This window comes from Zingiber officinale, chromosome 8A, assembly GCF_018446385.1.
Source record: "Zingiber officinale cultivar Zhangliang chromosome 8A, Zo_v1.1, whole genome shotgun sequence".
NCBI lineage: Eukaryota > Viridiplantae > Streptophyta > Magnoliopsida > Zingiberales > Zingiberaceae > Zingiber > Zingiber officinale.
Window position 1 is genome coordinate 30,309,551 of NC_056000.1, and position 72,089 is coordinate 30,381,639.

The following is a 72,089-nucleotide window of genomic DNA, read 5'->3' on the forward strand; positions in this document are numbered from 1 at the left end:
CACTATTACCAATTGGCATGCAGAATCTTAAATGAATTCCCTTCTACAGCATAATTAGAATCATACGTCTGAGAGTCCTGTGAAATACTATATATAATAGACTCAATATAATCTAACCCTTCTTCGGAGCCCTATATCGACAATAGCTTTGTACACCGGACTACTTTTTTTAGTCCAAGTGTATGGTGGAGAAGGTTTACTGTCAGCATTCAGGAGTGTCCAAGATGAACCAAGAAATAGAAAATTAAGAATTGAGATAATAAAAATGGAAGTAAACAAAATTAAGTCAGTGAAAATAGGATGCCAAAATGGATATTAGCAAGATGTGCATTTACAATGTTAATGAAACAATCCTCTGAATAATCTCCATCATTACCAAATTCCACTTCCCAGGAAGAGGTATCTAACAAATTCCACTTCCCAGGAAGAGGTATCTAACAGCATCTGCTCCAAATCTTGGCACTAGATTCCATTGGCTCCAATATATTTCCTAATAATTTCCCATCTTCATACCATCCTAAAATTTTAAAATAATAAGAATTGCTGCATGAAAACTAAATGTGTACATGAGATAAATATTCTCCTTTCAAGAATTTAACTTGACAAATGACATACTTGAAAAAATTCCATGACCAAATGCCAGTTTGGAACACTTAATCCTGCCGATAGTAGCATAGCCGACCAGTAAACCGCATCGAACTGCAACATATCCTTAAGACGTGAACACAAACTAGTAAGATTTTCTTAACACAAACTAGTAAGATTTTCTTGTCCATACTACTAAAATCCAGCAATTTTAAGAAAATGGTTAGTGTATCAAGTCATAGAAAGTGAACCAAAGTATATAAAATGCTTGTCAATTCCAAAATCAATTAAAATAATAAATTGCTTGTGCTTAATAGTTGTATGTTTCTAAATGTGAGAGACTAGCACGGAAAGAAAGAGAAACAGATTGCAGATATAGTTACTGAATAGTGAATTGCATCTGACAGCATCGTCGGTATTAAAAGGCAATAATGCCTTACAGATACAGTTAGATGTCAAACATGGTTCAAGTATCAGGATAAAGACGCATCTATTATAATTCTCCATAAAAGACCATAAGGATCTCATAATGTATTAGTTTCCATGTTGAGTGATAACATGTTGAAAGGATGTCCCTTCAACAACTTGGAAGTTTCAAATCTCCACACATGAATTCTCACGTCGGTAATAAAATTGGGATCTCCAAGAATTGTACAATGGTACGTTATGACAAAATGTTATGAATGGTGATAGTGCTTCCAGACATTAAATAGAATGAATGAACACACGAGGAAAAAGTATCAATGGATCATGGCTGAAGACACTAAATAAAAGTTGAATCTTTGATGCAACTAAATTATCCTACAAGAGAATCTGGACCAAATAATTGCACCTTTCCATCAAGGGCAATGAAGCAGGTCAACTAGAATTAACTGCTTGTTGTAAACTTGGTTGCAACACCGACGTTCTTGTGCATTACTTGTTGGTGTGCTTCTCAACACCGACGTTCTTGTGCGAGACATTAGAGGGAAGGGGTTTTTTTTTAATCAAAGTCTTCCGATGGAAAGATTTGAGAAAGATAATGAATTTAAAAGAAATATATGATATTTCTATTGACATGAGTCCTTTTGGATACAGACGGGGATATGGGTTGAGTAATAGGGAAGAAATTAAGAGGAAGAAGGGGGACATTTTAGTCTTTTGGGCTAGTTAGGGCTTGAGGAGAAAAGAGGAGGGACTGTAGCATGAAAAAGGGGTTGCTGCTTCGTGGTTTTGGAAGTCGCCGCAGCCAACAGAGAAGAGAGTTCTTCTCCCTCTCTCTTACCGCCACCCTCGCAACTCCGGTGACAACCCCTCCTTCATCCTTCTCCTCGCGACAGCCCCTCCTTCCTCCTTCTCCTCGCGACACCACCGCCGGACTCCCTCTCCTTCTCGCGACGTTGCCGCCGCCGGACAGGCTACTGCCCCTCCCCTCTTCCTCATGCTCCGCTCTTCGCCGGCACTCGCCACTGCTCCTTCTCCTTCTCCTCACGACGACTGTCTCTCCACTTCCTCCTCTTCGCGATGTCGACGTCGGACAGGTCATTCTCCGGTGCTGCCAGGGGGCTGGCCACGCCGCCCTCGTCGCTTCCGACCACCGCCTCCTCCCTCTCACGCTCGCTTCCCTGCTGATGCCTCCTCTCTGCCCCCTTGAGGGCATCGCGACCCCTGTCGCGAACGCCGACGCCGCTACCTCTCTTGACGTCGTAACCTCCTCCCCTTTCTCTTCTCCACACTGCTGCCAGCCTTGCTTCTCCCTCCTATTGGCGTCGTCGACAATGAGCGACCACGACCACCACGTGCCTTTGCTCTCCTTCCGTCCCCGCTGCATTCCAGCCATCCACCGTAGCTCCGAAAGCAACCCTAGTGCCGCTTCACAGCCCTTGACACTGATCTGACCTCTAAGCCCTCGCTGTCGTGGGCCTTGCTATCACCGACACGACCGTCTCCACTCCCATTGTGTTCCGGCCTTCGGGCCGATTTGGCTTGTATGTTATATTTCACTAATCTGGCTTGTGTGTCATGTTCTGGGCCTTCGTGCAGTTATTATTTTATCTCGGCCTACGTGCCGATGTCTTATCCCGGTCTGTGTGTCGATCTTATGTCCCGGCCTACGTGCTGATCTTATGTCCCGGCCTGTGTGCCGATCTTATGTCCCGGCCTGCGTGTCGCTAGCACCTCTCGGCCTGCGTGCCGGTGTTTTATCCCGACCTGCAGCTTGTCTTCCGGTTCCCTTTCGTGTTCGTCTTTGTGTCGCCAAATCCATCCCTTCATCCTGATCAGGCGTCGTCTACTCTTCCGGGTCACAACAACTCGAGCAGCGTCCCATCCGAGGGCGCCCCTAGGTCAGGGTATGTTTTCTGTACTCGCCTCTCTTTCATTTCATTATTATATTATTAGCATGTTACTTATGCATTCGTTGGATCTGCCTCGAGCCTCGGGGTACCAGGGACCAGGGGGACCCAGTCACTGGCTGCAGGTAGCGTTGACCAGAGGACTTCTGAAGACTTGGTCAATATAGAAGTCATCTCAACACACCCCCCTCCGGGACGTCGCAACTCAGTCAACATTTCATCCACCTCACCCGACGGTCCATCTGACTCAGATTCCGGACAGGATCAATTTAGCGCCGTCTGTGGGAACATCCTTCACCTGTTCTAGAACGTGAAGATGGACGACGTCGGGAGGTTCTATGCTATTATCACAATCCCGGAGGATCTCGACGCACATATTATCTTCTATCCTCACTCCACCGGTATTCGTGAGTCGAGGGATCGAGTGGAGCTTCAGCTGGCTGACAGATTAGTTTTTCCGTTATGTTTTTTCCCTGACTCCACGGGTATTCGGGAGTTAAGGGATCGAGACAAACCCTTAGCCGGTTGGCACGGCTCCCCGATCAGGTACGCTACAAGCTCTGCTCCCTTTTTACGATTATAGGAACTAATATAGCTTCCTGATAAGAGAGTAAAATCCTAGTTCCTTGATCAAAGACTACGGCCTTCGATTTTTGATCGGACACTAGGGGCACAGCTCCCCGCTCATACACTAGAGACACAACTCCCCGATCATTGACTCGCAGTACCACTTCCCGATCAGGATCTAGGGGTTTCTCTCTTTGATTACAGGCTAGGGTCTTTACTCTCCGATCAAGGACCAAGGTTCCAGCTCCCCGATCAGGTGTCTGTTGGTTGCTACTCGGGAAACCTAGAGGTTTCACTGTATAAAAATTTTGTACAAAGGTCTGAACCTTTTTCCTAGCTACCATGTGTTCTTTTAAATTAAATTTTGGATCGCCTGCGGAACTTAACACGTTTGATCCAAAACTTAATCTATTCGTTCTTTTAGGTTTTGACTTGGGTCTCCTGCGGAACTTAACACGTTCGACCCAAATCACCTTAAGTTATTAATTCCATTAAATATTAATTTCCATAATTGGTTTCCAGTACTGACGTGACGAGGCACATGACCTTCTTGGATATGGGAGCAACCACCACCGACTAGACAAAACCTTTTATAGAAAGCTAATATTTAATTTCCTAAAATAACTTTAGGTTAACCGAAAAGAACAATCAAATCACAAGGAAAAATAAAACAAAAGAACACAACTTCGAAAAACATATTCGAAATACTAGAATCGTAAGCCTCTTGTATTTGGTATTATTTTCATAAATAACTAGTATGATGCGGAAAGAAAAATTACTAGTTATACCTTCTAGAAAGACCTCTTGATCTTCTACCGTATTCCTCTTCTAACCTCGGACGTTGTGTGGGCAACGATCTTCCGAGATGAGAAACCACCAAGCACCTTCTTCTTCTCCTAGCTAGGTTCGGCCAACACAAAGAAGCTTCACCAAGGACGAAGAACAAAACACCAACCAAGCTCCAAGGGATACAAGCTTTCTCTCCTTCTTCTTCTTCTTCTCCAAGTAGTATCCGGCCACCACAAGAACTCCAAACAAGAGATAAGTTTCAGCCACCACAAAAGAGGAAGAAAGGAAGAGGATGGCCGGCCACAATAATTTTCTTCAAGGATGAATAATTTCGGCCACCACCAATGCTCCAAGGGATGCTAGAGATGAGACTTGCTTTCTCTCCTTCTTCTCCTTCCTTGATCCGGCCACAAACAAAAGCTCCACCAAGAAGATAGGTTTCGGCCAACAAGAGGAGAAGAGAGAAAGGAAAGGGCCGGCCACCACACCAAGGAAAAGAGGGAGAAAAATAATAGAGGTTATTCCCATGAAGGTACCCTCACCCCTTCTTTTATATTCCTTGGCCTAGGCAAATTAGGAAATTTAATTACAATAAAATTTTATTAATTTTCCTTGACATGAATTAATTTGAAGTATTAAATAAAACTTCCTTTTTATCCATGTATTGGCCGGCCACAATCAATAGAGAAAAATTAGGAGAATTTCAATCAACAAATTAAAACTTCCTAATTTATCTCCGAAAATTTTAAAATTAAAATTTCTCTTTAAAAATCCCTTCATAGTTAATAAAAAGAAATTCCTATAATTTTATTTTTCAACATATGAATAATTTTACAAAGAGAAAATAAAATATCTTTCCAATCTACAAATAAGGAAAGAGATCTAATCTCTTTCTTTAATCTTTTGTAGATCCTTTTAAGAGAGATATTTTAATTTTAATTTTCTCCAATAAATTATATCTTTCACATAAGAAAAATTAAAATTAAAATTCTTTTTATTTAATTATGGCCGGCCCCCTCTAGCTTGGGTTCAAGCTTAGGGTCGGCCACCTCATTAACCATGCTTAGGCCGGCCCTAGCTTGATCCAAGCTAGCTTGGCCGGCCCCCTTTAGGTGGGTATAGGTGGGTATAGTACTCTATAATTAAGAGGCTACGATAGGGACCGAGAGGAGGAATTGGTTTTGGTCTCCCGATAAAATTAAGCATCCCGTGTTCGCCCCGAACACACAACTTAATTTTATTAATAATAATTCATTCCACTAAAGAACTATTATTGAACTACCGCACTAATCCCAAATTACATTTTTGGGCTCTTTCTTATTATGAGTGTGTTAGTCTCCCTGTGTTTAAAATATCGAATGTCCACTAATTAAGTGAGTTACTGACAACTCATTTAATTAATATCTTAGTCCAAGAGTAGTACCACTCAACCTTATCATCATGTTGGACTAAGTCCACCTGCAGGGTTTAACATAACAATCCTTATGAGCTCCTCTTGAGGACATTATCAACCTAGTATCTCTAGGACACAGTTTCCTTCTATAATCCACACTTGCTATTATGATGTCATTTCCACTTATCGTTATTGATTCATCAAACTAAATCTCACCCATTGATAAATTAAAGAAATAAATATCAAATATATGTGCTTGTTATTATATTAGGATTAAGAGCACACACTTCCATAATAACCGAGGTCTTTGTTTCTTTATAAAAGAAACGACCTCAAATGACCATACTCAATACACTCTAAGTGTACTAGTGTAATTATATAGTTAAGATAAACTAATACCTAATTACACTACGATCTTCCAATGGTTTGTTCCTTTCCATCTTGGTCGTGAGCTACTGTTTATAATTTATAATAACATGATCTTCTGTGTGTGACACCACACACCATGTTATCTACAATATAAATTAATTGAACAACTACATTTATCATAAATGTAGACATTTGACCAATGTGATTCTTATTTCTAAATAAATGTTTATACCAAAAGCTAGGCTTTTAGTATACATCCCAACAATCTCCCACTTATACTAAAAGACTAAGTTGCTATATCTGCTGCCATACATCTGATTCCTAACCCTTCAACATGCCCATCAAAAGCTCTTGCCTTAAGGACCTCAGTGGAAGGATCTATAGGTCATCACCTGATGCAATCTAGGTGGCAACAACTTCTCCTCGTTTATACGATTTCTCGTATTGGGTGGCACTTGTGCTCTATTGTGTTTACTTGCCTTATAGACTTATGGTTTCTTCGAGTTTGCTACTGCACTATCATTATTACAATAAATTGTAATAATCTTTGGACAAACCAGAAATCATATCTAAGTCTATCTTGAGGTTATTGAGTTATACAGCTTTCAATGGCTACCTCAGAGGCTTGCCATATACTAAGCTTCTATGGTGGAGTCCATAAAAACACCTATGCTTATCACTCTTCCATAGTTATGACTTTACCTCCTAAAATAAACACAAAACCCCGAGGTTGACTTATTATTGTCCCTATCCGTTTGGAGGTCAAAATCCATACAACCCATAGGAACCAAATTAACTGCCTTGTAAGCTAGCATATAATCTTTAGTGCCTCTAAGGTACTTTAATATATGCTTTACTGCAGTCCAATGTCCTTGTCTAGGATTACTTTGATATCTCACTCAAAAATGCCCGCAATTAACGACGGCATAGCGACATTTATATTCGTCGGTGTAAGCATAAAGAACTGCCTACATGTCCTCAATCTCCTTTGATGTCATCGGAGACATCTCTTTAGATAAAGACACTCCATGCTTAAAAGGTAAGAAAACTTTCTAGGAATTTTGCATGCTTAAAACGAGCAAGGATTTTTCCGATGTATCAAGCTTGGGATAAATATATTTTTTCTTGCGATCCCTTATTACTTTGATCTCAAAAATATATACATTCTCCCAAGTCCTTTATATGGAATTATTTGGACAACCATACCCTTACTTCTGACAACATTTTGATATTGTTTCCAACTACCAAAAATGTTATCTACGTATAGTACAAGAAATACCACCACGTTTCCATCACATATTTTGTATACACAAGACTTTATCCGTTTACTCAATAAATCCATAGGTCTGGATTACTTTGATAAACTGGATGTTCCAAGAACTTGAAGCTTTGTATCAGTCCATAGACTGATTGAGCTTGCACACAAGATGCTCTTTGCAATGAACCCTTCGGGTTGCTTTATATGGATGTTTTCTTCAAGACTTCCATTAAGGAATGCTGTCTTGACATCCACTTGCCAAATAGATAAAAGAATCCGGATAGACTTAAGCATGGCTACCAGTGAAAAAGGTTTCCTTTTTCTTCAAGCCTTGCTTTGAAGGTTTCTACCTTCCTGTCTATCCCTCTTTTTCTATTATAGACCTTTTACACCCAAAGGCTTTTACACCACTTAGTAGTTCTACAAGCTTCCATATTTTATTAGAATAATATATTCTAATTCTATTATTCATTACTTTTTGCCAAGATGCTTTATCTTGGAGTGCTTCGTCATATGTCCGGAGATCAGGTTCATGTCCTCCAGGGATCGAGTTCAAAAACTCTCCCAGAACATGAATCTTTTAAGGTTGCTTAACAACCCTCCCACTACGACAAGGCATTTTCTGCAATTGTGTATCATTTGTGATACGTGTTGCAGTTTTCTTGTGGTATCTCATCTTGTACAGTTGGTACTAGATTAGACATGTCTTTTATTATTTCCTTAAAAACAAATTTACTTATGAGCACGTGGTTCATTATATAGTCCTTTTCTAAAAATCAGTCATTGATGCTATTAATGACCTTCTGATTTTTAAGACTATAAACCTACTTTTGTTTATCTAGGATAACTTACAAACAAGTGAACTCCTATCCAACTTATCATTATCTCTCTTTAACATATGTGCTGGATTACCCGAATCCGAATATACTTCAAAATAGGCTTATGTCTATTCAGCAATTCTATATGAGTAGAGAGTTATGACTTGGAAGGCACTATGTTCACTTTCGTTTTCAGAGTTTATCCTTAAAACAAATTTAGTAATTTTCTGAATAACTCATCATCTATCTAATTATTCCATAAGAGTCCTTTACCTACTTTCTACTACACCATTCTGTTGAGATGTACCAGATGCAGTTAGTTGGGATTGAAATCCAACTTCTGATAAGTGACTCCTAAAATCTCTCAAGAGGTACTTGCCACTACGATCTTCCATAGTGACTTTTTACTTTATTCCTCCGCATCAACCTTGTACTCTTTGAACTAATCAAAGTACTTAGTCTTGCGGTACATTAAGTAAATTTATTTGTATCTTGAATAGTTGTCTATAAATTAGACAAAATATTCAATACTACCTCTTGTCTGGATAGTCATAAGATCACACAAATCAGAATGAACCGATTTCAACATATCTTTGACTCCATACCCCTTGGACTTAAAAACTTCTTGGTTATTTTTCTTCCAAGTAAGACTCGCAGGTTGGAAAGATTTCCACTACCAATGAACCCAAAAGTTCATCAGCTACCAATGAATCCTACTCAAGTATAACCTAGCTTTAGATGCCAAAGATATAATTGGTTCATTTCCGAAGGTTGCTTTCTCTTAAAATTAGAAAATGTGTTACTAATTTCCATTTGTTGCATCGTGGGAGTTTTTGGATTATAAATTGTCAATCATCATACCAGAATAGATAACTTTCCTATTTTTCTTGATAACAACTTTGTTATCAAAATAAACACAATATCTATAATAGTTTAGAAACTGAAATCAGGTTCTTTCTAAACTTGGTACGTAAAGACAATTACTTAAAATCCATATTTTATTCTTATCAAAGGATAAACATCTCCCACTGCAACAACTACCACTTTTACAGTAGTGCTCATGTGGACGGTGATTTACCTTTCATTTAGTTGTCGGGTTTCCTAGAACCCTGCAATGAATTGCAGACATGATTAATGACATCTTGTATCTACACTCCAGGTTCTAGTAGATAACACCACTAGACATGTTTCAACTAATGAATTAAATACACCTAAATTGTTCTTAGTTCTAAGAAGACAGTCTACCTTAATGTCCAAGTCCTATTTCCTATCATTACAATTGGGACTACTAAGTCTTTTTCTATAGTATGACTACTAGGGATTGACAAACATCCTAAGAATCACAAAAATATTTGGTCAAGATCAACTCCTTAAAAATCTCCATGAATTTTGTGTATACAAAATCGAAGAGGAGATTTTATTCATTAATTTTATTATCTCGTCAACTTTACTTTATACGAATAAAATTAATAGTTGATCTGTCTTTGATCAAATATTTGGTCAAAACTCTTTGAATTTAAAATAACATTGATTCCTCAAACAATATTATTTAAATTCACCAACACCTCAAACACCGTGAATTTTGCATGCCACGTTAGTGTGGACGTATACAAATTCATCATTTGTAAGAGGAGGGTTTTACCCATTGACTATCTTGTCAATATAACTTTTTGACAAATAAAATTATCTCAACCACCATGAATCTTGTATGCCACGTTAGTGTGGACCGTATACAAATTCAAACATTTGTAAGAGGGATTTATTTTGTTATATTGTCAATCTAGTTTTATGACAAATCAATAGTTGGTTTCCCTTTGGTCACACAAGTGATAGTAGTGACTCCGTTGGGGAGGATACTATTAAATGTGTCTAAGTGTATACAATTACTTGACACTAAGTCCATTAATAAGATTATGCCCCTTCCGTTGGAGAAGATCACACGCTCTTAATTAACTTCCTATAGTCATCAAAAAATGGAAGTATGTTCTAGTGATCCACAAACAAGCTCATCCGTTATGGAGGAAGGCACTCAGAGCCAACGCGCAAGCTTGTTTGCATCACTTACAAACCAGTAATGGAGACCATGAGATTTACTTAAAAATCCATCTCCCACTTAGTTATTTATAAATGAGGAATTTTAACTATGCTAGCCTACTAAATATGTAAACCAACATGCACACACAGCATAATATAAAAGCAATAAATAGAAAATCTAATTTTCAACTATTATGACTTTTATCTCTAGTTGTCCTCCATGTGTTGTCATCCCACTGCTGCCATATTTGGCCACCGCCACCAGGACTAGCTGTCGTATCCATCTTGCTCCTAGTTTCGATGCGCCTCTGGTCCTTAGAAGGTTCCACGCTTTGCAAGATTCGATCCGCGACATAAATAGAATTTTACATTTTTGATCCTATATTCCATAAAAGGAATGTACATGTATCTAGATCAAAAATAAAATCCTAATAAAACTAAATACAGCTCCTGCTGTATTTTATAATACAATCATGCACACACATATAAATGCCCTTGACATGTCCAAGGGTCCAATCACACACATAATAACTAAAAGTCATAATAGTTGGATCCTGCATCCACAAAGTTAGCACATCCTACTATTAACCTGCCTAAATTATGTATGACATGTGCATAATTAAACTAATACCAAATACACAGAGGCAAAACCCTAGCTCTAATACCAATTGTTGGTTGCTACTCGGGAAACCTAGAGGTTCCACTGTACAAAAATTTTGTACAAAGGTCTGAACCTTTTTCCTAGCTACCATGTATTCTTTTAAATTAAATTTTGGATCGCCTGCGGAACTTAACACGTTTGATCCAAAACTTAATCTATTCGTCTTTTAGGTTTTGACTTGGGTCTCCTGCGGAACTTAACACGTTCGACCCAAATCACCTTAAGTTATTAATTTCATTAAATATTAATTTCCATAATTGGTTTCCAGTACTGACGTGGCGAGGCACATGACCTTCTTGGATATGGGAGCAACCACCACCGACTAGACAAAACCTTTTATAGAAAGCTAATATTTAATTTCCTAAAATAACTTTAGGTTAACCGAAAAGAACAATCAAATCACAAGGAAAAATAAAACAAAAGAACACAACTTCGAAAAACATATTCGAAATACTAGAATCGTAAGCCTCTTGTATTTGGTATTATTTTCATAAATAACTAGCATGATGCAGAAAGAAAAATTACTAGTTATACCTTCTAGAAAGACCTCTTGATCTTCTACCATATTCCTCTTCTAACCTCGGACGTTGTGTGGGCAACGATCTTCCGAGATGAGAAACCACCAAGCACCTTCTTCTTCTCCTAGCTAGGTTCGGCCAACACAAAGAAGCTTCACCAAGGACGAAGAACAAAACACCAACCAAGCTCCAAGGGATACAAGCTTTCTCTCCTTCTTCTTCTTCTTCTCCAAGTAGTATCCGGCCACCACAAGAACTCCAAGCAAGAGATAAGTTTCGGCCACCACAAAAGAGGAAGAAAGGAAGAGGATGGCCGGCCACAATAATTTTCTTCAAGGATGAATAATTTCGACCACCACCAATGCTCCAAGGGATGCTAGAGATGAGACTTGCTTTCTCTCCTTCTTCTCCTTCCTTGATCCGGCCACAAACAAAAGCTCCACCAAGAAGATAGGTTTCGGCCAACAAGAGGAGAAGAGAGAAAGGAAAGGGCCGACCACCACACCAAGGAAAAGAGGGAGAAAAATAATAAAGGTTATTCCCATGAAGGCACCCTCACCCCTTCTTTTATATTCCTTGGCCTAGGCAAATTAGGAAATTTAATTACAATAAAATTTCCTTAATTTTCCTTGACATGAATTAATTTGAAGTATTAAATAAAACTTCCTTTTTATCCATGTATTGGTCGGCCACAATCAATAGAGAAAAATTAGGAGAATTTCAATTAACAAATTAAAACTTCCTAATTTATCTCCGGAAATTTTAAAATTAAAATTTCTCTTCAAAAATCCCTTCATGGTTAATAAAAAGAAATTTCTATAATTTTATTTTTCAACATGTGAATAATTTTACAAAGAGAAAATAAAATATCTTTCCAATCTACAAATAAGGAAAGAGATCTAATCTCTTTCTTTAATCTTTTGTAGATCCTTTTAAGAGAGATATTTTAAATTTAATTTTTTCCAATAAATTATATCTTTCACATAAGAAAAATTAAAATTAAAATTCTTTTTATTTAATTATGGCCGGCCCCCTCTAGCTTGGGTTCAAGCTTAGGGCCGGCCACCTCATTAACCATGCTTAGGCCGGCCCTAGCTTGATCCAAGCTAGCTTGGCCGGCCCCCTTTAGGTGGGTATAGAAGATGGGTATAGTACTCTATAATTAAGAGGCTACGATAGGGACCAAGAGGAGGAATTGGTTTTGGTCTCCCGATAAAATTAAGCATCCCGTGTTCGCCCCGAACACACAACTTAATTTTATTAATAATAATTCATTCCACTAAAGAACTATTATTGAACTACCGCACCAATCCCAAATTACATTTTTGGGCTCCTTCTTATTATGAGTGTGTTAGTCTCCCTGTGTTTAAGATATCGAATGTCCACTAATTAAGTGAGTTACTAACAACTCATTTAATTAATATCTTAGTCCAAGAGTAGTACCACTCAACCTTATCATCATGTTGGACTAAGTCCACATGCACGGTTTAACATGACAATCCTTATGAGCTCCTCTTGAGGACATTATCAACCTAGTATCTCTAGGACACAGTTTCCTTCTATAATCAACAACACACACTATAAGTAATATCATTTCCCAACTTATCGGGCTTATTGATTCATCGAACTAAATCTCACTCATTGATAAATTAAAGAAATAAATATCAAATATATGTGCTTGTTATTATATTAGAATTAAGAGCACACACTTCCATAATAACTTAGGTCTTTGTTCCTTTATGAAGTCAGTATAAAAGAAACGACCTCAAATGGTCCTACTCAATACACTCTAAGTGTACTAGTGTAATTATATAGTTAAGATAAACTAATACCTAATTACACTACGATCTTCCAATGGTTTGTTCCTTTCCATCTTAGTCGTGAGCTACTATTTATAATTTATAAGGAACCGATAACATGATCTTCTGTGTGTGACACCACACACCATGTTATCTACAATATAAATTAATTGAACAACTACATTTATCATAAATGTAGACATTTGACCAATGTGATTCTTATTTCTAAATAAATGTTTATACCAAAAGCTAGGCTTTTAGTATACATCCCAACAGTGTCTTATAAGCTCTGCACCCTTCACCATGAGGCTCTGCATCCTCTTATTGCTACAGGCTCTGTACCCTTCACCATGGGGCTCAGCATTCTCTTGCTGCTACAGACGTTTCACTCTATTATTAATATATGCTTTGCATCCTTCACTTGTTGTGCATCCTCTTACATCTACAGGTGTTGCTCCCTTCACCTACGGTGCTCTGCTTCCTTTTATGGCTATGGGCTCTGCTCCCTTATATCGGCTTCACGCTCTTTATCTTCTCCCCTCGCTCCATGGGTATTTGGGAGTTGAGAGACCGAGACAGATCCTCAGTCGGTTGACACCACTTCGCGATCAGGTATGATAAAGGTTTTATTCCCTCATATTGATACGGGCTCCGCTTTTATGGACTTCAAGGCTTATCCTCCCCCGTTCGGGGTCGAGTTATCGCCACTGGTCTCGGATCAGAATATCACCACCGGTCTCGGATCGGAGCATCGCTAACGATCTCTCGGTCGGACTTCCAGACCAATTCTTGGTCGGGCTTCTAGACCAATTCTCGGTCGGGCTTCTAGATCAATTCCTGGTCAAACCTCCAGATCAATTCCTGGTCAGACCTCCAGATCAATGCCTGGTCAGACCTCCAGCTCAATGCCTGGTCATACTTCCAGATTGCTTCTTTGTCAGGCCTTTAGATTGTTTTCTTGTCAGGTCTTCAGATCAATTCCTGGTCAGACTTCCAGATCAATTCCTGATCAGGTCTCCAGATCAAGTCCTAGTCAGACATCCAGATCAATTCTTGGTCAAGTCTCCAGATCAAGTACTGGTCAGGCCTTCGGATCACCTCCTGGTCGGGATTTCAGACTCTCACCCTAGTGTGAGTTATAAGTGAGCATGCTCTCACGCCCAACGACCTTCCTGGTTGGGTCCCAGACTCTCGCCCCAGTGCGAGTTATAAGTGAGCACTGCTCTCACGCCCAACGATCTTCCCGGTCGGGTTTCAGACTCTCGCCCCAATGTGAGTTATAAGTGAGTAGTGCTCTCATACCTCCAGACTCTCGCCCCAGTGCGAGTTATAAGTGAGCACTGCTCTCACGCTTCCAGACTCTCGCCTCAGTTCGAGTTATAAGTGAGCATGCTCTCACGCTTCCAAACTCTCGCCTCAGTGCGAGTTATAAGTGAGCATGCTCTCACGCCCAACGATCGACAGGTTGGTGTTCCAGACTCTCGCCTTAGTACGAGTTATAAGTGAGCATGCTCTCACGTCCTACGACCGACAGGTCGGGTCTCAGACTCTCGCCCCAGTGCGAGTTATAAGTGAGCATGCTCTTACGCTTCCAGACTCTCGCCTCAGTACAAGTTATAAGTGAGTATGCTCTCACGCCCAACGACCGACAGGTCGGGTCCCAGACTCTCGCCCCAGTGCGAGTTATAAGTGAGCATGCTCTCACGCTTCCAGACTCTCGCCTCAGTGCGAGTTATAAGTGAGCATGCTCTCACGCTTCCAGACTCTCGCCTCAGTGCGAGTTATAAGTGAGCATGCTCTCACGCCCAACGACCGGCAGGTCGGTGTCCGAGACTCTCGCCCCAGTGCGAGTTATAAGTAAGCATGCTCTCACGACTAACGACCGGTAGGTCGGTGCTCACCCCTCGCTCGCAGCTCTACCTGGCACTCATCACACTCGCTTCACTCGCCACTTTGCCCCGACACCCATCCTTAGTGTTTCACTCACCGTTGTTGCTCGATCGACACTTACTGCTCACTCGCCACTCTAGCTGGCACTCATCATACTCACTTCACTCGCCGCTCTACCCGGCACTCATCATACTTGCTTCACTTGCCGCTCTGCCCAACACTCTCAGTTCGCGTTTTCGCTCACCACTGTTGCTCGGTCAGCACTCATCTCACTCGTTGCTCGATTCACGAGCCCTGCGCCTGCTCAGTTCAAGGGCTTTGTTCCCGTTTACCTTCGATCTTGTTGGCTCCATGCTCGCGTCGTTCACGGGATCTGCTTTCGCGTTGTTCATGAGTTTTGTGACCATTCGTCATCGACCTCTTGGTTCAGCTTGACGATTGTCTTTTTATCTGGTCGACATTTTTTAGTCGCCCGGTCGAGATTTTATGGTCGTTGGGTTGGTATTTTCTTGGTCGCGCTCAGAGTTTTACTCGTCGATCCGTCTCTCTATTACCCGGTCGCGATTTTACTATCGCTGGGTTGGTATTTTCTCAGTTGCGCGCTCGACATCGCTCGCCCGTTCTCATTCCGCTCGATCGACATTATCTTTATTTCTTGATTGGTATTTCCTCGGTTGCGCACTCGACATTGCTCACCTGTTCTTATTCCGCCCGACCCGCATTCTCTATATTACTCGGACAACATTTTTTCGATCGCGCTTACGGATTTACACATCCTGGTTGCGGTTTACTGTCGCTCGGTCGACATTTTTCTCAGTCGCGCTCACAGCTTCGCTCGTCCATCCTTCTCTCTATTGGTCGATCACGATTTACTGTCGCTCGGTCGGCCCTCGCTCGGTCACGATCAAGGCTTTGCTCGTCCATCACGCTCTTTATTGCCAGGTCTCGATTTACTGTCGCTTGGTTGGCACTAACTCGGTCACGATCTTGGTTTCGCTCCTTCATCATTCTCTTTGTTGTCAGGTCGTGATTTACTATCACTCGATCGGCACTCGCGCGGTCACGCTCTTTATTGTCAGGTCGCGATTTACTGTCGCTTGGTCGACACTCTCTCAAGCGCGCATTCGGTTCTACTTATCCGTCAGTCTACTCGCTCGGCATTATCTCGGTCACCTATTTTTTGATTGCCCGATCACGATTTACTATAGCTTGGTCGACACTTTTCCGGTCGCACTCACGGCTTCGCTCGTTGATTCGTCTCTCTATTGCCCGGTCACAATTTATGGTCACTCGGTCGGAATTTCTTTCTAGGTCGTGCTCGTAGCTTTGAGCGTCCATCATTCTCTTTATTTCTCGATCGTGATCTATTGACACTCGGTCGATATTTCCTCGATTGCGCTCACGGCTCTGCTCGCCCGACACTCTCTCTATTGCCCGGTTGCGATCTATTGACACTCGATCAATATTTCCTTGGTTGCGCTCATGGTTCTGCTTACCCATTATTCTCTCTATTGGTCGGTCACGATTTACTGTCGCTCGGTCGACGCTCTCCCGGTCGCGCTTACGAATTTACTCGTCCTGGTCGCGATTTATTGTCGCTCGGTCAGTATTTTTCTTGGTCACGCTCACGACTCTGCTAGTCTATCATTTTCTCTATTGCTCGATCACGATTTATTATCACTCGGTTGACACTTTTTCGATCGCCCAGTATTGATTTATTGTCGCTCAATCGTTTTACTCAGCATCTCTCGACCGTCTGCTCAATATCGCTCGACATTCACCAGATCGCTCTTTTGACACTCGCTCGATATGCCTTTTGTCGCTCGATCGGCGCTTATTCTTTTCATCGCTCTGCTAGGTACCAGTCGTCCACAGCTACTCATTCGATGTGATAAGACGAGCCAAGTGAACTGATTCTGCATCCAATAGCGATTCTATTTTAGGCTTGGTCTAGTCAGTCAGACTTGCGCCTTCTTTGACTAGACTTGAGGGGGAGGCTTGTGACGTGGATATGGGTTGAGGGGTAGGGAAGAAATTAAGAGGAAGAAGGAGGGCATTTTAGTCTTTTGGGATAGTTAGGGCTTGAGGAGAAAAGAGGAGGGAATGTAGCATGCAAAAGGGGCTGCTGCTGCTTCGTGGTTTTGGAGGTCGCCGCCGCCAACAAAGAAGAGAGTTCTTCTCCCTCTCTCTCACCACCACCATCGCAATGCCGACGACAACCCCTCCTTCCTCCTTCTCCTCGCGACACCATCGCCGGACTCCCTCTCCTCCTTGCGACGTTGCCGCCGCCGGACAGGCTACTACCCCTCCCCTCTTCCTCATGCTCTGCTCTTCACCAGGGCTCGCCACTGCTCCTTCTCCTTCTCCTCACGACGACTGCCTCTCCACTTCCTCCTCTTCGCAACGTCGACGTCGGACAGGTCGTTCTCCGTTGCTACCAGGGGTTGGCCACGCCACCCTCATCGGTTCCGACCACCGCCTCCTCCCTCTCACGCTCGCTTCCCCACTGATGCCTCCTCTCTGCCCCCTTGCGCACATCGCGACCCCCGTCGTGAACGCCGACGTCGCTACCTCTCTTGACGTCGTAACCTCCTCCCCTTTCTCTTCTCCACACTCCTGCCAGCCTTACTTCTCCCTCCTGTTGACGTTGTCGACAATGAGCGACCACGACCACCACGTGCCTTTGCTCTCCTTCCGTCCCCGCTGCATTCCAGCCATCCACCGTGGCTCCGGCAGCAACCCTAGTGCCGCTTCACAACCCTCGGCACTAATCTGGCCTCTAAGCCCTCGTTACCGTGGGCCTTGCTATCACCGACACGACCGTCTCCACTCCTATTGTGTTCCGACCTTCGGGCTGATTTTGCTTGTATGTTATATTTCACTTATCTGGCTTATGTGTCATGTTCTGGGCCTTCATGCAGTTATTATTTTATCTTGGCCTACGTGCCAATGTCTTATCCTGGTTTGCTTGCCGATCTTATGTCCCGACCTACGTGCTGATCTTATGTCCCGGTCTGCATGCCGATCTTATGTCCCAGCCTGCGTGCCGGTGTTTTATCCCGACCTGCAGCTTGTCTTCCGGTTCCCTTCCGCGTTCGGCTTTGCGTCGCCAGATCCATCCCTTCATCCTGATCAGGTGTCGTCTACTCTTCCGGGTCACAACAACTCGAGCAGCGTCCCATTCGAGGGCGCCCCCTGGGCCAGGGTATGTTTTCTGTACTCGTCCCTCGTTCATTTCATTATTATATTATCAGCCTGTTACTTATGCATTCGTTGGATCTACCTCGAGCCTCGGAGTCGGGGTACCAGGAACCAGGGGGACCCGGTCACTGGCTGTAGGTTGCGTTGAACAGAGTACTTCTGAAGACTTTGTCAACACAGAAGTCATCTCAGCACACCCCCTCCAAGACGTCGCGACTCAGTCAACATTTCATCCACCTCACCCGACGGTCCATCTGACTCAGATTCCGGAAAGGATCATAGCCCAAGAGCAAAATTAAAAGGATTTAAGTCCAAAATGGACAATCTCATTCATTATGGAGATATTTGAATATCCTTTAGGCACAACATTCTTCTTGTCCCGAGGAACTCGGAAGGGGCGACCTCCTTGGCTTTTTAGGCCTAGAGCGATAGAGCTTGGCATTGAGCTCGACGATGGGAGCAACTCCAAGGGCGATGGACTTGCGCTTCGGTGACTCCGTGAGCCATCCCAACGACTCCACACGCTTCTTCCTCTTCTCATCCTCCTCTCCTCCCCCTACGATCTTCCCCATGTGATCCTGCTGCTTCGTAGCATCGGCATCACTGATGACTCCGTGATCCATCCCAGCGACTCCACACGCTTCTTCCTCTTCTCATCCTGAACTCTCTTCCCCTGCGATCTTCCCCATGTGATCCCGCTGCTTCGTAGCGAGATCTACGAAGGAATACACAAAGGGCAACAGCAAGAAAAGGAGAGAAAACGAAACCAACCGTCGCAGCCTGAGGCTAAAGGGAGGAAGGCTAGGGGGAGAAAGAACCAGAGCTCAGTTACAAGCTCTTGGGAAAATGGAACTCTCCTTCACAGCGCGATGTGGAGGAGAGTTCGATCGTTAAGAGAAAAAAATTTTGCCACGCGATGAGATTTTTTTTACGCTCACTTGAGAATAACTTTACTGTAAGACTGTTAACAGCTCACCCTGCCCTCCGATAATTAAGACTATAAATGAATCAAGCGTTCGTGAACAAGTTTGGTGTTCGGCTTGGTAAGAGCTTGTTTATGTTCGTTTAATAAACATAAGATTAATTAAACAAACAAGCTTGAACAACTCGTTAAGCTAAACAAATAAGCTTGAACACATATATGTTGAACTCGTTAATATTCGTGAACAATGTTCATGAATCATATTTATTAATAAAACTCATTTTAATATGTTAAATAAATAATAAAATAAAATAAATAAATAAATTTAAATTATCAATCTTAATAACCAATCAAACAATTAAAAGCTTCAAACAATCAAACAAGCTTGAATTGAGAGTTTGATAATATTTAAATGAATCAAGCTCAAGCCAAGCTCGAACCAAGCTCAAGCCAAGCTTGAATTGAGAGCTTGATAACATCTAAACGAACCAAGCCAAGTCAAGATTCAAACAAGCGCAAGCTCATAAAAAATAAATCAAGCCAAGCTTGAACACCCATTTCAAAATCTTAGTTCATTTTAAACTCGGCTCAGCTCGGCTCGATTATCTTATCAAATAAGCTTGAACATCCCAAAATTTAACTCGATTCGACTCATTTTCCACCCTAGCGATAATTAAATTTTAACAATGCAAAAAATGCGTTGTTAATATTAAATTTTGACCGTGTTTTTTTTAATGTATTGATTTGTATGCACAGAAATATTAATAATAATGTTAATAGCGTGCTTTTAAGATGTGTATGTTGTACGTAAAAAATCAAATTTGTTATAGTCCAAGTAAATATAAAATATTTGAAATAAATAAAATAGCTGTACATAAAGATTAAATATTTTAATATAAAATATTAGTTTAAGAAGCCAAATTTTATGGAGTGATTATGTATGAGTCAGTTAACTCTAGTCAATTACGTGGTTGACTTTAAAAATCCCTAGTCTCAAGATTAAAAGCCACTCCCTTACATCCTTCTTTATTAGAAGGTCTCCTAAATTTGTTATCTGTTCGTACCTATAAAGGCTTCTTACCTACTTGGTGTCTGGTCTTTTCTGTTTTAATTAGACTTCTTGTTCTTTCCAATTGTTCGATCTATCTGACCTATTTGTATTTCTCTTCATTGCCAAATATTTGGTCCTTCTGATCCATTTTGAATTTTTCATGATCAACCAAATGTTCAGTCAGTCCACTTAGCCCATTTGATGTTTTCCCTGAGCTCATGTTAGTCTTTCTCATTGATCCTACAATTTGTCAAGTTTTTTAATATCTGCACATTTGAAGCATATGTTAGATTACAAAATAGTTAAATTTAAACTTTTTGTTATATATTAAAATATTAATTTGATTGTTTGGTGTTTGCTTGTGCCAATAGCATAAACCTAAGATCATTATTGCCTAGAGAACTCAGGAAACTGAACTAAAAAGGAAAGCTCAGGGGGCTGAGCCAGACGGTGAGATCGGAAGGCTGAACTAGATTGTGAGCTCCGGAGGCTAAGCTAGATGATTAGCTTAGGAGGCCAACACAGATGGAAAAATTGACCTTTTCTATTGTCAAAGCACTAGAATTTTCTAATTTGGCGACGGCTTTTCTTGTCAAACCACAAACTTATATTATTTCTAGAAGCACGAGGATCAAACCGGTCGTGAATTTGTTTATTTTTTTAATTATTCCACATTATCGTCCTACAGAATTCGTTCGAAGTTATAACGTATATAGATTCCCTTTGCTGAAAAAAAATAACGATAATTTTAATTAATTTTATTGATTATTTGTTAGATGATTAATTTGATTGCAGAAAAAAATTTTATCGATCATCAATATAAATTAAGAAGCGCACGTGTAGTCAGTCTAAAAATTCAACATTGTTTGATTATACTTTCATTTTAAAAAAAAATTCCTACAAATAAATCATAACTTGAATTTGAACCACGAATTTGTAAATGATAATTTGAATCTCTTATCGCGACATCATAATCCCAGGGACAGATTCCCTTTGCTGAAGCTCTTATAATTTGAATGATGAACGTCTTTCAACCGTTATATTGTATCAAAAGGTGCATTCAAACTTTAGCAGTCATAAAAGAGCATTTCAAAGGACCTATTTTATAATTAATGTCTTTATCTTTCGTTTGATCGAAGAAAATTCAAACTTTGGTATGCTCCAAAGAAATTGTCTCGTGCAAGCTAACATAAAGTTCATTTAAAGACGGACATTTTCTATTTACAACACATTTGGATTTTTACACACACACACACAAAAAAAAACTTGGTCTCAAAATTTTCGCAATACAAATTGAAATCCAATCCGAACGCACAATCTTTAAATCCGATCCAACGGAGTGGAGGCAGCGGAAGACGACTCCGCCTCCTTTGCTCCCGTTTCTAGATCTTTTGCGGGTTCGGACTTTGCATGATCACTTCCTTTGAATTTGTGGCTCGGGGACTCGGATTTCTCACTTCTGCCTTCGCTTCCGAGAACAATTTGCGCCGGCGTCGCTTCCGGTCGCCGCCGCACCGAGAACGTCCGTTGGAGGAACCGCCAATGCCCGCTTCGCGCCCATTCCCTCCTCAAGATAGTTTCCCTGCGCAGCGGCCGCGGAGTTTCTGTCACACTCGAGGTCCGCCGGAGCTCCGCCGCTGCCATCGAGAAGACCTCGCTTCTCACGTGTTCCGGCAGATGTAGCCGGTGTCGGTCCACCTCCTCTCCCTCGTGTCCAGTCGAGTACCACCGGTGGTATTTAATAGACGGACGACCGACCTCCAGATCTGGCCCTTCCTCCGTCGCTGGGGTAACAGGTTCAGGCGGTGACTCGCCTGAATCGCTCACCAGAGCGGCTAAATTAGCGCGGCAAACGGGGCAGGTGACGTGGGTGTCGAGCCAAGTGTCGATACAGTCAACGTGGAACACATGGCAGCACGGGGGGAGCAAACGGAGTTTGTCGTGGCCGGAGAACTCAGAAAGGCACACGGCGCACTCGAGCGCGCCCTTCCCTTTACTATGCGCCTTCGCCTCCGAGTATGACATGGTGGGAAAGGAGGCGAGCACTTCAGGGTCGATGCCTTGGCGCGAGGCGATGCCCCCTGCAGCAGCGGCAGCAGGTGAGGGGACCGTGTCGTCGGACCTGCCGGCGCAGCGGCGGATGTACACAGAGAAGAATCCAAGGAAGAAGAAACCGAAGATGAAGACGACGACGAGGGAGGCGAGGGCGGGATTCAAGCGGACGTTGTAGCGTCCGCCGTAGAGGTTGTCGTCGTTGGAGGTGGGCTGGGCGGCGGAACGGGCAGCGAGGCCGAGGAACAGCCCGAGCGCCGCCATGGGAAGTGGAAGGTGGCTCGCCGGCGCCATGGGTGGAATCGTAACTTGCGAGAACGGAACACGGGACAAAAAAGTTGCGAATTTTATTAAAAGTAGGAGAGAGGCAACGGTGGCGGCGAGGTGGTGGCGTGAAGCTTAAGGTGGAGCAGGGCTTAATAAGAGCAAAGGAAGTCAATTAGTTATACCCTGGACTTCCTTCAGTAGCGAACTAATCCGCTGTGATGTTCACAATAGCGAGCAGGACGACCGGTGACGATCATTGACTACATAAAACATAGCCGGAAAATATTTAGCAGTATTGGAGTGGAGGATTTCGCTGGATTCTGGCTTTGGAGAGGCAGAAATAATCTCCAGAGATTGGCTATGGAATGACGCGACGTCGACATGGCATGGTCAAGAACGATGAAGGCAAAAGATAATGGAGGGTTGGTTTGGTCAACAGAAGGGAGGCGAGTTATCTCGACGGAGAGGCTGCTTTAAACTTACGGCAATTACTTGGAAAAATGAAAGTCAATGGCAGACCGCCATGTGCAGTGCCTGCTCTTCGAATGCTCGTAATTTTAAAAAATCGACAAAACTTAACTCACCAATTGGGTTTTAGGTTGATGGAATTCAACTTCGACCTATGAACAACTCTACTGATCAGAGTCCTATGCCCAATTTATAATATGGAACATGAATTACGTAGAGATGAATCATGTATAGGATAAGAATTATTATTTCCCTCATATTTTGTCCTAGTAGTTATCTGCAATTTATCTTCTCAATGTTGACTTAGGAATGAATTGATGGGAGCACTGAAAGCAAGTGAATCATCTTTTTACCACATGTATAAGATAAGAATTCTTTATGAAGGATGATATACCAAGGATCTTGTCTAGGGCTGGGCACGCTATAGGGAACATCAATACATACCATGAAAATATTCTTGATCGGGAACATCTCCGAAGCTTCAACACATGTTATGAGAATATCCCTCATCAGAAACATCCACGATCGGAAATGATGACAATCGATACTACTCAATTGCACCCTACCCACAGGTTTAAACCAGTAGAGCTTCTGCCTTCCAACACTTGGACGACTCCTGGGCTTGGATGTCAACATGCATTCGTAGGTGTCGGAGTGGGCGGCGCGACCACTCCGATGGTCAAGTCAGCATTGGGTTGAGAAGAAAGTGGAAAGCTTATGTTCTCGTGGAGAATATAAGCTCTTTGACCATCATCAACCACATTTCTATACTGTCGAACCTCAATGTCCACATGGACCATCATGTTCGCCTACAAACTACCAGAATCCTGGGATAGCACGGAGTCACATCAGCCCATGGTCAGAAGTATGGGGTCACATGGGGTGTCAGACGTGTAACTTTTTTCAAGATATTCTTGGTCAGGGATGTTCCTAAAGTGAGTGCACAACTAGAGTCTGTAAATACCCACTGTAGGATTCTAGGTGGCCGGCTAGAGGAGGATGAATAGCACTACAAAGGAAAACGAACCTTCCTTGAACTTTATAGCTTTATAAGAATCAACACTTGCATAAAAGAAATAAGAGACTAAATAAAGAAAGGGAGAGACACAAAATGTTTAGTTAGTTACAAGTGAGGAGATTGTTAATCTAAGAAAGATAAAAAGCTCACTAATGCCTCCTTCAGATGGAGAAGCCTTTTACAACAGTTGAAGCACTCAATTACAGAACAAGACTGAAAAGAAATCAATTACAAGTGTTGTTATTAAGCTTCTGGGACCTATATTTATAACTCTGGTCGGGACGCTTGAAAGAGTTCCAACGCCTAGGGGGATAAACTTTTATCCCCATCGTAATAGAATGCACCACGTCGCGTTCCGGATAAAATCCTACTCCAAGTGCCCGGAAGGGTTTCAGGTGCCTAGATTCAAAAAGTCAATATTCTATTGACTTTTTGTCCTGACCTTCCACTCCGGTTCCGCTCGCATTGGTCCAAGTCTTCTGCTCCTACTCTGCTCGCTTGGGTGATCTCGACCATCCAGAATAGGGCTCATCCGAACCCAACTTCCGACCTTGGAGCAGTCTTCCGCTCCGGCTTCTCGTCCCTCGAAAACGTTGCACACCTCCTTCTCGTCTACTAGCATACTCTTCCGCAGCACCTCGTCCCTCAGACGCACTGAGCTCGTCGGCTCTCTCCCGTGCCATCCTTCTCGCTAGCTGCGTCTTTCCCTCGACTTTCTGTGCTCCTAAGTTCTTGCACACTTAGACACATGGGTTAAAAATCAACATGACCTAACCTGACTTGGTTGATTACATCAAAACTACCTTGTGGTACTAACAATCTCTCCCTTTTTAATGTGAGCAATCCCAAGTTAAGTTAGAGTAATAACAAAAACAAATAATAACAAGGTAATCAAATTGGTAAAATAATAATGTGTAAAAAAATTAAATAAGTTGCATTACCCTCCCCCTAGACTTAATCTTCACTTCTCCCTCTTTGATCACATTAAAATTGAGCAAACTATGCAAAGTCTAAGGAATAAAATCAAGAAGTTTTTGGAAAAGAAATGTTTAAGTTCTAAAAAATGTGAGAGTTTTAAGCTTAAAAAAAAATATATTTAAAAATGAAAATAAATTTTACAGATAAGTGAAGAACTTTTCTTTATTAGAAAAATTAAGTTCTGAATAATTTCTAATAGAAATTTTGACAAACAGTTTAAAACATTAGTTAATTAAATGCTTCACAGTTAGTCCATTAAATATTTTATTTTAGTAATTGGCTCCTAGTTGTGGTGAGGTACTAGACCTTCTTAGTTATTAGAACAACAACCACTTCTAGATAAAATCTTTTAAAGAAATTAAATATTTAATTTTCTCTCTGAAAATCCTAGGTAAACAAATCAATCTAAACATTATTTTAGAACCCAAAATAGATTTCTTTCTACAGGATTAATTAAAAAATTTTAGGAATATATTTTTGTGATATTTTCCTAATTCGACCCTTGTGTTATTTAAAGTACTAATTTAATCCATTGTATTTTTTAACATGTTGAATATGTGAGCATACATGATTTTTCTAATTTTCTATTTTCTTTTTTAATTTTAAATTTTTACTTTGGTGAAATCTTCTAATCGACCAGAACTAACTAAAGTTGATTTAAATTCTTTATTTTTTTTCTAACTTACAACAATTTTTCGATAATATTTTTACAAACTGAAATAACTTGTTAGGAGGAAGATGTTGGATCGTGAAAGTCGATAGAGGGGAGGTGAATATCGATCGAAAAAAGTTATCGTAGAGTAAGCAGCGAAAAAGTAGAATCACAACGCTAACAAGAACCGTTTTACTTGGTTCGGAGCCTTGGTCGACTCCTACTCCAAGGCCCGCATTCGTCGAGTGGTTTCGTTGGGCAATCCATTAGCAGTTTGAAAAGATGATTACAAAATTTGAAGTACATATATGCTAAAATAAATGAAATACTGACAACAAGTAAGGAAAAAAAAATCAGCGCGTTGTCAGAGAAGCTTCGTCGCAGGATCGCAAGCATCAGAAGACATAGTCGTGAGTTGATTCTTTGCTCCAGGGTGCATTCTCCTTATATTGGAGGCTCCGGGCGCCTGGAGTGTGACGTAGCTCGGCCAACCAGAGTGTTCCACGTGGCGACATGCGACGGGGATAAAGTTTGCACTCCGGGCGTCCGAATCCCTTCTGGGCGCCCGAACCTCTGTTTTCTAGCAGTCTGCAAGAAAATATTAGTCCGAGGTAAAATGCAAACCTACCCTGTAAAACAAAGTGTTAGCACAGTTAAAAAAGAATAGTAATTAGATTTTGTCTCACCGAGACCGGAATCTAGTCAGGATCTCAACTTAGAAATCCGAATGTTGGGATGTATACTATAAGCCTATCTTTTGTATGAACATCTGTTTTGAAATATTTTAAAATGAGAATCACCTTAGTCAAATGTCTGCATTTATATTTCTATATATGTCAATGCAGTTGTCCATTTAATTTATATTATAGATAACATGGTGTGTGGTGCCATACAAAAGATCATGTTATCGGTTCCTTATAAATTATAAATAGTAGCTCACAACCAAGATGGATTGAGACAAACCATTGGAACGGTTGTAGTGTAATTTGATATTAGTCTGTCTTGACAATAAAATTACACTAGTACACTATATGTGTATTGAGCAGAACCATTTGAGGTTGTTCGATTTGTACTGACTATATAAAAGAACAGAACCTCTGTTATTATGGATGTGCGTCCTCTTAATCCCTATATAATAACAAACACATATACTTAGTATTTATTTCTTTAACTTATCAATGAGTGAGATTTATTCGTTAAATCAATAGGCCCAATGAGTTGGGAGATAGTATTATTTATATGGTGTGTTGTTGATTATAGAAGGAATCTGTGTCCTAATTATTTAGGTTGATGATGTCCCCTTGAGGAGCTCATAAGGATTATCATGTAAACCCTGCAGGTGGACTTAGTCCGACATGATAATAAAGTTGAGTGGTACTTCTCTTGGAATCAGATGTTAATTAATTGAGTTGTCAGTAACTCATTTAATTAATGGACATACGGTATCTTAAACACAGAGAGATTAACACACTCATGATAAGAAGGAGCTCATATTGTAATATGGGATTGGTGCGGTAGTTCAATAATAACCCTTTAGTGGTATGAGTTATTATTGATGAACTTGGGTTGGGTGTTCGGGCCGAACACAAGAAGCCCAAGTCCATCAGGAGGCATAAACCAATTTCTCCTCTAGGTCCCTGTTGTAGCCTCTATATAAAGTCTCGCATCCACCCATCCTTAACTTGGTTTGATTTAACTTAACTTGGTTTGGTTTAACTTGGTTTTGGTTTAGATTTTTTCTAAACAAAATTCTATTATTTTTTCTTTCCTTGTAACCGATGGCAAGCCTATAAAAAGGAGTAGGTGGTGGCCCCTAAAACCTTTTTCTAATTCCACAATTCTCTTCTCTCCTCCTAGGGCCAGCGACACACATCCTTCTCCTTGTGGCCGGCACCCCTCACCTCCCCTCTTCCTCCTTGGTGGTCGGCGCCACCTTCACCTCCACCTAGGGCCGGCGCCATTCTTCCCAAGCTAGGGTTGGTGCCCCTCCCCTCGTCCTTGAGGGTCGGCGCCCCTCCTTGCTAGATCACTTGGTGGCCAATGGCTTGGAGAAGAGGAAGAAGTTGAAGAAGAGGATGAAGAAGAGGAAGAAGAATATTAGAAGGTGCCCCTTCCTAGAGCCTCCTTTTGTAGCCGGCGGTTTGGAAACCGAGAAGAAAAGGAGGGTGGTGTTGTCTTGGTAGATCGTCGTCCACACGACGTCTAAGAAGAGGAGAGGAATACGACAGAAGATCAAGAGATCTTTATGTTGGTTGCTACTCGGAAAACCTAATGGTTCCACTGTACAAAAATTTTGTACAAAGGTCTGAACCTTTTCCTAGCTACCATGTGTTCTTTTAAATTAAACTTGGATCGCCTGCGGAACTTAACACGTTTGATCCAAAGTTTAATCTATTTGTTCTTTTAGGTTTAGACTCGGATCTCCTGCGGAACTTAACACGTTTAATCCAAATCACCTAAGTTATTAATTTCATTAAATATTAGTTTCCAAAATTGGCTTCCAAGACTGCATGGTGAGGCACATGACCTTCTTGGATATGGGAACAACCACCACCGCCTAGACAAAGCCTTTTAAGGAAAGTTAATATTTAATTTCCTTAAATAATTTTAGGTCAACCGAAAAGAACAATCAAATCACAAGGAAAATAAAAACAAAAGAACACAACATCGAAAACAAATTAGAAATACTAGAATCGCATGCCTCTTGTATTTGGTATTATTTCCAAAAATAACTAGTATGATGCGGAAAGTAAAAATACTAGTTATACCTTTTAGAAAGACCTCTTGATCTTCTACCGTATTCCTCTTCTAACCTCGGACGTTGTGTGGGCAACGATCTTCCAAGATGAGGACCACCTAGCACCTTCTTCTTCTTCCTTCAAGTTTCGGCCAAGCACCAAAATCCAAGGATGAAGAACTTTTTCCACCAACTAAGCTCTAAGGGATGCAAGCTTTCTCTCCTTCTTCTTCTTCTTCTTCTCCAAGTAGTATCCGGCCTCCACAAAAGCTCCAAGCAAGGAAGAGTTTCGACCACCACAAAGAGGAAGAGAGGGAGAGTGGATGGCCGGCCACAACACCAAGGAAAAAGAGGGAGAGAATAATAGAGGTTGTGTCTCATGAAGGCACCCCAACCCCCTCTTTTATATTCCTTAGCTTTGGAAAATAAGGAAATTTAATTACAATAAAATTTCCTTAACTTTCCTTGACAATAATTAATTAAGAAAAATTAAAGAAAATTTCCTAATCAATTTATCATGGTCGACCACCTCAATAAGAGCAAACAAGACAATTTCAATCAACAATTAAAATTCCTTATTTGTCTTCGAAAATTTTAAAAAATAAAATTTCCCTTTAAAATCCCTTCATGGTTGACAAAAAGAAATTTTTATAATTTTAATTTTTCTACATGTGAATAATTTATAAAGAAGAAAAATAAAATATCTTTTCAATCTACAAATAAGGAAAGAGATCTAATCTCTTTCTTTAATCTTTTGTAAATCCTTTTAAAAGAGATATTTTAATTTTTAATCTATCCAATAAATTATATCTTTCACATAAGAAAATTTTAAAATTAAAATTCTTCTAAATTTAATGGGGGCCGGCCACCTAAGCTTGGGTTCAAGCTAGGGCCGGCCACCCATGAACCAAGGCTTGGCCGACCCTAGCTTGAACCACAAGCTAGCTTGGCCGACCCCTACATTATGGGTACGAAGGTGGGTATACGTGGCTATAGTACTCTATAAATAAGAGGCTACGATAGGGACCGAGAGGAGGAATTGGTTTTGGTCTCCCGATAAAATTAAGCATTCCGTGTTCGCCCCGAACACACAACTTAATTTTATCAATAATAATTCATTCCACTAGAGAACTATTATTGAACTACCGCACCAATCCCAAATTACATTTTTTGGCTCCTTCTTATTATGAGTGTGTTAGTCTCCCTGTGTTTAAGATGTCGAATGACCACTAATTAAGTGAGTTACTGACAACTCATTTAATTAATATCTTAATCCAAGAATAGTACCACTCAACCTTATCATCATGTCGGACTGAGTCCACCTGCAGGGTTTAACATGACAATCCTTATGAGCTCATCTTGGGGACATTATCAACCTAGATTTCTAGGACACAGTTTCCTTCTATAATCAACAACACACACTATAAGTGATATCATTTCCCAACTTATCGGGCTTATTGATTTATCGAACTAAATCTCACCCATTGATAAATTAAAGAAATAAATATCAAATATATGTGCTTGTTATTATATTAGGATTAAAAGCACACACTTCCATAATAACTGAGGTCTTTGTTCCTCTATAAAGTCAGTATAAAAGAAACAACCTTTAATGATCCTACTTAATACACTCTAAGGGTGCGTTTAGTTCAAGTCGTCATGTATAACCTTGGTTATGTGATTACCAGGTAATCACATAACCAAGGTTATGAGGAATAAAACATAACCAAATGTTGTTTGGTTCAACCTAGGTAATGCAACAAAAATTTATTTGTTTGAAGGTTTTAATGAATACCCTAGTTTAATATTTTACCGTATTACCATCAGTTACAAAACCAACTATACATAATAATAATAATAATAATATTATTATTATTATTATTATTATTATTATTATTATTATTTATTTTTTTAATGTTTTTTTACTTTTCTTTTTCCTTGTATATTTTTTTACTTTTTTATGTGTTTTTTTATTTTTTTAATGTTTTTATATTTTTTATATTTATATTTTTTATTTTTTTACATTTTTTTAATTTTAATTTTAATTTATTTTTTTTTAATTTTTTTATTTTAAAAATTTTTTAAATTTTTAAATTTTTTAAAATAAATTTTTTAAAATAAATTTTTTAAAATTTTTTTTTATTTTTAACATTTTTTATTTTTAAATTTTTTATTTTTTTAAAAAAAAATTTTAATTTTAATTTTTTTTAAACATTTGTTTTATTTTTTGACATTTTTTTTATATTTTTTTTCTCTTTTTTTTCATGTTTTTTCTTATCGAAGGGTATTTTTGGTAAAAAAAAATTCGTTAACCCCGAAATCAAGAAAAACCTTAGTTTTATGAGGTTTTCTGATTCCGGGCTGCATGACCCTTTTGCTGACGTGTCGGACATGGAACATTACTCGGGAATCATCGAATACCTAAACCAAACAAGGTTTTTGTTGATAACCTTGGATGGATAACCATGGTTATCAAGAATAACCCTGAACCAAACACACCCTAAGTGTACTAGTATAATTATATAGTCAAGATAAACTAATTCCTAATTACACTACGACCTTCCAATGGTTTGTTCCTTTCTATTTTGGCCGTGAGCTACTGTTTATAATTTATAAGGTACTGATAACATCATCTTCTGTATGTGGCACCACATACTATGTTATCTACAATATAAATTAATTGAGCAACTACAACTAAATGTAGACAATTTGACCAAATGTGATTCTTTATTTAAAATAAATGTTTACAAAAGCTTAGGCTTTCAGTATATATTCTAACAATCTCCCACTTATACTAATGACTAAGCTGTCATATCTTCTGCCATACATCTGATTCTCATTCCCTCCACATGCCGATCGAAAGCTTTTGCTGGAAAGGCCTTAGTGAAAGGATCTGCCAGGTTATCCGCTGATGTAATCTTGGCGATGACAACTTCTCCTCGCTTCACGATATCTCGTATCAGGTGGTACTTGCGCTCTATATGTTTACTTGCCTTATGGGCTCGTGGTTCCTTCGAATTTGCAACTGCACCGCTATTATCACAATAAATTGTGATGATTTCGAGCAAACCAAGAATCACATCTAAGTCCATTAGAAAGTTCCTGAGCCATACTGCTTCTTTAGCTGCCTCAGAGACTGCTACATACTCAGCTTCCATGGTTGAGTCCGAAACGCATTTCTGCTTAACACTCCTCCATGCAATGGCTCCACCTCCTAAAGTAAACACATAGCCTGATATAGACTTACTGTTGTCCCTATCTGATTGGAAATCTGAATCCGTGTAACCCACAGGGAGCACATCGTCTGCTTGGTAAACTAGCATATAATCTCTAGTCCTTCTCAGGTACTTTAATATATGCTTTACCACAGTCCAATGTCCTTGTCCAGGGTTACTCTGATATCTGCTAACCATGCCCACGGCAAAACAGATATCAGGTCTCGTACATAGCATTGCATACATTAGGCTTCCTACAGCCGAAGCATAAGGAACTGCTTTCATGTCCTCTATCTCCTTTGATGTCTTCGAAGACATCTCTTTAGATAGAGCTACTCCATGCCTAAAAGGTAAGAAACCTTTCTTGGAATCTTGCATGCTAAAACGAGCAAGGATTGTATCTATATATGAAGCTTGGGACAGACACAACATTCTTTTCTTGCGATCCCTTATAACTTTGATCCCAAGAATGTGTGCACAATCTCCTAAGTCTTTCATATCAAATTGTTTGGACAACCATACCCTTACATCCGATAATACCTTTACATTGTTGCCAATTAACAAAATATCATCTACGTATAGTACAAGAAATACCACCATATTTTCGTTACACTTCTTGTATACACAAGACTCATCCGGACACTGAATAAATCCATATGACTGGATTACTTCATTAAACCGGATGTTCCAAGACCTTGAAGCTTGCTTTAGTCCATAAATGGACCGATTGAGCTTGCACACTAGATGCTCTTTACCTTTTTCAATAAACCCTTCTGGTTGCTTCATATGGATGTTTTCTTCAAGACTTCCATTAAGGAAAGCTGTCTTGACATCCATTTGCCAAATCTCATAATCCATATGAGCAGCAATGGATAAGAGTATCCGGATAGACTTAAACATGGCTACCGGTGAAAGGTCTCCTCATAGTCGATTCCCTCTTTCTGAGTGTACCCTTTCGCAACAAGCCTAGCTTTGAAGGTTTTTACCTTCCCGTCTGTCCCTCTTTTCCTTTTGTAGATCCACTTGCATCCAACGACTTTTACACCATCAGGTGGTTCTACGAGTTCCCAGACCTTATTAGAGTACATAGACTCTATTTCAGAATTCATTGCCTTTTGCCAAGATGCTGCATCTATATCTTGGAGTGCTTCGTCATATGTTCAGGGATCAGGTTCATGTTTACCCGGGATCAAGTTCGAAGACTCTCCCAAAAACATGAATCTATCAGGCTGCATAACAACCCTCCCACTACGACGAGGCACAATCTGTGGTTGTGTATCATGTGTGACACGTGTTGCAGTCTCTTGTGGTACTTCATCTTGTACTGTTGGTACTAAGGTAGACGTGTCCTCTCTAAGTTCTTCTAAAACAACTTTGCTACTGGGCTTGTGATCCATTATATAGTTTTCTTCTGGGCATTGGTGCTAACAATGACCTTCTGGTCTTTAGGACTATAAAATAATCCACCTTTCGTTCCTCTGGGATACCCCACAAACACGTGAACTTCTGTACGAGATTCTAACTTATCAACATCTGATTTCAACACATGTGCTGGACTACCCCAAATCCGAATATGTCTTAGACTGGACTTTCACCCATTCCATAATTCTGTGGGAGTAAAAGAAACTGATTTAGAAGGTACTAAGTTCAGAATGTACACTGCTGTTTCCAGAGCGTATCCCCAAAATGAATTTGGTAATTCTGAATAACTCATCATCGATCTAACCATTTCCATAAGAGTCCTATTCCTTCGTTCTGCCACACCATTCGCCAGGTGCAGTCAGCTGGGATTGAATCCCGACTCGATAAGTAATTCCTAAACTCTCCTAAGAGGTATTCGCCACCACGATCGGATCAGTAGTGTCTTGATACTTTACCTAGTCGCTTTCTCCACATCAGCCTTGTACTTTGAACTTATCAAAGCACCTTGACTGCGCATTAGGTAAATGTATCCGTATCTTGAATAATCGTCTATAAAAGAGACAAAATATTCAAAACCACCTCTTTCCTGGACAGACATAGGACCACACAAATCAGAATGAACCAATTCTAACACTTCTTTGGCTCTATACCCCTTGGCCTTAAAAGGCCTCTTGGTCATTTTTCCTTCCAAGCAAGATTCACAAGTCAGAAAATTTTCCAACTCTAATAAACCCAAAAGTCCATCGGCTATAAGCCTTTGAATCCTACTTAAGTTAATATGACCAAGCCTTAGATGCCAAAGATATGCTTGATTCATTTCCGAAGGTTCTTTTCTCTTATTTGAGTTAGAAGATGAGTTATAAATTTCCATGTTTTGCTTTGTGGGAGAAATTGGATTTAAAGTATACAAATTGCCAACTAATGCACCAGAACAGATAATCACTTTATTTCTCTTAATAATTACATCGTTACTAAAGGAAACTGAATATTCATCCAAAAACAGTTTAGAAACTGAAATTAAATTCTTTCTAAAACTGGGTACATAAAGATAATTTCTTAAAACCAAATTTCTATTCCTATTAAAAGATAAGTAGACATCTCCCACTGCAACAGCCGCCACTTTAGTATCATTGCCCATGTAGACGGTAATCTCTCCTTCAGTTAGTCGTCAGGTTTCCTGGAACCCCTGCAAGGAATTGCAGACATGATCAGTGGCTCCCGTATCTACACACCAAGTGCTGGTAGATAACACCGCTAAACATGTTTCAACAACTAGAGCATGAGATATACCTTTGTTGTTCTGATTCCTACGAGGACAGTCCGCCTTCCAATGCCCTGACTGCTTGCAGATGAAGCACTTGCCCTTCGGCTTCTTCATTCCAGCTTTAGGTCCTGTACTCTGAGATTTATTCACTTTCTTTGCTGAACCAACTTGTTTCTTCTTCTTCTTTCCTTTCATTTTAGAAGTAGAACCATTTTCAGCATAGTGAATATGAGAATTGTGACGAAACAATCCTTCTGCTGTCTGAAGTTCTGTCAGTAGTTCCGTCAATGAATATACCCTTTTGTTCATATTGTAATTTAGGCGAAATTGCTCAAAACTTCTAGGTAGTGTTTGGAGAATCATATCGATCTGGGTTTTCCCATCAATTTCTCCTCCAAGGATCTGTATTTCGTTCAGATAAGCCATCATCTTTAGGATATGATCCCTCACAGGAGTACCCTCTTGCATGGTGGCTGTCATTATCTTTCTCATGGATTCTTGTCTAGAAGTCCAATCCTGATGACCAAAGAGTTCCTTGAGATTGTTCATAATATCATAAGCTGTTGGTAAATCTTGATGCTGATGTTGCAATACATTTGACATTGAAGCCAAAATATAACACCGCGCCATCTCATCTGCCTTTACCCATTTCTTATGATATTCAATCTCCTCTTGAGTAGATTCACCAGTGGGTGCATCAGGACAAGGCTCAGTCAGTACAAACTTATAGCTTTCAGCAGTAAGAACAATGTCCAGGTTCCTTTTCCAATCTATGTAGTTAGGACCAGTAAGTCTATTCTGTTATAGTATGATGGACAGTGGGTTGAAAGTCATCCTAAGAATCACAAATAACTTTTAGTCAGTACTCTAAATTTAGAATAATATTGATTCCTCAAACAATACTATTTTAAATTAACCAACACCTCAAAACACCGTGAATTTTGTATGCTACGATAGTGTGGACGTATACAAATTCAACATTTGTAAAAGGAGGGTTTTAACCCATTAATTTTATTATCTTGTCAACCTAACTTTTTGACAAATAAAATTAATAGTTGGTATCCTTTGGTCACACAAATAATAGTAGTGACTCCGATGGAAAGGATACTATTAGTTGTGCCTAAGTGTATACCATTACTTGACACTAAGTCCATTAATAAGATTGTACCCCTTCCGATGGAGAAGATCACACGCTCTTAATTAACTTCCTATAGTCATCCCAAATGGAAGTTTGTTCTAGTGATCCACAAACAAGCTCATCCGATATGGAGGAAAGCACTCAGAGCCAACGCGCAATCTTGTTTGCATCACTTACAAACCAGTAATAGAGATCGTGGAATTTATTTAAAAACCCTCTCCCACTTAGTTATTTATAAATGAGGAATTTTAACTATGCTAGCCTACTAAATATGTATACTAACACGCACACACAGCACAATATAAAAGCAATAAATAGAAAATCTAATTTTCAACTATTATGACTTTTATCTATGGTTGTCCTCCGTGTGTTGTCATCCCAAGCTACTGCTATATTTGGCCACCGCTACCGGGTCTAGCTGTCGCATCCATCTTGCTCCTTGTTCCGCTGCGCCTCTGGTCCTCAAAAGGTTCCACACCTTGCAAGATTCGATCCGCGACATAAATAGAATTTTACATTTTTCGATCCTATTTTCCTCGAAGGAATGTACATGTTAACTAGATCGAACATAAAATAAAAATTTACATCCATCGATCCTATATTCCATAAAAGGAATGTACATGTAACTAGATCAAAAATAAAATCCTAATAAAACTAAATACAGCTCCTGCTGTATTTTATAATACAATCATGCACACACATATAAATGCCCTTGACATGTCCAAGGGTCCAATCACACACATAATAACTAAAAGCCATAATAGTTGGATCCTGTATCATCCACAAAGTTAGCACATCCTACTATTAACCTGCCTAAATTATGTATGACATGTGCATAATTAAACTAATACGAAATACACAGAGGTAAAACCCTAGCTCTGATACCAATTGTTGGTTGCTACTCGGAAAACCAAATGGTTCCACTGTACAAAAATTGTGTACAAAGGTCTGAACCTTTTCCTAGCTACCATGTGTTCTTTTAAATTAAACTTGGATTGCCTGCGGAAATTAACATGTTTGATCCAAAGTTTAATCTATTTGTTCTTTTAGGTTTAGACTCGGATCTCCTGCGGAACTTAACACGTTTGATCCAAAACACCTAAGTTATTAATTTCATTAAATATTAGTTTCCAAAATTGGCTTCCAGGACTGCATGGCGAGACACATGGCCTTCTTGGATATGAGAACAACCACCACCGCCTAGACAAAGCCTTTTAAGGAAAGTTAATATTTAATTTCCTTAAATAACTTTAGGTCAACCGAAAAGAACAATCAAATCACAAGGAAAATAAAAACAAAAGAACACAACATCGAAAACAAATTCGAAATACTAGAATCGCATGCCTCTTGTATTTGGTATTATTTCCAAAAATAACTAGTATGATGCGGAAAGGAAAAATACTAGTTATACCTTTTAGAAAGACCTCTTAATCTTCTACCGTATTCCTCTTCTAACCTCGGACGTTGTGTGGGCAACGATCTTCCAAGATGAGGACCACCTAGCACCTTCTTCTTCTTCCTTCAAGTTTCGGCCAAGCACCAAAATCCAAGGATGAAGAACTTTTTCCACCAACTAAGCTCCAAGGGATGCAAGCTTTCTCTCCTTCTTCTTCTTCTTCTCCAAGTAGTATCTGGCCTCCACAAAAGCTCCAAGCAAGGAAGAGTTTCGGCCACCACAAAGAGGAAGAGAGGGAGAGAGGATGGTCGGCCACAACACCAAGGAAAAAGAGGGAGAGAATAATAGAGGTTGTGTCTTATGAAGACACCCCAACCCCCTCTTTTATATTCCTTAGCTTTGGAAAATAAGGAAATTTAATTACAATAAAATTTCCTTACCTTTCCTTGACAACAATTAATTAATAAAAATTAAATAAAATTTCTTAATCAATTTCTCATGGTCGGCCACCTCAATAAGAGCAAACAAGACAATTTCAATCAACAATTAAAATTCCTTATTTGTCTTCGAAAATTTTAAAAAATAAAATTTCCCTTTAAATCCCTTCATAGTTGACAAAAAGAAATTTCTATAATTTTAATTTTTCTACATGTGAATAATTTATAAAGAAGAAAAATAAAATATCTTTTCAATCTACAAATAAGGAAAGAGATCTAATCTCTTTCTTTAATCTTTTGTAGATCCTTTTAAAAGAGATATTTTAATTTTTAATCTCTCTAATAAATTATATCTTTCACATAAGAAAATTTTAAAATTAAAATTCTTCTAAATTTAATGGGGGCCGGCCACCTAAGCTTGGGTTCAAGCTAGGGCCGGCCACCCATGAACCAAGGCTTGGCCGGCCCTAGCTTGAACCACAAGCTAGCTTGGCCGACCCCTACATTATGGGTACGAAGGTAGGTATAGGTGGGTATAGTACTCTATAAATAAGAGGCTACGATAGAGACCGAGAGGAGGAATTGGTTTTGGTCTCCCGATAAAATTAAGCATTCCGTGTTCGCCCCGAACACACAACTTAATTTTATCAATAATAATTCATTCCACTAGAGAACTATTATTGAACTACCGCACCAATCCCAAATTACATTTTTTGGCTCCTTCTTATTATGAGTGTGTTAGTCTCCCTGTGTTTAAGATGTCGAATGCCCACTAATTAAGTGAGTTACTGACAACTCATTTAATTAATATCTTAATCCAAGAATAGTACCACTCAACCTTATCATCATGTCGGACTGAGTCCACCTGCAGGGTTTAACATGACAATCCTTATGAGCTCATCTTGGGGACATTATCAACCTAGATTTCTAGGACACAGTTTCCTTCTATAATCAACAACACACACTATAAGTGATATCATTTCCCAACTTATCGGGCTTATTGATTTATCGAACTAAATCTCACCCATTGATAAATTAAAGAAATAAATATCAAATATATGTGCTTGTTATTATATTAGGATTAAAAGTACACACTTCCATAATAACTGAGGTCTTTGTTCCTCTATAAAGTCAGTATAAAAGAAACAACCTTTAATGGTCCTACTCAATACACTCTAAGTGTACTAGTGTAATTATATAGTCAAGATAAACTAATTCTTAATTACACTACGACCTTCCAATGGTTTGTTCCTTTCCATTTTGGTCGTGAGCTACTGTTTATAATTTATAAGGTATTGATAACATCATCTTCTGTATGTGGCACCACATACTATGTTATCTACAATATAAATTAATTGAACAACTACAACTAAATGTAGATAATTTGACCAAATATGATTCTTTATTTAAAATAAATGTTTACAAAAGCTTAGGCTTTCAGTATACATTCTAACACTTTAGCTACAAAGAAAATGTACAACTAGTTCTTTAATTCCGCTGCGTAATTAGTTAGTATTCTTTGTATCATTTTTGGAATACCAACACAAGAGGTCAGCGATCTTGTACTTCGATCAAGGTGTGCTTTGATCATTCAAGAACTTGCTTGATTGATCAAACATATGTCTGATCGAATATGCGGGTTGCTAGGAATAGTTCTGTACTTATATAATTTTTGTATAGGAAAATTTAAACAGAACGGAATTTCAGCGTCTTCACCAAAATGGTTCTAAATTGGATCAGCGCCTAAGTTCCCTTCCCGGGAATGTGTCCTCACAGTCACTCCCCTCCAGTGACTTACCTCAACTTACCTGCCAGATGTTCGGTCAACCCGTCGACCCGTCTGGACTTCGTGCCAGACATCCGGTCAGCCCGTCGACCTATCTGGACTTCGTGCCAGACATCTGGTCAGCCCGTTGACCTCTCTGGACTTCGTGTCAGTTATCCGGTCGGCTCGTCGATATAGCTGGGCTTCTCCTGCACACTTAGTCAAAGTGTTAAATTACAATGAAACTAACTTAACCTACTTTGTCATTTATCAAAACTTAAGTTAGACCGTTAGTGCTAACCACACCAAAAATCTCCCCCTTTTTGATGCAATGACAACATAGGTTAAGTTAGTGAAAAAATATGCCAGTAAAACAAACAATTATAAGGTTTTTTAAGTTAGTCTTGTTTTATTTGTGGTGTTTTGTTGTTTAACTAACTTAAACCACCTAAACCTCCCCTTTGACATTCATCAAAAACAAGACAAAATATATAAAAATAAGCTATTAAGGAAGTAAAAGACAGTGCAATAGAGAATTTGAATTAAGGTCAGATTGACTTGGGAGAGTCTAGCGTAGAAAATTTTTGAAAATTTTACTTTAAAATTAAAATAACTAAGTTTTATAAAGATAACTTTGTAAACTTTAGAGTAATTTTTAAATATAAACTTTGTAAGATTAACCTAATTTTCAAGCTTTGTACATTTAAAACATTTTTCAAACATAAAGGCTAACTTTCAAGTATACTGTCTTTACAAAAGCAAGATTGTCAAAGCCAAGTTTATAAAATCAAATTTCAACACTAAGTGGATAAACTCATTTTTTAGAATTAAGTTTGTAAAATCCAATTTTCAAAACTAAGTAAAGATCCAATTTTCAACACTAACTTTGGAAAAACTAATTTTTTTTTAAGTTTGTAAAATCCAATTTTCAAGTCATAATTTTCAAGACCAAGTTAAAATTAAAATTTTAAGGCTAACTCTTTTTAAGATCTAAATTTTATTAGTTTTAAAAATAGGTTTATCAAATTAGATTAGTAAAAGAAATCATATTTTAAACAGATTTAAAATATTTTTAAAAGCTAATTTCAAAATAAGTATTAATCCTCCCCTGAACCTGACATAAAAAATTGTCTAACCAATTAGTTACTTACTAACTATCAGAGGATAGCAGCTTTCAATTGATTAGTCAGGTTAAGTTATTTGTAATTAGTTAGTGTTTGACTAAGCTGAATCATTTAACCTGATTGATGTTTGTTTTGTATTTAACGCCTAGACTTACGTCGATGCACTGAAATAAGCATCTGAAGTCCAGGCAATGTGGTTATGCATCTTACCCCTTTCTATATTTAACAATCACAAACAAGGTAGTCCTAATGTGTTGGTGAGATGCTCAAATTCTAGCCCTATAGGAACACGCTTCCTAAGAGATTGACCAATTCTAAGGCTAAAACTAATTTTGAAATTCTAAAAATGAAAAATTTTGGAAATATAAAAGCTTTATCCTAGAAGTTAAAGACAACCATTTTTGAAAATAATTTTAAGAACCCTAGTCTATTAAACACATTCCTAATTTTCGACAAAAATTACTAAACTCACTTTCAGGTAGGGGTTTGGTAAATATGTCAGTTAAATTAGACTTGGACTTAATGTATTTGAGTTCAATATCTCCTTTCGTGACATGATCCCTGATAAAGTGGTGCTTAATTTCAATGTGTTTGGTTCTTGAATGATGCACATGATTTTTTATTAAATTAATTGAGCTAGTATTGTCAATTAATACTTTTATATTTGTGAGTTTTAAATTAAAATCTTTCAAGGTGTGCATCATCCATAATAGTTGTGCGACATATTCACCTATAGCTATATACTCTAACTCAATTGTAGATAGGGCAACAAAGTGTTGCTTTCTACTAAACCAGCTGACAAGTGATGGACCTAGTAGTTAGCATCTACTACTTGTGCTTTTGCGGTCTAATTTACATCCAGCGAAATTTGAGTCAGAATAGCCTATTAATTCAAAATTGTTAGTTCTAGGATACCAAATTCCTACATTTGAAGTTCTTTAAGATATCTAAAGATTCTTTTGACTTGAGTTAAATGAGATTCTTTAGTACAAGTTTGGTATCTGGCATACATACTAACCAAAAATAAAATATCGGGTCGACTTGCAGTTAAGTATAGTAGGCTACGCACTCCTATAGTATTTTAAGTCAACTGATTTTCCATTGGGGTCGTTATCTAGAATTGTGTTAACTGCCATAGGTGTTTTTATTTCTTTAGTATTTTCCATCCTGAATTTGTTAAGTAATTCTTTGGTGTATTTTTGTTGATAAATATAATTTCTCTCATTTGTTTGTTTAATTTGTAATCCTAAAAAGTAAGTTAATTTCCCTACTAGACTCATTTCAAACTCTTGTTCCAATAGATTAGTAAATTCTTCCAAAAATTCTGAGTTAGTTGAACCAAAAATTATATTATCTACATAGATTTGGACTATGAAGATATCCTCTTTTATTAATTTAACAAATAGGGTTGGGTCAATTTGACCTTGGTTGAACCCTTTGGATATTAGGTAAGAGGTTAACCTTTCATATCATGCCCTGGGTGCTTGCTTAAGCCTGTATAAAGCCTTTTGTAGGTAAGTTGGGTGAATTTGATGAGATATTTGTTAGGGTCGATTTGTAGCTAGAGGGGGGGGGGGGAGGTGAATAGCTCATCGCGCTCATCGTAGCTTGCTTCTTGATGATGATAATGTACAAGAAACAACAATACAACGCTAACACAAGGATTTACTTGGTATCCACCTCAAGAAGAGGTGACTAATCCAAGGATCCACACGTGACGCACTCTCCACTAATGAAATCACTCCTTTACGGTAACTACCGAAGGCGGAGAAGTCTTACAATACTCTCAGCACAAGAAGAAAGAAAGGGAAGCAAATACAATTGAAATCTTACAAGATTTACACTGGAAACCCTAACCCTAACTTCTTCTTCTTGTTGTAGATCACCTCTTGACTTGGACGTGCACCAGCACTTACCTCCAAGAACCTTCAAGAACTAGCAGTGAGAGCTCAGAGAAATCGCTTTGTAGATCGAAGAAGAATCGGGTGAAGAAGTACCGAAGAAGACACTCGCAACAACTTTATTCAGTGCAAATGGTCGAATCCCAATCGATTGAATAGCTCTCAGTCGATTGGAGAGACTTTGGATCGAACGGTTGATCGATCCAGAGCGCCTCTGTGCTCTCTGGAAATCACCTAAATCGATTGCCCGATCGATTCAAGGCTTCTCACGATTTTCCAGCCTCCCAATCGATCACCCGATCGATTGGAGGCTCCCAATCGATCGGTTGATCAATTGGGAGGAGTTCTGTGTGACGACGATTCCCTCCCAATCAATCCACTTATCGATTGGGAGGAAGTGTTGTCGCGGAACTCACCCAATCTATCACTCGATCAATTGTGCATGAGTCAATCAATCGGTTGATTAATTCGACTCACTTGTGACTTGCCAAATCAAGTCCAAAGTCTCTAAAACCAACATCCGGTCAACTATGACCTGTTGGGACATCATGCCTAGCATTCGGTCACCCTCGACCTACTAGGATTTTCTCACCAAGTGTCTGATCTGTAGGACCGTGATCGTTCGATAGAGGGGGGGTGAATATCGATTCGAAAAACTCGAGTGTAAAAGTACGCAGCGGAAAAGTAAATGAACACAATTGATTTTACTTAGTTTGGAGCCTGTGACGACTCCTACTCGAAGGCCCGTGGTCCTTGACCACTTTCGTTGGGCAATCACTAGCAATTCGAATGTGATTACAAAAAGAGTACAAGAAATGCTAATGAAACAAAGCACAAAGCTGTACCGACAGAAAGGAAAACTTAAGGAGCAAGGGCGCGTTGTCGGAGCTTTGTTAGCGTCGCTGGAGCACAGAGCAGCAAAGCAATCTGGGAATTTTGAGAGATGTTGTGTTTGAAGCTCCACCCCTGGGGCTTCTTTTATATGCTGCTCCAGGCGCCTGGATCCCTTCCGGGCGCCCTGGTGCGACGTGGCAAGTCCAGTCAGGATGCTCCACGTGGCGAGGCGACGCAGAGGATAAAACTTGCCTCCGGGTGCCCGGATCCCTTCCGGGCGCCCGGACCACCTTTTTCCAGAGATTCCTTCTCCTGCAAAACAAGGTTAGTCCGAGGCAAAATATACCCTGCAACACAGATTGTTAGCACAATGAATTAACAGAAAAAGTATGACTTAGATTCCGTCTTTCCGAGACCGGAATCTAGTCACGATCTCGACTTAGATATCCGAAATGGATCTAAGCCGGATCGACGCCTAATGTTCCCTTCCCAGGAACGCGTCCTCACAGTCACTCCCTTCCAGTGACTTACCTTTACTCACCTGCCAGACGTCCGGTCAGTCCTTCGACCCGTCTAGACTTCTCGCCAGCTATCCGGTCAGCCCATCGACCTAGCTGGACTTCTCGCCAAGCGTCCGGTCAGCCCGTCGACCCGCTTGGACTTCTCGCCAGCTATCCGGTCAGCCCGTCGACCTAGCTGGGCTTCGTGCCAGACATCTGGTCAGCCCGTCGACCTGTTTGGACTCTCCTACACACTCGATCAGAGTGTTTAGACAACAACAGACTAACTTAACCTGATTTGTCATTCATCAAAACCTGGGTTAAATCGTTAGTGCTAACCGCACCAACATGATCAATCCCTTTGACCCACTTGGACTTTTCTCCTCGTGCCAAGTATCTGGTCAACCCTTACCCCCTGGATTTCCACGTGCTTGGTTTCACTCACTAGGTCTTTCCATCTGTCTGGCTTCACTCACCAGGACCTTCACCTTGCTTCACTCATTAGGATTTTCATACTGTCTAGCTTCACTCACTAGGTCTTTCAGCTGGCTTTACTCACTAGGATTTTCCTTCTGCCTAGCTTCACTCACTAGGTCTTTCACTTGGCTTCACTCACCAGGATTTCTCAACTGCCTGGCTTCACTCACCAGGACTTTCACCTAGCTTCACTCATTAGGATTTCCCATCTGCCTGGTTTCACTCATCAAGACTTTCACCTAGCTTCACTCACTAGGATTTTCATACTGCCTGGCTTCACTCACCAGGACTTCCCAATCAAATATCTGGTTAGTCTTGACCTACCTGACACTTCTTCACATCTAACTGATCAACCTTGACCAGAGGAGAATTGTACCAACAATCTCCCCAAATGAACGATTGTACCTGCAATCTCCATGTATTATCAGCCTCCATGTATTGTCAAACATCAAGACTCAAGCTTGAGCCTTCTCAAGCTTAGTCAACTAGGTCAGCCTTAACCCAAGGGATATTGCACCAACAATCTCCCCCTTTTTGATGTTTGACAATACCTTTAAGTTAGGCTAATCCCATAGTCTCAACTTTGTTTCATGCCAAGGCATGAATGAGGGTTTCCTTCATTCTCCCCCTTTCCTAGAGGGCAAACTCCCTCTTTAGGTAATGAAGGCCAAACTTAAACCCTACATTCTCTCTCTATTGGCACACATCAAAAAGAATTCTCCCCCTGAAGAGTTACTCACCATTGGTCACAACTTCACTCGTTGGACACAACACTACAACAAAGGTCTCATACCCTTCACTGTATTCAACGCTCACCCTTGAGCATTAACCAATCCAACAATGAAGGCTCCATACCCTTCACTGTATTAAATGCTCATCCTAGAGCATCCATAACCCCACAATGAAGATATCCACTCTCCATTATTTTTCAACGCTCAACCTTGAGCATTGTTTTTCTAAACGAAGGTTTAACCACCTTCAATGATTTTAGAAAAATAAGTTCCATGTCCTTAAAGAGTGACTCCCCCTAAAGACATGCTTCAACCTTCTGTCATTGCACCAACAATGACTTGGAATCCCCAAATATTTAGGAAACCCAAATTTAGAAGTTTTGAGATTCAAAAATTCTAAATTGAAACCAAACATCAACCTAAACCTCTACTTAGTCTCCCTTAACCAATCCAATCTTGTTTTCATCATGAAAACTCCCCCTAAATGTATACAAATATGTTTTGAGGGGTTCGAAATGGTTACCTAGACTCAAAATGGTCTAAAATGCTGAAATTAAGCTTTCCCAACCGACATCAGCACTTCAATCGATTGAAGTTGGTGTTTGAATCGATTAAAGCAGGTTCAATCGATCCATGGATCGATTCAGCCACTGTGAATCAATCAGAGAATCGATCCAGCAAGCTTCTGCTTGCGATAACAACCCTCTCAATCGATCACCCGATCAATTGAGGCACTCCAATCGATCGGGTGATCAGAAGCACTGAAATTCTGAAATGCAATTTCGGTGAATTTCAGAAACTCCACAAAAATTTTATAAAATTATAAAAATCATGAAAACTCATGTAGACATTACTTAGAGTATACACTATCAAGGAAAAATAGTTTTCTAAGAAAATACTTCCTATTTTCAAAGATTGACACAAACTTGAAATCTTGTAAAAACTTTAGTGTTTCTTTTATGTTTGTGCCTAACTTTTCAATGATGATTAATATCAAAAGATAGTCTTCACCAAGGTTTTCCAAAGTGTATTTAAAATCATTTTCAAAACCAATATCCAACCATGTTATTTAGACTCAATGCACATGACTTGTACATTAGCTTTCCCAATGATTGGAATACACATAACTATATGTTTTTATGAAGCCAAAACTCAACTAGATGCACTAAATCAACATCTTGAGTTTTGTTCATCATCCTAACATCTCACTTGTATTTAATGTGTACTAAAACGCATACAAGTTACCTTATAGGTCTTTGTGAGATGTAAAGTTTGGTTTTGCCCTAAACTAGGGATCATGCATATCTATCTAGACATTTTGGATTATGAACATTTATGTAGGATGTTACTTGTTAGTAGATGTCATTTGTCCTTAATTGCTTGGAATTAAAAATAATGCATGATGATTTATGACATACATCAAAATGAATAATTTTCAAAAGAAAATTTGCTATAACTACATGATGTATGTATAACATGACATGATATTTTTGTGTTTTTCATAATAACGCATGAATGTAAAAATAATGTCATGGCATGTGATGGGCAAACAAAGAATGTCAATTTGCATAAATAAAATATACCTAGATTGTCTTTCTAAGTATCCTTAAATCCTTAGTTAAATCTAAACGTAATCCTAGATTTGCCCATATCTTCTTAAGAAAATGTCAAAACCCAACTTGACATTTCTTTTGTACTTGATTAATTGTGCTAATCGAAATTAAATTCAATTCCACAAACCTTGGCACATTTCACTCTTCCAAAGAGTAAACAAGTAATCTATTTCATTTTCAAAAGTTAATAAAAACCTTGGAAATTCTCTTCGAGTGCCAACTTCATCAAGGTTGGATTAACTATCCTTCCAATTTGAGTTGACACTTTCTAACCCATCTAAGGGGTAGAGAAAATGCTCATAGGAACCCAAAACCTATTGGTGCTCCTTAGATGTTCTAGGTACTTACTAGGGATAACTTCCCTAGATATCTTCCTAGTGACCTTGTTAGGCTTCTTAGAAGCCTTGGTCACCTTCTCTAGGTCAACTCTAGAGATAGCTTCCCTTGTGACCTTCTTAGTGACTTTGTTAGACTTCTTAGAAGTCTTAGTCACTTTTGTCGTTGCAAAGATACTACTAGGGATGACTTCCCTTGTATCCTTGATTTGACCGCTAGACCTAGGGTTGGTTCCATAGCTATATGGAACCATATGATAAGAAGGCACATCCTTCTTGGTTTTAGGTTTGTATCCCAAACCCCTATGGCCATTTGATGGCTTATGTGCTCCTAGACCTATTTTATGTTCTTTTTACCCTTTTAGGATATTTTTCATCCTTTTTAAGGTTTTTCAATTTTATCAAGTTTTGATCTCAAGACTTGATTTTCTTCTCATAAATCTCTAGACTTTGGTTTTCTATTAAATCCTTGAGCATTTTTATTTTTAGGCTTATACCTAAGGTTCTTAGCATTATTGTCTAAGTTGTTATCTATCTTCCTAACCTTAGGTGTGGTAGTTTTAGCATGAAGAGCTACATGTTTTTCCCTAATGCTATCATGTTTTCTATTTTCATGGTAAATAGCATTAAAATGAACTACATTAGAGCTAGCATGCTTTTTACCATTATTGAAAGGGGTAAGCTCAATAAATGATACCTTGGGTTTTACCTTGGAAGCTCCCGCTTGACTTATACATCCTCATTTAGCTTTGACCGCTTTCTTCCCCTTTGGACATTGTCTCCGATAATGTCCTTTTTAATTACATAAGAAGCACACAATGTGCTCCTTGCTCTTCTTAGTTGTGGGGATGGTCTCCTTAGGCTTCTCCTTGCCCTTTGGTGCCACTTGACCCTTCTTCTTGATCAATTTAGATCACTTACTCTTGTAGTGTCCATGTTCCCTAGACTCAAAACATATAATATGATTTTTATTTTTAATTGAAATATTTTTACCTTCGCATGTAGGGATGACACTTGATCCTCCATTTGATGTCTCTTGATTTTTGGAGGATGCATCATCTTCTTCTCTGTTTGACCCGGATGTAGAAGCTTCTTCTTCTTCTTGATCCGGTGTCAATGAAGGTTGCTCCCCCTCAATCCTAGAGGTGGAGACTTCTTCATCTTCATCTTGCATATGGGACAAAAAGTATGTTCCCTCCTTACCCTTTTCATTGCATTCCTTTGAAGATGAGGCTTCTTGGACTTCTTCTTCAGAAGTTGAGCATCTCTCAACTTCGGAGTCCTCTTGCTCTTGATCTTGATCCACTGAGTTACCCTCTTTGGATTCTTCTTGATTTGGTATAGTGGAGGGGATCTCATGAATCTTTGCCAATTTGCTCCAAAGCTCCTTGGCATCCTTGAATTCTTCAACTTGAGCCAAAATATTGCTTGACAACAAATTGACCAATAGCTTGGCCATTTTGTCATTTGCCTCGCTCCTTTGAATTTGCTCTTGACTCCACTTGCTCCTCTTGAGAGTTTTTCCTTTTGAATTTGTTGGAGCTTCAAAACATTCCATTAGAGGAAACCATTGTTCTATCTCTATCATAAGAAAATTTTCGATCCTTGATCTCCAAAGATCGAAGCTTGTGGATACAAATGGTGGAGGCACCCTTGTGTCGAATCCGAATCCATCTCCGAATTCCATTTGAAGTTGAGCTTGATGAAATCTTTGACTTGAAGAATTTTGCTCCAACTTCTTCACCCTCTAGACTTGTTGCCCCTTCCAGCGATGATTCCGGTGAAGAGCGATCGTGCTCTGATACCATTTGTTATGATCAATTTGTAGCTAGAGGGGGGTGAATAGATCGTCGCGCTCGTCGTAGCTTGTTTCTTGATGATGATATGCAGCGGAATGTACAAGAAATAAAAATATAACGCTAACACAAGGATTTACTTGGTATCCACCTCAAGAAGAGGTGACTAATCCAAGGATCCACATGCGATGCACTCTCCACTAATGAAATCACTCCTTTATGGTAACTACCGAAAGTGGAGAAGCCTTACAATACTCTCAGTACAAGAATAAAGAAAGGGAAGCAAATACAATTGAAATCTTACAAGATTTACACTAGAAGCCCTAACCCTAGCTTCTTCTTCTTGTTGTAGATCACCTCTTGACTTGGACGTGCACCAGCACTTGCCTCCAAGAACCTTCAAGAACTAGCGGTGAGAGCTCGACGAAATCACTTTGTAGATCAGAGAAGAATCGAGTGAAGAAGTGCTAAAGAAGACACTCACAACGGTTTTATCCAACGCCAACGGTCGGATCCTAATCAATTGAATGACTCTCAATCGATTGGGGAGGCTTTGGATTGATCGGTTGATTGATCCAGAGCGCCTCTGTGCTATCTGGAAATTACCTAAATCGATTGCCTGATTGATTCAAGGCTTCTCGTGATTTTCCAGCCTCCCAATCGATCACCAGATCGATTGGAGGATCCCAATCGATCGACTGATCGATTGGGAGGAAGTGTTATCGTGGGACTCACCCAATTCAATCGATCAGTTGATCGATTCGGCTCACTTGTGACTTGCCAAATCAAGTTCAAAGCCCCTAAAACCAACATCCGGTCAACCATGACCTGTTGGGACATCATGCCTAGCATCCGGTCACCCTCGACCTGCTAGGACTTTCTCACCAAGTGTCCGATCAATCCCTTTGACCCACTTGGACTTTTCTCCTCGTGTCAAATATCCGGTCAACCCTTTGACCTACTTAGACTTCTCAATATCAGGTGTCCGGTCAACCTTGACCCACCTAGATTTCCACGTGTCTGGCTTCACTCACCAGGTCTTTCCATCTGTCTGACTTCACTCACCAGGACCTTCACCTAGCTTCACTCACTAGGATTTTCATACTGCCTAGCTTCACTCACTAGGTCTTTCACTTGACTTCACTCACCAGGATTTCCCAACTGCTTGGCTTCACTCACCAGGACTTCTCCTCTGCCTAGCTTCACTCACTAGGTCTTTCACCTGGCTTCACTCACCAAGATTCCCCACCTGTCTGGCTTTCCTCACCAGGACTTTTACCTAGCTTCACTCACTAGGATTTCCCATCTGCCTGGTTTCACTCACTAGGACTTTCACCTAACTTCACTCACTAAGATTTTCATACTGTCTAGCTTCACTCACTAGGACTTCCCAATCAAGTCACTACTAGAATTTAGGTCTTTAAGGACACACATAAATGTCCTTATAGTATATTTTTAGTGACACTACACCTATGGTGACATCACTTAAAAATGTATTGAAATGCGGTGTTAGCATAGACCCTCTAGTATTCCTGACATTTGTGTAATGTCATTATAAAATACTTATGCTAACTTCAAAAGTGTCTTAAATATAGGAATATAATGACAATAAAAAATGTCACGAAAACATATTTCATGACATTTATGCATGCCTTTTTATTATGTAACTAAGGATAAATATAAATGTCACCTAAACTAATTTATATTGACAATAATAAATGTTTTAAAATTTTATATAAGGACAATAAATTATGTTAGTAATGATAATTTATAAGGATATTTTAAACTGTCATCTTATATTATCTATAATGACATTATGAAATGTTAATTATAATATTTTATAAACACATTAACTATAAACATTTAGAATACACCACAATAAATTAATAATATTTATTTAGAACACAAAACATTCATCACATAATATAAAAAGTTACACATCATCACAATTTAACCATCATAACAATAAGAATAGAAACATTTTATATCCAAAATATCCAATTCATTCACCATATCATCATAATTCATCCCATCATCACAAAAGTACAAATGCAATACTAATGTAAAAGTATTGAATCCAATGCTAACTAAATACTAACAAATCATTAAGTTTTAAAACAAACAAAGTCTTATAAAAAAACCAACTAATTTACTATCAACCATCTTCAACCATCATATGCAAAATCCAAGTACCTGTCACCTACAAATACAATCAATAAATTTGTATAAGTAAATTGTTTAATAAACATAATTTAAAAGATTGAAATTCATACCGAATGAGAAACATATAATGTATTATTCTATATGCACTAATAGAAATCTTCGCATATTGCCAACTGCAAATACATTTCATATTTATTTAAAATTTTAATAACATGATAAATATAAAAAAATAATAATATTTCACTAAAATGTTTAAATCATACCAAATGACAAGGCCAAGCTATCAGTCCTCCAAGTGTATCCTCAAACCTTTGTAAAAGATCATAAGGTCTAATTAAATTTTCTTCGGATTCTAGGACAACTAGTATTTGTACTTCACACCAATTTGGACCTAGTTTTTGTCTCCCTACTATAGTATTTGGATCCATGCTGAGGAGCACTCCTTTTGCCACAATTTTTGTTGAATCAAATAAACTTTTGATCAAGACAGAACTTCCAATCTACATGAAAGTGAAAAATATAGCAAAAATTTTTCAAGATGTGTGAAATATATAATAAAATAGAAATTAAAAAAAAATCTTACCCGTAAGGTTTGATGAGATGGAATAGAACCTTGTGGATTACTACTCGATGAAGTGTGTTGACTATTATTACAATTTGAAAGAGGATTTGTGTTTGATTGTTCAGAAATCTTTGTTTCTAACATTGTAATATGTTGGCCTTGCTTTTTGATTTGTTCATTCATCTGTTCTAACTTTGCATTCTGTTCCATAACTAGTCTATTGCATGTGCCACGACTATGAACTACTCCCCATAAATCAGATGGACTAATACCATCACCAAGCATACGTACTCGACCAGGTCTATCTGGTCCCATGATTTGAGCAAATATATCATTCGGGCTCACTTGATAATTGTAATCTTCAGGAAGTTGATTTTCTAATTCTTTCATGGCAGCCTACAGGATATGTTAATACTTAGTTAATACATAATGATAATTAAAAAATACTTTAAAATAAAATAAATGAAAAGTATAAAGTATCTTACCAATCTTTCTTTTACAATATTACTTGATGGACTTCCATTAGCATGAGTAAAACAAGCATGAAATAATTCAACTCGTGTTGGAGGATGCCCCTTTTCTTTTTCCTGAAAAATATATTTGGTTACTAATTTCTATAATCAATTGCACATAAAATTATAATATGATAAAAAGATCTACCAATGTTTGTTGCACTTGAGAAAAAGATGTCCTTCTTGTGGTCTGATTCATTATCCTTTGCTTTCTAGCATTTTTATTTTTTTCACTTCTTTCCTAATATATTAAATTACACATAATACATAAAATAAAAGTATACTAACATTATATTCTAAATAAATAAAATACATACCTTTGATTTTTCTGTGTTCCAAAAAGCAACTAATCTCATATATTGTTCTACTTGAGCTCTTTCATCTCTTTGTTGTAAAAGAGTTTGAATTGACAACTCAGGATCATAGTACTTTCTTTTTAGTTCAGACTTCCAATTTCTCCATTTTTTTGCTATTGAGCATAATGTCCAATTTTCTGTTCCTAAAGGAAGGTCATACTTATCCTGTAAAAAAAAAAATATATATAGATAAATTATTATTGCATAAATTAAAAGTTTTAAATACTAAAATTAGACAAAGTAATTCAGTTACCTTTATAACATTTAACATGTCTTTCTTTTTATCCATTGGCATTTTATGCCAATCTTCTACATCAATTGGACAATACCTACCATTCCTTGCTAAAGAACCCAAGAAATCAGTAAATTTATTTTTTTTGGTTCCTATAGGACGTCCCATATCATCACATAGAATTTTAATGCGTGGTAGTGTGCTAGGCCGGCCCCAAATTTCTTTGATAAATGTAAGACCTTTTTTTTTCCTCTTAGCATTATGTTCATTTTCACTAGCTGTAAAAAAAAATTTATAATACAATTTAAAAATAATGATTCAATTAAATTATTGAATTCTACATATATGTTACCTTCATTATATTCCTGGTTCATATCATCATTCTGGTCTGGAACTGAAGACATGTTATCAACAAGTGGGACATTACCTTGCACATCAACATGTAGTTGATTTGAAACTACATCTCTTTGGTTATTCAAGGTACCTTCTATGTTTTGACCATCTGTAAAAGTATTGATTTCATTAAGAAAAGATAAATATGAAGAAACACAAATTGTCACTAAATTTGTCATAGATAAAATGAAATATTACCTTGTTCATGATATATGTGATTTGTACCTATACTTGGTGGTTGCATATCTATCTCAGCTTGAAGTTTAAAACGAGATTTCCTCTTAGTTCGACGCTTAGGAACCATTCCTACTACAAATAATAATTAGTAACTGATAATAAATAATAAAAGGTCAATAGTTAAAAATTAGAAAGGAAATACATGTCATTATATATCATTCAAACATATATAATAAAAATAAGCATGCAATTAAATAAAATTTGGCTTCTTCCGGATTTGGATTACTTCCCCACCATGCTCACCCAGCAACCTTCGGTGGATTGGTCAAGAGGTGGTGCTCACCCAGCAACCTTCGGCAGGAGTGATATAACCGAAGCCTTTCTCAAGAGATATAAATCTCGGCAGAATTGTTCATACAATGACAACAATATATCTCTTTAATTTGTTTCCCCTTTGCAAGGTGTCAACAGCCAATTAGATCATTCATGGAAAGGAAATGCATGTCATTATACATCATTGAAACATATATGATTTAATTAGATGGAAACATTCTAAAATGCACATGAACGCAATTGCAAGGTGTCATGATCCTCGAGCAGAACCTTGAGGACCATTAATGCAATCATGCTCATATTCTAAAATGCACATATAATGCAAGGTGCCATTATATATCATTGAAACATATATATATGCAATTGCAGAATCTTGAGAAGGTGGTCAGTATTGAAATTTGTTGATAAGGCTATAAGAGAATTATTCATCAATAACATATCAAACTAGACATAAGAATTTGTTGATAAGACCATGATCATCGAGCAGATTTTTTTTTCCTCTTCTCCCAACAACCTCAACCTGTGTTGCAACTTCCTCCTTTAGTTTCTCTTCTTCTCCATGCAACAACAACTTGTGTTGCAACTTTCTCCTTAATTTGTTGCCACAACTTCACTGCCACAGCTTTCTCAAGAGGATTTTTGATGGGCAGAACCGTTCATACAATGACAACCATTCATCTATTAGAATTGGCACCTGCATTGCTTGGATTTGGTTTGTGAATCCGGATTTCAGGAATTGTTTAGAAAAACAATCTTGTGTGAGATTAACAAGATATTTAGTAGGGACTAGGAAGAATATGATTGTCCTGATAAACACACAATAAACATGTAGTATAAGACTTGTTAATATGAAGATAGCCTCACAACTAGTCTAGAACTGAAGACATATTTTCAACAAGTGAGATATTACCTTGCACATCAACATGTAGTTGATTTGAAACTACATATGTTTGGTTATTCAAGGTACCTTCTATGTTTTGACTATCTGTAAAAGTATTGATTACATTAAAAAAAAGATAAATATGAATAAACACAACAGTTATTAAATTTGGCATGCATAAAATGAGATATTACCTTGTTCATGATCTGTGTGATTTTTACTTATACTTGGTGGTTGTATATCTATCTCATTTTGAAGTTTAAAACGAGATTTCTTCTTAGTTCGGCGCTTAGGAGTCATTCCTACTACAAATAATAGTTAGTAACAGATTATAAATAATAAAAAGTCAATAGTTAAAAATGAAAAGGAAATACATATCACCATATATCATCCAAGCATATATGATAAGGTCGATATATCATCCAAACATATATAGTAAGAATCTATTCTACTGTTATTACAATGATAATTGACTAAACATAATGCATATACTAGATAAAATCTCTTCATAAATCAGTATCAATTTCCACTCCTGCAATATCATCACGAACCCAGACTACTTCTTCATGTTCATTGCAAGCTTCTGAATTACAAATATAACTTTGAAGATATGTATCAACATCTGCCATAGGCTGCATATTATACTTCGCTCGTGCATCAGTCGTGATAATGACATGCCAATCACAATCATTTGGATCTTCCACATAAAATACTTGCATAGCCTGAGATGCTAAAATATAAGGCTCATTATGACGCCTAACATCTTTAAAATTGGCCAACATAAAACCATCTTCATCCAATTTTAGTCGTTTGCTTTTGGAGACCCACTCGCATTCAAATAAAGCAACTTTTCGACCTCCCCCATAATCCAACTCATTCACATTTTGCAAAATCCCATAATAATCAAGTTCGCTTAATACTGGATTGTGATCTTTTATACTTGAATAACTTGAAGTAGTTGCTCTAACAGTCACACCACAATTTTGAATTTTCCTCTTACGTTCCACTTCTTTTGTATGAAACCTAAATCCATTTGAAACAAATTTATGATATTGTATCCCAATGATATTCGGGCCTCTAGCAAGTGATCTCAAATCATTTGAAACAGGATCATCTTCTGGAAGATTTGTATCTTCAATCTATCATACAAGAAGGACTTACTCATTTATATATGAAAAAAATAATATGTATTTTTAATAACTATTACAACACAACTTACATGATTAGCAAACCATGAGGCAAAAGTTTCACTATATATACGTTCAATTTGGTGTAGTGGAAGACGAGAATGACTAAGTTGCACAATTCCACGATGTTCACTGCAAATTAGTAATATTAATTTCATAAATAATGATGACTAAGTAGTTATATATTTAAATAGCATGAATTATATGAAACCATACTCTATATAAGATTGTAAGCGATGACAATTGAATAACACATATTGATGTGCATTCTTTAATATCTCAGTATCAAACTTAGTTGCAATGGCCTTTCCAAGTGCATAGCCAGATGTGTTAAACACATCTAATGCAAATGTTGAGTCAATATTTGCATTATCATGTCTTGATGATTGATTAAATCTTGTCTCTACATAATCTGCTAAATATAAAGAGCAGAATGTCAAACATTCCTCAGCCAAATACCCCTCAGCAATAGATCCTTCTGGCTTATTTCTATTTCGAACATAGGACTTCAATGTCCCTAGGTACCTTATGTCAAAAACACAACAATTAGTATTATTTAACAAATAATATATTATAAATGTAATAACATTAAAAAGATATATATATTACCTTTCAATTGGATACATCCAACGATAGTGAACTGGCCCAGCAAGTTGTACTTCAGTAGCCAAATGAATAGTTAGATGAACCATTATGTCAAAAAATGAGGGAGGAAAAATCTTTTCCAACTCACAAAGGATTACTGGAATATCTCTCCTTAGACGAGTCATATCCGTAGGAGAGATTACTTTACTACATAACTCTCGAAAATATCTGCATAATTTAATCAACGGAACTCGAACTGACTTAGATAAAGTTCTACGTAGTGCTACTGGCAACAATTGCTGCATCAAAATATGATTGTCATGACTTTTTAAACCAATTAATTTTGGCGGTTTCATTTGAACACATCATGATATGCTAGATGCATAGCCATCTGGAACTTTAATTTGCTTTAGAACCTTGCAAAACATGCTCTTCTCTTTTTTCCCCATTGAAAAAGATGCTGGAGGTAAATAAACTTTCTTTGGTCCTTTCTCAATAGGATGAAGTGCTGTTCTTATCCTCATTTCTTGCAAATCAAGTCGTGATTTAAGATTATCTTTTGTTTTTCCTTCCATATTCAGCAATGTCCCACAAATATTTTCGCAAACATTCTTTTCAATATGCATAAGGTCTAAATTGTGACGTATCACATTATCTTTCCAATACGGTAAATCAAAAAAAATACTCATTTTTTCCCAATTAAATGGTAGTGATGAATTATCAGTAATTGTTTTCCCAAATGTAAATTTAAAATTTTTCAACTCATCCATCACCATGTCTCCTGAAAGTGTGGGTGGTGGTCTTCCAAATTCTTCTGTGCCATCAAACAATTGAGCATTTTTTCGAAACACATGATCACTATTTAAAAACTTACGGTGACCCATATAGCAGTATTTTCCACCATTTCTTAACCATTGTGAATGTGTAAATTTATGACATACTGGGCATGCAAGCTGTCCTTTAGTGCTCCATCTTGATAAGGTTGCATATCCAGGGAAATCACTTATTGTCCATAGTAATGCGGCATGCAATTGAAAATTTTGTTTAGTTGATGCATCATATGTTTGCACTCCTGTCTCCCACAAATCCTTTAAATCTGCAATAAGAGGTTGCAAGTAGATGTCGATGTTATTTCCTGGAGCAAATGGGTCGGGTATCAATAATGACAACATAAAGTATGGTTGCTTCATACACATCCATGGTGGAAGATTATATGGCATTAAAATGACCGGCCATGTACTATGTGTCATACTCATATTTTTGAATGGATTAAATCCATCTGATGCTAAACCAAGCCTTATGTTCCTAGGATCCTTTGCAAATGCTGAGTGTTTATGATCAAATGTTTGCCAAGCTGGAGAGTCAGCTGGATGTCGCATGTAACCATCCTTTGTGCGAGATTCAGAATGTCATCTCATATGGGATGCTGTTTTGGATGACATGAACAAACGTTGTAATCTAGGCTTTATTGGAAAATACCATAAAACCTTACGTGAAAATTTTCTCTTTTCACCGGTAGAATCATTTTCGGATGTTTCCCATCTGAGCTCACTACATGTTTCACATTGAATTCTTTCTTTATCCAACCTCCAGTACAAAGTGCAATCATTAGGGCAAGCATCAATCTTTTCATAACCAAGTCCTATTTGCTTCATCAATTTCTCTGCTTCATAGTATGACTTAGGCAAATCATCCATTGCATTAGGAAATGCTTCTCTCAACAAATCTAAAAGCATATCAAAAATCTTATTATTAATTTTGCCTAGACACTTTAAGTGAAGCAAGCGAATCATGAATGCAAGTTTTGAAAATTTCTTGCATCCTGGATATAATTCCTTTTGTGAATCATCAATTAATTTATAGAATTTATCAGCCTCTTCCGTTGGAATCTCGTTATCATTTTCAATTTCTGATGTGCCAATTCTATTATCATTGTTTGAGAGCCCAAATGCCTCATAAACTAAACCTTGCATATCATCTGCATAATTTTTAGATGGAATAGAAGCAGAGTTTGTAGATGTACTATATGATATCTCTCCATGAGCTACCCAATGAGTATAACCTTTGATAAATCCATCAACCGTCAAATGATCAAAGGCAACCTCTTTTGAAACAAATATACCAATCTTACACCGTATACATGGACATAAAATCATTCCATTTATATTTGCATTAGAAAATGCAAAATGTAAGAAACTTTGAACATCATTTCTATACTCCTCAGTTTGTCTTGGTAAAAACATCCAACTCTTATCCATAATGATCCTAAAAAAAACTTATTAAAATTAATTTAACATAATGATATATTGTTAAATTTTAAAATGCATGTATACTAAATTTAACACTTATAAATAAAGAACTGTATCACAAATAAAATTCACAAGGTAGAGAACTCAAGATATAGAGAAATCTTTATAACACAAGGACTCAAGAGGATACAACATAACAATATATAGTATCTTATAATTTATCAATGACAGATTCAATGATATTAAAAAACCATAATATTTCATATCAATTCATCTTAGTTGTTCCTTCAATTATTTTATCTCATTATTGAACCTACATTTTGTTGTTTTGAGTGGTACTTAGTTAGCAGAGTTTTTAGTATTGTATCTGTTTTCTTTGCCTCTAGTGTTTCAAGTTTATTATGTTTCTTCCACATCAAGCCGTGCTTTTGGTAATTAGTTGTGGATGTCTACATGAATTTTATCCCTAGGCTAATATAATTGGGAACTTACAAATTAAGCATGGCATTCTAGGAGAGTGCATTAAACAATAAAAGCATATGAATCGTCAGGATCTCATAACACTCACTATAGAATCCCTATATCTCATAACACTCACAAAGATTGAACATGTTACATAAGAAATTGCATAAGAAAGAAACCTATCCTTCAAAATTCAAAGAAAATACACATACAGGCAGAATGACGGCGTGTCGGCAGTGCTGTGGATGAATCGTGGTGGCGACATGCGATGGAGGTCGGCGGCGGCACAGGTATGCGTGAGCGTGGTTGAAAGGAGCGGCGACAGCGAGAGCGGTTTAGTGAGGAAGGGAGAGAAGCAGCGACGATGAGGAGGAGCAAGGGAGAGAAGAAGCGACGATGAGGAGGAGCAAGGGAGAGGGAGAGGAGCGGCGATGACGAGGAAGAGCAGGGAGAGAAGCAGCGACGATGAGAGCAAGAGAAAGGGAGAAATCGGAGCGGCGCTTGAGCTTCGTGCACGGCGAGACAACGAGAACAGAGAAGAGGGCAAAATTAATCGGCGTGTGAGGAAGGGCTTAGCGTTAGGTTTGGGCGAAAAAAAGGTTTAAGTATTTTAATTAAGTGGTTATTATGATGGAATATTGTGACATTGATAAAATATGTCACTACATACGGTCTAAAATGATATTTGTATATTTAAAATGATCTATTTTGATAAATGTCATGAAAAATAATTTATAGTGACATTTAATTTTAAATGTCATGAATAAAGTGTCATAATATGCTATATTTCTAGTAGTGAGTATCCGGTCAGTGTTGACTTACCTGACTCTTCTTCACATCTAACTGGTCAACCTTGACTAGAGGAGAATTGTACCAACAATCTCCTCAAATGAACGATTACACCTGCAATCTCCATGTATTATCAGTCTTCATGTATTGTCAAACATCGAAACTCAAACATCAAGACTCAAGATTGAGCCTTCTCAAACTTAGTCAATCAGGACAACTTTGATTCAAGGGATATTGCACCAACAATATCCAGTCATATGTTTGGAGCAACCCCTGTTCAAGATCCACTTGGTTTCCTACAATAGGTAGGAATTAGGGTTAGTCTGAGTTTTTACTTAAAGTGATTTTTAGGTTTTAAAATGAATTTTTAAGTTAAAAAGTTTTTTTTAAATAAATTTTATGTTAAAAATTTTTTTAAATGAATTTTAAGTTAAAAATATTTTTAAAATAAGTTTTAAAAAAGGTTTTTAAAATAAATTTTAAGTTAAAAAGATTTTTAGAATAAATTTTAAGTTAAAAACGTTTTAAAAATAAAATTTAAATAAATTTTCATAAAATTTAAATAAATTTTAAGTTAAAAAGATTTTTAAAATAAATTTTAAGTTGAAAAGATTTTTAAAATAAATTTTAAGTTAAACATATTTTTAAAATAAAATTTAAATAAATTTTAGAAATTTTATTTAATATGAAATAATTTAATTTAGTTTAATTTAATTTAATTTAATTTAAAGTTAATTTAATTTATTTTAATTTAACTTAATTTGATTTAATTTAATTTAATTTAATCTAAAGTTAATTTAATTTATTTTAATTTAAATTAATTTAATTTAAAGTTAATTTAATTTATTTTAATTTAACTTGATTGGATTGGATTTGATTTAATTTAAAGTTAATTTAATTTACTTTAAATTATTTAAAGTTAAGTTAATTTAATTTAAAATTTATTTTAATTTAACGTTCAGTCCTTAGTCATCTCACCCGATCTAAATTTTTAATTAGGGAATTCTATAATTTTGTGAGATGAATTAGGTTCTGTTTTAGGGTTTGGTTTAACTTTGTGTTAGATTTAGGTTTAACTTTGGACTCAACAAATAGGCATTCTTTGGATAAACTTCTAGGCTATGGTGAGTCACTTGGACATCATTAGAGTAATCATGCCTTCGAGGTTTTCCAAATAGTCCTATCTACTGAACTTAGTACAAAACCTTGGTCTAACTAGTTAAGATCCATAAGGGGTAACTTCAGTTAATTCCACTTAGCCAAATATATCAAGTCAAAGTCATATCTTCTTAGACATGCATAGACTAAACTTCCCTAATCTACTATCATCCAAAACTTCACCAGTACCGTAGGTCAAGTTAAATTTTGTCCCTTTTTACTCTAATCCTAATTACCCTGCCGGGTGGGTTAGTTTTGGTTACCCTATCGGGTAGATTATTTTTGGAGGTGTCAGCTATTCTGGAGCGTCCCCCTGAAGTATTGGCCTGTATTAAGTTTTAGTTCTAGGTTTATGTCTGTTACTTTTATAATTATATTTAACTTGATGATAATCTGATTTTTGATGGGTTCTAAAATTTTTCGATTTTGATTTTGTTAGTCTAGGTTTGTCTTTCAGTTTTTGATTTGATTTATCAGATTTACATAGTATATTTTATCTCTGGGTATGTAATATTGGTTAATTCCTACTTGCGTGGTTAAGCACGCTTTTAGAACTCAAGCTTTATTTTGTTGTTTATGTTGGGTTATTAGAGATTTAAATATTTTATTTGAACTTGACTTGTAGCTAAGTCCGTTTTTATTGTAGACTGTTTTTTAACTATTTAAAATAAGATCTAAATTTTTAGATCTTATTGTAAATTTTCCTAAAATACTTTTTAATTTATTAATTCCTGTTCTTAGTGTTAAATTTTCCTTCTCAAGTGTTAGATCTTGAGTTGGATTATTATTTGTGATTTGTTCCTTGAGATTTTGGTTTTCTTCAAGGAGCAATTTATTTTCATTTTCTATTGTAGTTAATTTTTTATCTAAACAAGTAATTATTTTAAAAAATTTCTTATTTAAATCCAAATATACCTCTTCGGGACCTTCGGAAACGAGTACGGACTCGTGGCTTGATTCGGGTTCAGACCCGTCTTCCGATTTGTCCTCTGATTTTGCTTTGCGGGTCATCAACACGAGGTGAATCTGGTTCTTCTAATCTTCGGCTTCCGATTCTTCTGAGGATGAGTTGTCCCAGGTCGCTTTGAGGGCCTTCTTCTTGGATGTCTTCAACTTGTCGCTCTTCAATCTCGGGCACTCGTTCTTATAGTGGTCTTTCTTGTTGCACCCGAAACAAGTCACGTTCCTTGGTTCAGTTGGGGAGTTGATCTTCTGCTGGTCCTTTTTGTTGAAACTCTTCTTCCACCTGGTGAACATCTTCCTTACCAGGTTCACCAGGTACTCTTCGTCTTTAAAATCCTGATCGGACTCATCTTCAAGTTCAGGCTTGGTCTTTGTCCTTTCCTTGGAGGAACCTGCAAATAAAGCAATACCTTTCTCGGTTCCGACATTAGTTTGCTCGTGTAATTCAAGTTCGTAGAATAATTCATCTAGTTTTAATTTAGATAAATTTTTCAAAATTTTGTAGCCATCCACAATAGATGCCTACAATGAATTTCACGGAAAAGCATTTAATGTGTACCTGATTAACTCACGATTTTCCATTTGGTGGCCTATCGCGTGGAGTCCGTTGAGGATGTCTTTGATCCTCACATGAAGTTGACTCGCTGTTTCTCCTTCCTTCATTTTAATATTAAATAGTTTATTTAACAGAAGGTCACGCTTAGTTACCTTGGCATCGCTCGTTCCTTCATGTAGTTCGATCAGCTTGTCCCATAATTCTTTCACATTTTGGTACGGTCCCATTCGGTTCAGCTCTTCCTTTGTCAACCCGCATTGCAGTGTGTTGAAAACTTTGAAGCCCGTCGAGGATTTCTTTCTCATGTCCGGAGTCCACTGTTCCAGGTCTAGTGGATTTCCGGAGTTGTCGGCCGGCACCTTGTAACCTCTCATGACACTGAACCACTGGTCGATGTCGATCTTCAAGTAGACTTCCGTTCGCTTCTTCTAATAGAGAAAGTCATCCCCGTTGAATAGGGGCCGTACTGTGCTGAAGCCTTCGACTTGGGACATTTTTTTATCCTGCACACAAGTAAATAAAGAAACGAGGAATCTCAAGATTTGGTCTTGGATTAGTAGTGCTGAATAAAATTAAAAAAAATCTAAAACTGAATTGATATTGCACCAATTCAACTTAATTACTACGAAAAAGATTTCCAAAAAGATAACGATACCTGTTCAGGTTTATAACGTAAAACTGAAATTGAAAAAAAAATGTAAAAGAATTTCACCCCCTGTCTGATTGATGGTTGCACCAAATCAGAGTGGTACCACTCTGATACCACTTGGTGGATCGTGAAAGTCGATAAAGGGGGGGGGGGGGGGGGAATATCAATCGAAAAAAGTTATCGTAGAATAAGTAGCGGAAAAGTAGAATCACAACGCTAACAAGAACCATTTTACTTGGTTCGGAGCCTTGGTCGACTCCTACTCCAAGGCCCACACTCGTCGAATGCTTTCGTTGGGCAATCCACTAGCAGTTCGAAAAGATGGTTACAAAATTTGAAGTACAAAAATGCTAAAATAAATGAAATACCGACAACAAGTAAGGAAAAAGAAATCAACACGTTGTTGGAGAAGCTTCGTCGCAGGAGCACAGCGCAGGATCGCAAGCGTCAGAAGACGTAGTCGTGAGTTGATTCTTTGCTCCAGGGCGCATCCTCCTTATATAGGAGGATCCGGGTGCCCGGATCCCTTCCGAGCGCCTGGAGTGAGACGTAGCTCAGCCAACCAAAGTGCTCCATGTGGTGACGTGCGACGGGGATAAAGTTTGCACTCCGGGCACACAGATCCCTTCCGGGCGCCCGGACCGTCCGAGCGCCCGGATCCCTTCCGGGCGCTCGGACCACTGTTTTCCAGCAACCTACAAAAAAACGTTAGTCCGAGGCAAAATGTAAACCTACCCTACAAAACAAAGTGCCAGCACAGTTAAAAAAGAATAGTAATTAGATTCCGTCTCGTCGAGACCGGAATCTAGTCAGGATCTCAACTTAGAGTTCTGAAATTGTTCTAAGTTGGATCGGCGCCTAAGTTCCCTTCCCGGGAACGCGTCCTCACAGTCACTCCCCTCTAGTGACTTACCTCAACTTAATTACCAAACGTCTGGTCAGCCCGTCGACCCATCTGAACTTCGTACCAAACATCCGGTCAGCCCGTCGACCTGTCTGGACTTCGTATCAGACATTTGGTTAGTCCGTCGACCTGTCTGGACTTCGTGCCAGCTATCCGATCGACCCTTCGACCTAGCTGGGCTTCTCCTGCACACTTGGTCAAAGTGTTAAATTACAATGAAACTAACTTAACCTACTTTATCATTCATCAAAACTTGAGTTAGACTGTAATACTAACCGCACCAACAGAAGAGACCATACCTGACTTACCTTGTCGATCCCCTAATCTGAAGCCCCCATGAAGTGTTGCTTTCTTCCGATGTCGCTCCCCTTCATCGATGCTCTCGATACTCATTTTGGATGAGCTTGCTTCATCTTCGTCTTCTTGGTGACTTACCACTAGTGCAAGTCCGACGAGGGCTTCTATCTCCGATTCGAACGTATTTTCGTCCCACGTTGCCTTTAGAGTTTTATACTTGTTCTAGGATGTCTTCTTGTTCTGTTCCTTGCCCTTGCTCTTCAATTTTAGGCAGTTATCTTTCACATGCTCTTCTTTATTGCAATGGTAGCATTTTGCTTTTCTTTTTCTTTTTTTTTAATCCTGCATTTAATTAAATCTTTTAGATTTAAATAATTTTTAAATCTATTTACCATGAATGTCATTTCATCGTCATCGAGAGAAGATTCAAAATCTCGTTCATCCATTTTTGCCTTTAAGGCAATATTGTGCTTTGGCTCATTCTTCAGATTTGCATATCTCATTTCATGGACTTCAAAAGTTGAAAATATTTCTTCTAAAGTACTTGATTCTAGATCCTTAGATATATAATAAGCATCTACTAATAATGCTCATTCAATAGTCTTAGGAAATGCGTTAAATGCGTACCTTAGCGAATCTCGGTTGCTTACTTTTTCCTTGAGATTCTTGAGTCCAATGATGAGTTCCTTTATTCTTGAGTGAAGGTGTCACTACAAGAAAAAAGCCTAACAACAACGGTTTTTCACCGTTGTCGTAGCCCATTTTGCACTGTTGTTAAAGGCCGTGTTGTTAAAAGGGGTGCCCAAAGACAACAGTTTTTAACCGTTGTCTTTGAAGATAAAGATAACATTTTTACAACGGTGAAAAACTGTTGTCTTTTCCTTCAAAGACAACAGTTTTTCACCGTTGTCTTTGAGCATCTTGTTGGTTGCTACTCGGAAAACCTAGAGGTTCCACTGTACAAAAATTTTGTACAAAGGTCTGAACCTTTTCCTAGCTACCATGTGTTCTTTTAAATTAAATTTTGGATCGCCTGCGGAACTTAACACATTTGATCCAAAACTTAATCTATATGTTCTTTTAGGTTTTGACTTGGATCTCCTGCGGAACTTAACACGTTCGACCCAAATCACCTTAAGTTATTAATTCCATTAAATATTAATTTCCATAATTGGTTCACAGTACTAACGTGGCGAGGCACATGACCTTCTTGGATATGGGAGCAACCACCACCGACTAGACAAAACCTTTTATAGAAATCTAATATTTAATTTCCTAAAATAACTTTAGGTTAACCGAAAAGAACAATCAAATCACAAGGGAAAATAAAACAAAACAAAAGAACACTACTTCAAAAAACATATTCGAAATACTAGAACGTAAGCCTCTTGTATTTGGTATTATTTCCATAAATAACTAGTATGATGCGGAAAGAAAAATTACTAGCTATACCTTGTAGAAAAACCTCTTGATCTTCTACCGTATTCCTCTTCTAACCTCGGACGTTGTGTGGGCAACGATCTTCCGAGATGAGAAACCACCAACCACCTTCTTCTCCTCCTAGCTAGGTTCGGCCACAAAAAGCTTTACCAAGGATGAAGAACAAAACACCAACCAAGCTCCAAGAGATGCTAGCTTTCTCTTCTTCTTCTTCTTCTTCTTCTCCAAGTAGTATCCGGCCGCCACAAGAGCTCCAAGCCTTTGAGAGTTTCGGCCACCACAAAGAGGAAGAGAGAAAGAGGATGGCCAGCCCTTCAAGGAATAAAAGAGGAAGAGAAAATAATAGAGGTTTTTCTCTTGAAGGCACCCTCACCCCTTCTTTTATATTCCTTGGCCTAGGTAAATTAGGAAATTTAATTACAATAAAATTTCCTCAATTTCCTTGACATGATTTAATTGAGAAAAATAAAATAAAATTTCCCCAATTGAAATCTTATGGCCGGCCACATTAATGAAATCAAATTGGACAAGTTTCAATCAACAATTAAAACTTCTTAATTTGTTTCCGGAAATTTTAAAAAATAAAATTTCTCTTCAAAATCTCTTCATGGTTGATAAAAAGGAAATTTCTATAATTTTAATTTTACAACATGTGAATAATTTTTAAAGAGAAAATAAAATATCTCACCAATCTACAAATAAGGAAAGAGATCTAATCTCTTTCTTTAATCTTTTGTAGATCTTTTACAAGAGAGATATTTTAATTTTAATTCTCTTTAATAAATTATATCTTCCACATAATAAAAATTAAAATTAAATTTCTTTTTTAATTTAATTTGGCCGGCCCCCATTAGCTTGGATTCAAGCTAGGGCCGACCACCCAATCTTATACCTAGGCCGACCCTAGCTTGGTTCCCAAGCTAGCTTGGCCGGCCCCCTATTGGTGGGTATAGAAGGTGGGTATAGGTGGGTATAGTACTCTATAAATAAGAGGCTACGATAGGGACCGAGAGGAGGAATTGGTTTTGGTCTCCCGATAAAATTAAGCATCCCGTGTTCTCCCCGAACACACAACTTAATTTTATCAATAATAATTCATTCCACTAGAGAACTATTATTGAACTACCGCACCAATCCCAAATTACATTTTTGGGCTCCTTCTTATTATGAGTGTGTTAGTCTCCCTGTGTTTAAGATATCGAATGTCCACTAATTAAGTGAGTTACTGACAACTCATTTAATTAATATCTTAGTCCAAGAGTAGTACCACTCAACCTTATCGTCATGTCGGACTAAGTCCACTGCGGGTTTAACATGACAATCCTTATGAGCTCCTCTTGGGGACATTATCAACCTAGTATCTCTAGGACACAGTTTCCTTCTATAATCAACAACACACACTATAAGTGATACCATTTCCCAACTTATCGGGCTTATTGATTCATCGAACTAAATCTCACCCATTGATAAATTAAAGAAATAAATATCAAATATATGTGCTTGTTATTATATCAGGATTAAGAGCACACACTTCCATAATAACCGAGGTCTTTGTTTCTTTATAAAATCAGTATAAAAGAAACGACCTCAAATGGTCCTACTCAATACACTCTAAGTGTACTAGTGTAATTATACAGTCAAGATAAACTGATACCTAATTACACTACGACCTTCTAATGGTTTGTTCCTTTCCATTTTGGTCGTGAGGTACTGTTTATAATTTATAAGGTACTGATAACATCATCTTCTGCATGTGACACCACATAATATGTTATCTACAGTATAAATTAATTGAACAACTACAACTAAATGTAGACATTTGACCAATGTGATTCTTATTTCTAGATAAATGTTTATACCAAAAGCTAGGCTTTTAGTATACACTCTAACAATCTCCCACTTATACTAAAAGACTAAGCTGCCATATCTGCTGACATACATTTGATTCCCAACCCTTCAACATGCCCATCAAAAGCTCTTGCCTTAAGGACCTTAGTGAAAGGATCTATAGGTCATCACCTGATGCAATCTAGGCAGCAACAACTTCTCCTCATTTATACGATTTCTCGTATTGGGTGGTACTTGCGCTCTATTGTGTTTACTTGCCTTATAGACTTATGGTTTCTTCGAGTTTGCTACTGCACCAACATTATTACAATAAATTGTAACAATCTTTGGACAAACCGGAAATCATATCTAAGTCTATCTTGAGGTTATTGAGTCATTCAGCTTTTATGGCTACCTCAGAGGCTTGCCATATACTAAGCTTCTATGGTGGAGTCCAGAAAAACACCTATGCTTATCACTCTTCCATAGTTATGACTTTACCTCCTAAAGTAAACACAAAACCCCGAGGTTGACTTATTATTATCCCTATCTGATTGGAAGCCAAAATCCATGCAACCCACTAGAACCAAATTAACTGCCTTGTAAGCTAGCATATAATCTCTAGTGCCTCTAAGGTACTTCAATATATGCTTTACTGCAGTCCACTGTCCTTGTCCAGGGTTACTTTGATATCTGCTAACTATGCCCTTGGCAAAACAGATTTCTGATCTCGTGCTTAGCATATATTAGGCTTCCGATAGCCGAAGCATAAAGAACTGCCTTTATTTCCTTTATCTCCTTTGATGTCTACAGAGACATATCTTTAGATAAAGTTACTTCATCCTAAAAAAGTAAGAAACCTTTCTTGGAGTTTTGCATGCTTAAAACGAGCAAGGATTTTTCCGATGTATAAAGCTTGGAATAAGTAAAATATTCTTTTCTTGCGATCCCTTATTACTTTGATCTCAAGAATATATACATTCTCCCAAGTCCTTTATATCGAATTGTTTGGACAACCATACCCTTACTTCTGACAACATTTTGATATTGTTTCCAACTACCAAAAATGTTATCTACGTATAGTACAAGAAATACCACCACGCTTCCATCACACCTTTTGTATACACAAGACTTATCCGTTTACTCAATAAATCCATAGGTCTGGATTACTTTGATAAACCGGATGTTCCAAGACCTTGAAGCTTTACCTCAGTCCATAGACTGATTGTGCTTGCACACAAGATACTCTTAGCCCTTTGCAATGAACCCTTCTAGTTGCTTTATATGGATGCTTTCATCAAGACTTCCATTAAAGAATGTTGTCTTGACATCCACTTGCCAAATAGATAAAAGAATCCGGATAGACTTAAGCATGGCTACCAGTGAAAAAGTTTCCTTTTCCATCAAGCCTTGCTTTGAAAGTTACTACCTTCCTTTCTATCCCTCTTTTCCTATTATTGACCTTTTTACACCCAAAGGCTTTTACACCATTTGGTGGTTCTACAAGCTTCCAGATTTTATTAGAATACATATATTTTAATTCTGTTATTCATTACTCTTTGCCAAGATGTTGCATCTTTATCTTGGAGTGTTTCGTCATATGTCCAGAGATCAGGTTCATGTCCTCCAGGGATCGAGTCCAAAAACTCTCCCAAAATATGAATCTTTTTATGGTTGCCTAACAACCCTCCCACTATGACAAGGCATTTTTTTTCCTTTCAATTGTGTATCATTTGTGATACGTGTTGCAGTTTCCTTGTGGTATCTCATCTTGTACAGTTGGTACTAGATTAGACATGCCTTTTATTACTTCCTTAAGAACAAATTTTCTTATGGGCACATGGTTTATTACATAGTCCTTTTCTAAAAATCGGTCATTGATACTAACAATGACCTTCTGATTTTTAAGACTATAAACCTACTTTCATTTCACTAGGATAACCCACAAACAAGTGAATTCCTGTCCAACTTATCATTGTCTCTCTTCTGCATATGTGCTGGACTACCCGAATCCGAATATGCTTCGAAATAGGCTTACGCCTATTCAGCAATTCTATATGAGTAGAGAGTTCTGACTTTAGAAGGTACTATATTCACTCCTGTTTCCAGAGTATATCCTTAAAATGATTTTGATAATCAATCTACTTATTTTCATAAGAGTCCTATACCTTCCTTTTCCTACACCATTATGTTAGGGTGTACCAGGTGCAGCTAGTTGGGATTGAATCCCTACTTCTGATAAATGACTCCTAAATTCTCCCAAGAGGTACTTGCCACTACGATCTTACCGTAGTGTCTTGATACTTTTACTTTGTCGTTTCTCCACATTAGCCTCGTATTCTTTGAACTAATCAAAGCACTTAGACTTGCGGCACATCAAGTAAATATATCCGTATCTCAAATAGTTGTCTATAAAATAGATGAAATATTTGAAACAACCTCTTGCATGGATGCTCATAGGATCACACAAATCAGAATGAACCAATTCCAATATATCTTTGATTCCTTACCCCTTAGACTTAAAAGCTTCTTGGTTATTTTTCTTCCAAGTAAGACTTGCAGGTTGGAAAGATTTCCACTACTAATGAACCCAAAAGTTCATCAGCTACCAATGAATCCTACTCAAGTATAACCTAGCTTTAGATGCCAAAGATATAATTGGTTCACTTCTAAAGGTTGCTTTCTCTTAAAATTAGAAGATGTGTTACTAATTTCCATTTGTTGCATCGTGGGAGTTATTGGATTATAAATTGTCAACCATCATACCATAATAGATAACTTCCCTATTTTTCTTGATAACAACTTTGTTATCAAAATAGACACAATATCTATATCAGGTTCTTTCTAAACTTGGTACGTAAAGACAATTACTTAAAATCCATATTTTATTCTTATCAAAAGATAAACATCTCCCACTGCAACAGCTACCACTTTTACAGTAGTGCCCATGTGGACGGTGATTTACCTTTCATTTAGTTGTCGGGTTTCATGGAACCCTGCAATGAATTGCATACATGATTAATGGAATCTTGTATCTACACTCCAGGTTCTGGTAGATAACACCACTAGACATGTTTCAACTAATGAATTAAATACACCTAAATTGTTCTTAGTTCTAAGAAGACAGTCTACCTTAATGTCCAAGTCCTATTTCCAATCATTATAATTGGGACTACTAAGTCTTTTTCTATAGTATGACTACTAGGGATTGACAAACATCCTAAGAATCACAAAAATATTTGGTCAAGATCAACTCCTTAAAATCTCCATGAATTTTGTGTATACAAAATCGAAGAGGAGATTTTATTCATTAATTTTATTATCTCGTCAACTTTACTTTAAGACGAATAAAATTAATAGTTGATCATCTTTGATCAAATATTTGGTCAAAACTCTTTGAATTTAAAATAACATTGATTCCTCAAACAATATTATTTAAATTCACCAACACCTCAAACACCGTGAATTTTGCATGCCACGTTAGTGTGGACGTATACAAATTCATCATTTGTAAGAGGAGGGTTTTACCCATTGACTATCTTGTCAATATAACTTTTGACAAATAAAATTACCTCAAACACCATGAATCTTGTATGCCACGTTAGTGTGAACGTATACAAATTCAAACATTTGTAAGAGGGGTTTATTAATTTTATTATATTGCCAATCTAGTTTTATGACAAATCAATAGTTGGTTTCCTTTGGTCACACAAGTGATAGTAGTGACTCCGTTGGGAGGATACTATTAAATGTGTCTAAGTGTATACCATTACTTGACACTAAATCCATTAATAAGATTATGCCCTTCCGTTGGGAAGATCACACGCTCTTAATTAACTTCCTATAGTCATCCAAAATGGAAGTCTTCTAGTGATCCACAAACAAACTCATCCGTTATGGAGGAAGGCACTCGAGCCAACGCGCAAGCTTGTTTGCATCACTTACAAACCAAGAATGGAGACCATGGGATTTACTTAAAATCCTCTCCCACTTAGTTATTTATAAATGAGGAATTTTAACTATGCTAGTCTACTAAATATGTAAACCAACATGCACACACAGCACAATATAAAAGCAATAAATAGAAAATCTAATTTTCAACTATTATGACTTTTATCTCTAGTTGTCCTCCGTGTGTTGTCATCCCAAGCTGCTGCCATATTTGGCCACCGCCACCGGGTCTAGCTGTCGCATCCATCTTGCTCCTAGTTCCGCTGCGCCTCTGGTCCTTAGAAGGTTCCACGCTTTGCAAGATTCGATCCGCGACATAAATAGAATTTTACATTTTTGATCCTATATTCCATAAAAGGAATGTACATGTATCTAGATCAAAAATAAAATCCTAATAAAACTAAATACAGCTCCTGCTGTATTTTATAATACAATCATGCACACACATATAAATGTCCTTGACATGTCCAAGGGTCCAATCACACACATAATAACTAAAAGTCATAATAGTTGGATCCTGCATCCACAAAGTTAGCACATTCTACTATTATCCTGCCTAAATTATGTATGACATGTGCATAATTAAACTAATACCAAATACACAGAGGCAAAACCCTAGCTCTGATACCAATTGTTGGTTGCTACTCGGAAAACCTAGAGGTTCCACTGTACAAAAATTTTGTACAAAGGTCTGAACCTTTTCCTAGCTACCATGTGTTCTTTTAAATTAAATTTTGGATCGCCTGCGGAACTTAACACATTTGAACCAAAACTTAATCTATATGTTCTTTTAGGTTTTGACTTGGATCTCCTGCGGAACTTAACACGTTCGACCCAAATCACCTTAAGTTATTAATTCCATTAAATATTAATTTCCATAATTGGTTCACAGTACTGACGTGGCGAGGCACATGGCCTTCTTGGATATGGGAGCAACCACCACCGACTAGACAAAACCTTTTATAGAAATCTAATATTTAATTTCCTAAAATAACTTTAGGTTAACCGAAAAGAACAATCAAATCACAAGGGAAAATAAAACAAAACAAAAGAACACTACTTCAAAAAAAATATTCGAAATACTAGAACGTAAGCCTCTTGTATTTGGTATTATTTCCATAAATAACTAGTATGATGCGGAAAGAAAAATTACTAG

The 72,089-nt window shown here is 38.0% G+C and overlaps 2 protein-coding genes and 1 long non-coding RNA gene across 3 annotated transcripts; 2 read left to right on the plus strand and 1 right to left on the minus strand.

Annotated features, from left to right (window-relative positions):
- Window positions 1-13,473: 13,473 nt before the first annotated feature.
- Window positions 13,474-20,852, plus strand: LOC122008584. Its single transcript, XR_006119320.1, has 2 exons — window positions 13,474-13,736; window positions 20,560-20,852. It is a non-coding gene; the product is annotated as an uncharacterized LOC122008584 (long non-coding RNA).
- LOC122008583 lies at window positions 14,943-19,273 on the plus strand. Its single transcript, XM_042564351.1, has 2 exons — window positions 14,943-18,219; window positions 18,304-19,273. Exons 1-2 carry the CDS (start codon window positions 17,125-17,127, stop codon window positions 18,361-18,363), a joined length of 1,155 nt encoding a protein of 384 aa, XP_042420285.1. The 5' UTR covers window positions 14,943-17,124; the 3' UTR covers window positions 18,364-19,273.
- Window positions 20,853-21,508: 656 nt separating the features above from the next.
- LOC122010659 (E3 ubiquitin-protein ligase ATL31-like) lies at window positions 21,509-22,758 on the minus strand. The gene has a single exon (XM_042567169.1). The coding sequence runs from the start codon at window positions 22,532-22,534 to the stop codon at window positions 21,509-21,511; it is 1,026 nt and encodes a 341-aa protein (XP_042423103.1). The 5' UTR covers window positions 22,535-22,758.
- Between the last annotated feature and the right edge of the window lie 49,331 nt (window positions 22,759-72,089).

Excerpts from the sequence above, each read along its gene's own strand:
- LOC122008583 (XM_042564351.1), top strand. The coding sequence starts at position 17,125 with ATGCAAAAGGGGCTGCTGCTGCTTCGTGGTTTTGGAGGTCGCCGCCGC. Across the intron at positions 18,220-18,303 it reads AGGGCGCCCCCTGGGCCAGG|CCTCGGAGTCGGGGTACCAG; the intron begins GTATGTTTTCTG and ends ATCTACCTCGAG.
- LOC122010659 (XM_042567169.1), bottom strand. The coding sequence starts at position 22,534 with ATGGCGCCGGCGAGCCACCTTCCACTTCCCATGGCGGCGCTCGGGCTG.